Source organism: Histomonas meleagridis (assembly GCF_020186115.1).
Source record: "Histomonas meleagridis strain 2922-C6/04-10x chromosome Unknown contig_7, whole genome shotgun sequence".
NCBI classification, from domain to species: domain Eukaryota; phylum Parabasalia; order Tritrichomonadida; family Dientamoebidae; genus Histomonas; species Histomonas meleagridis.
The window spans coordinates 228-72,316 of NW_027150911.1; the positions used below are offsets into that span (position 1 = coordinate 228).

The window sequence follows — 72,089 nt, forward strand, 5'->3', positions numbered from 1 at the left end:
TTTAGGTGTTATATAAGTATATTTCTCATCATGAGATTGATGTTTAGATTTCTCATTAGGAGTATTCATATCACGTAATGTTCTTATAAATCTGTCTATAATACCTAAACTACTATGATTTTTATCTGTAATAATATGCATACTAACATTATTATCTGTTAATAATTTAACGTTATTTTTATCTAAAAAACCAGGTTCTTCATCAGATGTTAATTTTACAGGATGATATTTATTAATAAATTGTTTTAATGTATAATTAATGTCTTTAGCAGATTTAGTATTTAAAGGATATACTACAACGTATCTGTTATTAGTACCTATAAATATATGCCAATATCTAGGATCATGTTTTCCGTTATCATACAGATCATGAAACCAAGTATTAAATCTGTTACTAAATATTTTTATCATATATGGCTTAATATCCTTTCTTTTAATAAATTTATCTTTTAAACGTTGATTTACAATATATTTAATTTGTTTGCTCTTAACATTAAAATGTTTATTTTTGACATGTTTCTTTACATGATTATATGTTTTAAAATGTGTTTTATCAATAGTCTCGCTGAGGCACGATCCGCTAGGAGCGGTATCATTTATTGATGTTTGCATATTATTTATTACATATAACAGTTATTTTTTGATAATGAAATGGGCTTGGGTAATATATTTGGAGGAATTAGAAAATTAGTTCAAGGAGGCGGTAGATTATTTAAAAATATTATTGATAAAGGTAAACAAATTTGGGGTAAATTATCACCTATAATAAATAAAGGCGGTAAAATTATTAGTAAAATACCGGGAGCTATACAAAATATTAGAGATAAAAAACAGCAAATAACTGATAAAATTGATCAAATTGTGGATATGATTCCTGATAGTAAAACTAAAGATAAAATTAAAGGTGCTGTTGACAGAGGCAAACAAATATCTGATAGAATTATTAACAGAGTTCAACATGTTAGTGATCAAGTACAACCTTATATAACTGCCGGTAAGAATATATATAATAAATTAAATCAAACAAAAACTAATATTCAAAAACCAAATAATCAACTAAATATGTCAAATGCAAGACTGTTATAAAAATAAATAATGTATGTTTTATTTTTACATAAATGACTGAGACTGAGTTAGTTTTAGAAACACCTGCTGATAATACTTCTGACAGTATTGATAACAATAACTCCGTTAATAATAATATTAACAACATAATTGTTGATAAAAAACCTATTAAAAACTTAACTTCTGAAGAGAAAAACATTATAATTAATAATGCTAAAAATAACATTGACAACAAATATTATGACGTTATATTTTATAAGAACGGTAATACAAGAATAATATTAAAAAAAGATGTTAATAACACACCAAAAGATATTATTACTGACAATAAATCTGACAATAAATCATTAAAAAAGAAATCAATAACTAATTTATCAGACAATCAATTTTTGATTGAACATATAATCAAATTGAATTCACGTATCGATAAATTAAAGAATAAACAAAAAAGAATAAGTCACAAATATAAAAAAATGAAGTACGACATTTATGATAATATTGACGAAAATGATAATATTAACGAAAATGATAATATTAACGAAACTAATGATCTCAATGAAAATATTAACGAAACTAATGAATTATATAATAATCAATATAATAATCAATATAATAACAATAATAACAATAAATATGTTATTAAACAAAGGGGTTGGCGAAAGTTAATATCTCATTAATAAATGTATAATTGTTATGTTTATTTTTATATAAATATTATGCCCAAAAAATATCTCAAAAGATTAGGTAATAAGTCCAAAAAACCGAGAAAAACATTACGTAGAAGATTAGTAAAACATATTAATAGATCTTCAAATAATATTAATAGATCTTCAAATAATATTAATAATTCTAATAACAACTCAGCCAGATCAAAAATAATGAATAATTTATCTCCTATGCCGATATCTATATCACAAACGCCTCCTAATATTAATTTAGATGCTGTACATAATATGAGAAATAATAATGATATTTTACAACAACAAATTAATGATATAAAAAACCAAAAAGAAGCTGAATTAACACGTAAAAAATTATTAGATAAACAAAAACAGGATATATTATCAGAAACTAAACGTCAGCAGCAATTATATGAAGATGAACGTTCCCGCAGAGAATATGTTGAAAAACAACTTGATGAACAACGCAAATTAAATAAACAACGTGAAATTGAAAATGAAAAATATTCTAATATATTATATGAGCTTAAAAAAACATATCATGACAATGATATTGATAATTTAAAAGATAAAAATGCTACTATACAAGCACAATTAGCTGAGGCTAAATCATTATTACAAGATAAACAATTTGAACTTGAAAAAAATGAGTATTATCGTAAGAATAGTTCTTTACAAAATGAACTCAAAAAAATTAATGATGAAAATGAAGTATTACAAAAAGTATTAACATCAGATGACTATACAAAAGCTAATGAAATAGCTAAAATTCATCAGATGCAATTAGAACGTGCTCGTTATGAAAATGACATATTAAAATATGAAAATGATTTGAAAAAAGACCTAGAAAAACAAAAATTAATAGCATCTACTAACTTATCACAAGAAGAGTATGATAATATATTTAACAGACATATATCTCATATAAATAATTTGTTTACAGATATTAATAAATATAAACAACAACAAAACAATGAAAGAATCAATAAAATAACATATGACACATTAATAGATTTAGAAGAAAAGGCACAAAGAGAGTATATTAATAGTTTACATGACGCATATAAACTACAAAATTTCAATGAAATATCTGATGAAAATATTTCTGCAAGAACTAATAATATACATAAATTAATAACAACAAACGTTAAAAATAATATTCAAAAAAATGAATTGGAAAAACAAATCAAATATAAGAATGATTTACGTAAATCTTATGAGGATAAATTATATCAAGAAGAGATGTTAAAATACTTAGATTCTGATGAACATAAAAAACAAGTAAAAAAATACAACTGATCTCATGATTAGGACTCATAAAATTAATAAGCAAAATGATGACCTTGAAAAAATTAGAAAACATAAAGAAGAGATTGAAAAAGCATATATTATAAATGATATTAATAACAGTATAGCTTCAAGTGATAAATCTAATGAACAGATAGCTGCTGTTGTAATGGACAAAACACAAGACATTTTAAATAAAATCAATAATGATAATCAACAACGTATTGAATTATATAAACAATTATTACAAATAATAAACAGTAATGAAGTTATGTTTAATAACTTTTTAATGCAAAACCATTTGTACAGAGATATATTTAATCAATTATATAATTCTCAAGGAAATGAGGGCAGTATTACTGCTATTACTGATATGATTAATAAATATTATGACTTTTTGAAAAAATCTAATGAAGAAGAAAAACGTTTACATTAATATATAATAAACATGTATTATTTTTAACATATATATATATGTTTTTTTGATTATTAAAATGTACGCACCTCAAAATCAACAACCTAATGTTATAGATGCTATGTCAGGAAATTTAGAAGATTGGTATAACGCAGTAGATGATTGTTTAAAATTATCAGAAATTATACCTGGAAATTATGAATACACTACAGCAACTTCTTACGGCAATGTAGGTGATATTAATGAAGGTGATACTACATATGTCGATATTGCTACTGATAGATTTAAAATTATTAGTTTAGATAATTCATATATTACTTTAAAACAAACTGTTAAAATAACAGTTCCTGATCAAACAAATTTATTATTTAAAGAATATTATATTGGTTATAAGTGTTCTTGTGATGCTATTGATCAATACAGAATTTATAGTAATACTGATAAAATACAAGATATTCATAATGCTAGATATGAATGGTTTATGTTTTATAACAGTTTATCTGATGAAGCTAAGTCCGGTAATGATTGTTTTGCAACAATTGATAAAATTAGAAATCATGATCCAATGGTACCGGGTGTTTATGTTGATTTATCAGCAATAAATGCTGCCAAGGAAATTATTGTCGAAATACCTTTACGTATACCGTTATCTTATTTCTTATTATTATTTAATATGAGATATTATCCTAATTGGGCAGGAAAACTATCTATAGAATTAATGCCTTCCTATCAAAATTTAGTTATAGCGCCAATACCTAATTATGATAATATTTTGTTAAAAAATGATGATAGCGATAATGATAAGAGAGAATATTATATTGATATTCGAGATATTATTAATAGCGGTGACGTAGACTTAGGATTTCGTAATATAAATGAAACTGTATATAATAATATCAAAGAAACTAATTCATCCGGAACATATACATATGCTAAACAACAACAACAATTTATATGTAATACACAAACAACTAAAGACATCAAAATTAAATTAGCAGAATATTTATTAAAAATGGATGTATTTAACGCATTAGCTGCTAAATATATACAAGTTCCGTTATTATTTCCTATACATATATGTCAAGTAAGAGATTTCACACAAGAATTTATAGACGATAAATCATCAATAGATACAGCTGCTACAATCGGAATCAGACATTGTGATACATTATTTACAGTATTTCGCGTAAATCAATATTCTAGAACATGTTTTCTAAATCCACATATCAGTTACAGATTTAATATTGACGGTAAAATGTATCCACGAGAAGACTACACAACTGTAGATGATGCTAAAAATATTAATATGTTATTAGATAGTGTCAACTTAAATGGTAGTTTATTAAGCAGTCTTAATGAAGATTTAAAAACATCAATACAGCCATATTATTACAAAAATACTTATAATGCTTCTGGAGTAAAAACTACAACAAGAATTTGGCACGGTAAAGATAATAGTAATTTCTTTATAGGATTACCTTTTGCTGAAGGTGAAGATTTTCAAGGCGGTATTTCAACAACAGGTACTATACAAATAGAACTTCATGGAAATCGTGTAAATACAACTGATTATTTAGCTACAAGTGCAAATGCATCACCTGTAGGTATATATTTTGAAGATGCTATATTAAAAATACGTTCTGTAAAACCAGAAGGAAGATCACAAATTGAAATTACTAATGCATCTGTAGAACAAGTTATTAACGGATTACGTTAAAAATAATATATATAAATATAATATATATTATTAAATATTTATTTTTGTTTGTCTATATTTTCATCAGATGCTGTTATAAGTAAATTACTGTTTTTAATATCTTCATCAATGTCTTCATCAGGTATTGGTCTTATAGATATTGTTATATACATAGGTGATAATAAATGAACTTCTTGCATATTCGCGTCAATTAATTTTAATTCTAAATGTGACAAATCACTGCTGTTAATCAATACTTCAAAGTCAGCATTATTAACAATAATAGGATAATTATTACTAAAAGAATTATCAATTCTGAGTATTATTTTTGATATATTGATGTTTTCATTTAAATTTCTATAACTACTTTTACCTAAATTACTTACTATATATAATACAGGTGTTGATAAATAATTCCCTACAGAATCACATAATATTTCATATTTATTAGTTTCTGTATTTAAATAAGTTGATGTTAAAGGTAAATTTGTATTATATAAACCTGTTAATTGTTTTATATTATAACTCATATCATTTACAGTAAATTCATTACCGCTAATAAATATCAGTCTATTAGCAGAATCAGTCTCAACAATAACATTACTTTTTGTAATTAAACTTGTTAATAAACTTGCGAAACTTGTATAATTTACATCAGTATACTGTGTGTTAAAAATATATTTTGTATTATTGATTGTTATATAATCATCTTTTTCAATGACTACTATATTACAATGAGTTGTTAATGAAGTAATTATCATTTTAGCAAATCTTGTATAAGGCAATGGTAAATTAACATTAATTCTGTTATAATGATTACTGTCATATGATGAAATTATATAATCAATTATTTCATTAAACATTGTATTTTATTTTTATAAAAATAATGATATTTGAATTATATATATGTATTATATCAACTATTTATGTAATCAATTCTGTAATAAATACATTTATAAAAATATATAATATTGATATTGATAATGAGGAAGAAGAAGAAATTCCTGATAATATAAAGAAATCATTATATTGTTAAAGTTTATTTTTCAACATTAGACAATGTAATAGTTATTTTTTTGGCTTTTATGTATATATTAAATCTACTGTGTTGATCTTTTATTTTTGAATACTCATTCCATAACTTATCTACGTCAAAACAACTTGCAGGTGATTCTTTAATCAAATAATAAAAGTCTTCTTTAGAGATACCTGGAAATAATACTATATCAGATAATGTTCTTTTTAAATCTTTTGGTATTGATTTTACTGTTTGTACACATACAATAACATTAATATTGAAATGTCTTAATTTTTTCAATAATCTCATTAAATCAGTCTCTTTATTTTTTAATAACACGTGATTTGCAAAATCATCTAATATTAATAACATTCTGTGAGGATATGTTTTCCAATTGTAATAAGCTAATTTTAATGATATATATTTCAATATCTTTTCTTTTGAATTTAATTTATGTTTAAAAAAGACTCTTTCTAATTCCTCATTAATTTCTTTAAAGTTACTGTTAATATATTTCATTATTGAGTTATATTTTAAAATACGCCTCATATATTTGTTTAAGAAATCTAATAAATCGTTATCAGATATCGCTATAAGTTTACTGTTTTTAATTAATATTTTAAAAGAATTTACTGTTTCATCAAACTTGTTACTTGTAGAACATATACATATTAACTCATAAAAAGGTTCATTAAATAATACTTCTTGTTGAGCTACTAATTTTAAATAAGTATAACTTTTACCGCTTCCCATAGGAGCAATAAATGCACAAATACCGTTCTGAGAAAATGGATATTTTTCATGTATAGGTTTTATTAAAGCATTATCTAATAATACTTTATTTTTGTTACTAATCTTATTAAAATTGTTATCTATTTCCTTGAATTTTTTGTCAATAGATTCATATTTACGCATCATTTTATTAAAAATAAAAACACATCATATTTTTAATTGTTTTAATATTTTTTCCTCATATAAATATGGAATCATTTAAAAGTTATTTGAACAAGATAACACTCTTGAATGAGGAACTGACATATTTTATTATATGTAAAAATATACTATTGTAATGGACTTATTTGATTATATCAAAGAATTAAAACTTAAAAAAGTGTTTACTATAAAACAATTACCTTATATTGATTTAATCAATTTTTATATTGAGGACTTAGTAATATATAAATATATTATAATTGCTAAAAACAATATTTTAAAAAAGTCTAAAAAATTAGGTTTAAAACTCTATAAAATACAAAATAATGTAAATATAAAAATAAAACCCCCAATTAAAAACATTGAGAAAGGACGTTATATTTTAATGTATGATCCTAATAAAAATGAAATAATTGTATGTTCTGGTGAAGAAAAATATTAATTATAACATATATATCCTTCATTTAAAAGTAATCAATACCTTCAGTTCTTGATTTAGGCTGTAATGAATCTAAATAATCTCTTATTTTAATGTATTCATCTTCAGTAATATTTGATAATTTATTATATAATTTATCATTTTTTAAGTTGCATTCTTATGTTCATACTCGCGGGGAATGTATACTGAACAATAAATGTTTTGAAAGATCTGTTGTTATCAGCTGATATTCTAATAACATCATCATCCTTATATATTGTTAATTTACGATTTTTAACGTTATTAGATCTAACAGCTTCATCATAAATGATATATTCATCAATTTGTTGTTTTGCGATAAAGTTCTTTATTTTTGTTTTTGTACAGCTCTAATTCATTTGTTAAATTGTTAATAACTTCTTTCATATTAGATTCATCATCAATTAATTTTGCTTTACCAATTTTATTAATAGTATCCATTATTTTTCCGACATATACTGCGTACTTTGGAGAACACCAAATAGCTATGTAATTTATCAATCTTTGATCAACATAAGTACCCTGAACTTTATCAAAACCTTTCTTTAATTTATAAACAGGGTTTTTAGTGTGCACAGAATTCGGAGCACCGTCATTATAACCATATTCTTTAATAAATTCATTTAAATATTCAACCCAAGATTTATTTTCAAATAGTTTATATATTCTTTTATTAAATCGTTTACATAATTTAGTAGCGTTAATAAAACCGTCTTTTTCTCTAATTAATACAGATATATTGTTGTAAGTAGAATATATAAATTTTTCATTATTAGATATTATTATTTGTTGTTGAACTTCTGACATCACTCCTTTTATGACAATAAAAATAATGATAAAATTTTATAAACGATGTGTTTTTTAAAAATAATCTGTTAACAACAATACTTTTAATAAAATTATTTCAATGTAACTGCATTTCGATAATTATATATAAATACTAATTGTATAATAAATTTACAGTATCTTGGATATATAAATTTTTTATTACTGTTTGAAAATGTTATATTAAAAGTATTACCGTCTGTTGGAGGATTAAATAATACAGTCGGTTTATCATAGAAATCATTATTTAGACCTATAAATCTGCGTTTATTATCACTAAATGAAGCATTAAACTCAATATATTCTCGATCCCACACATTATCAAATTGTAAGCTTATATTAGATTGGTTTTTTTATTTATTAATATTTGTTTGTGAAGTATCTTGATTCAAAAACTTTAAGAAATTTGTTAGATTTTCATTAGAAGTGCTTTTGACATCTTGAAAACAAAAATTGCATTGATTTATTGTTTGTGTATCAGATTTATATTTACAAAAGATATTTAATGTATTGTTTTCATCTAAATCGAATAATAATATATAATTTGTTGCTAAGTTATTAAATTGATTACACATATCAAATAATATTTCACGTAATGTATTATTTGATTGAATATATAAAGTAACATTACGTGTAAGACCGCTTGATTGACTCGGACCTTTAGCCCAAATTTTTAACATAATAGTATGACTTGTAGGTGTTATTTTTAAACGTCTTAAACTGATAACTTTATTTTGACTTGGACACTCAATCCAACGCTGTGGAAATCTAAAAGTATAACCTTTACCTTTATCTAATTTATCAATATTTTGTTCATTTTCTTGTACATCAAAATTTGTATATATTTCTTCTACAGGCAGTTGTGATACACTAGTGCTCATTTGACGTTCATTTTTTATACATTATTTAATTATAATAAAATATGTTAAATAATAGGATTGACAGAATTGAAAACGTTGTAAAATCATTATTAAATAAAAATAGTGTTGTATATTCTAATCACAGTAAAACAGCAGATACTATTAGTAACGGTATATGTTCATTAACAATTAATAGTATAGATAAATCATTTATATTTACTTACGGAAGAAATCATATAATAATTAATCCTTTAGATAACAGTATAAGAAACCTTGTTCTTATAAATGATATATTAGTAAGTGATATTATTACAGGATCAAATATTATGAATAATGCTTATTTAAAACAAATGTTTAGTGATATTGATAAAGTATTGACTTTATATAAAGAATTTGTTAAAATAAATGAAGATAATAATACTGTTAATATAAGCAATTTATTAATAGATACTATTAACGGCTATTCTACAGAAGATTTTGCTTTAAAAGATCATACTCATGATGACAGGTATTCTTTAAAAGATCATAATCATGATGATAAATATTCTTTAATAGATCATACTCATAATATATTTAATAATGATATTACTGTTAACGGTAAAATTAATAATTATTATATTTTAAACAGTGCTGGAGGAGGATCTAATTCAACAATAACAATTCCTTGTATAGCCACTGTTAAAACAGACGGCGTTATGGAAGTAGGAGAATACATTGATTTTCATTACAGAGATGATTATAATAAAGATAATACTTGGAGGATTAGAGCAATAACTGATACATTAAGTTTTTCAAGCAAAAGGCGGTAAAACAATTATTTTTAATAATAACGGTAATATAACAACAAATAGTATTAATAATATATCTGTTGACAGTTTTTTCTTTAACAACACATAACCATGATGATAGATATTCATTAATAGATCATATACATAGTGATTATTTAACAAGTGCTAATTTAGATAATATTAATAATAAATTAACTGGTATATATTATAACGAAGAATTATTAGAAACTAATGAGGAGGAAGAAGAGGACATTTATGAAAAATATACATTAATAAATCAAGATCTTATTGTTAACGGTAAAATTAATGAAATTGATACTAATAATATAGCACTTATTGAAGACGGTATTTTAACTATTTCTGATGTAATATTATTTGAGAATGGTGTTAATATATCAACTTATGATAATATCACCGATGAAGGAATTACTGAAAACAATTTATTAATTAATTTTCCAAACGGTAATAGTATTATGTTAGAAGACAGTGGACATACTTATGGAATAGTTAATGTTGATGGAGTATTAACATCAGAATACTATTTAACAAAACAAATGATTATAGATGATGATGAAATACAAGAATTATTAACAGGTGCTCCGGGAGAAGATGGAGAAGGATATAAAAAAAATTGGTTAGAATATTTATTAGATGCTTTTTCATTTGCTATGTCATTAGCAGAATTTGCTGAACTGGCAAGTAAAGTATATAACAGTATTAAAAACAGTTCTTGGGCTATGTCGTTAATTAGCAGATTGAAGAATGTGGTTACAGGAGCCAGGGGTTACATACCTATACCTACAGTAAGATCTGTTGTATTTGATGAATATGATATATCAACAGATGAAAATTTAGATGATTTAGAAGGTCCAGATGATACTGATATCGATAATAATTTTAATGAATATAACTATTTAATAAATCTGTTTCCTGAAATGAATACTATATTTAAGAACTTAAAGTATTATTATAAAGATGTTTCTAAAGGACAGAGAACTAATGAATTAGGTATGTTATTAGTTGACTGTCAGATATATAAACGTTTTATAAATCATACTCATGATCAATACTTAATAAGCTCTGATTTAAATAATTATACAGGAATTACTTATCATAAGGATTTATTAGAAACAATTATTAATGAAGAAGAGGAGGAAGAAGATGTTTATGAAATATATACTGATATAAATCAAAATTTAAAAATAAATGGTGATATAGAATGTAATTTTATTAACGGTATTGATTTAGATGAATTATCAATAATTAGTAATGATATATTTAATATTAACAATAAGCTAACAGGAATTACTTTTAATAAAGATTATATAGAAACTAATGAAGAAGAAGATGTTTATGAAATATATACTGATATAAATCAAGATTTAAAGGTAAATGGTAATATAGAAGTTAATTCTGTTAACAATATACCTGTTGATAATTTTTCATTAATAAATCATACTCATGATCAGTATTTAACTAATGATAATTTAACTGATATAAATAAGGCTTTAACAGGAATATCATATAATGAATATGGCGATTGGACTAAGATTGAACATGATTTATTAGTAGGTAATGATATTTCATGTAGAATATTGACAGCAAGTCGTAATATCAATATTGATTGTAGTAAATATTCAGATGATACAAATATTTATAAAGGATTATTCATTTATAGATCTAATGCAGTAACAGGTAATTCTATCAGAATGGAAATAGGTGTATTACCATATGGCGATGATTGTAGTATAATAGAACATTACGTAGGTTCTGATGATAATATTGATACTTGTTTAAGATTTAAAACTTGTGGCGGTAATTATGTAAGTATATTTAGAAACGGTAATATTAGTTGTAATTCTATTAACGGAATTGATACTAATAATATTTCATTAACAACACATAATCATGACGATAAATATTCATTAATAAATCATACTCATAGTTATAATGATATTACTGATAAACCAACAACTTTTCCGCCAAGTTCTCATAATCATGATGAAAAATATTCTTTAATAAATCATACTCACAACACAATTGATAATAATTTAACTGTTAACGGAAATATAAATTGTAATTATATTAATGATATTGACACTGATAACATATCTTTAATAAATCATACTCACAACACTATAAATAACGATTTAAAAATATATGGTAATTTAGAAGTAAATTATATTAATAACATACCTGTTGATAACTTCTCTTTAACAAGTCATAATCATGATGATAAATATTCTTTAATAAATCATACTCATACAGAATTTGATAATGATATTACTGTTAACGGTAAAATTAATAATTATTATTTGAATAACGGTTCTTCAGCAGGAAATTATTTAAACACATTGCCTTGTATAGCTACTGTTAAATCAGACGGTGTTATGGAAGTAGGTTGTTATATAGATTTTCATGATAATAATGAATTTAACAGTGATTACTCTTGGAGAATAACATCTACTGATTCATTAGAGTTTAAAAGAAACGGTTCTGGATCAATTACTTTTAATAATAACGGCAATATTCAATGTAATACTGTTAACGGAATTAACTTAAATAATTTAGCATTAACAAGTCATACTCATGAACCAAATGATATAGTTCCTTATCAAAATGCTGTATTAAAAACAGGTAGATTTTTAAAAATATTAATAATTTCACTATTGGAAAACCTGTGTTTATAACAGGAAATGTTTATAAATTAACTTCTGACAAAAATAATGTTAATAAATACACTTCTACAACGGATATTACTAACTGTATACCTTCTGTTAAAAGTACAGGTTCTTATAAAGAATTTATAGGAATATGTGTTGATAAGCATGCTGCTAACAGTGTTTTTCAAATAGGAGATACTATAAAACAAGATATAAGTATTAATCAAGATACTGTTGATTTTGCTTCTCACGGAGATTATTATTTTAACGTTAATGATTCTAGTAAATATTCTGTTGGCGATATAATATTATTTGACGGCAGTATTTTAGATGATGATACTGTATTAACAACAAAAATAAACAGTATGATTATTGGAAAAATAACTTCAATAATTGATAATAATACAGTAGCTGTTTTTAAAGGATAATTAAAAATAATATATTTGAAATCTCTCATTTATTAATCATTATCAACATTTTCTGTTTGATGATATATATTTTTATACTCATCCTTTAATATATAATACCACTTTCTTTCACCAGAAGTTTGACGTTTTCTATAACACTTATCTTTTAATTGAAGTTGAAAAGACCTTTCTTTAATATCATATGGTTTATTATATAATACTTCTGAACATAACCAACCCTCACATAATTTATCATAATTATCACATATGAATTGTTCTACAGGGTTTCTAGAAGCTTCTATTAAATCTTGTTTAGATTCAGTTATAGGTATGATTCTAGGATTATAATTATTAATATCTCTGTTCATAAAATATGTTAATAAATGATTATAAAACTCAGTAGTAAAACTGTTATATAAATTATTCCAATAATCATGATTGTCCTTATATTTACCGTTACATAATAATACGACATATCTTCTGTCACCTGATTCTATTTTTACAGGATAACTGTTATTAGTAACGAATATACAATTAGCAACGTTTTCAGAAGTTCTTCTAGGTTGATTTTTTTCATTAATTCTAATAGTTTTATCAGTAATAATTGACTTTAATGTATCAAAATTTGCAAGTCTGTCTTCACCGACATTTTTTAATTCATTTAATACTAATAACATCTTACTTTCAACAACGCTGTTAAAATTACCTGTTAATTCACCTATTTGATTAATATTTTTTTCACTATATCCGCTTAATAATTCACAAATAACGTCAGTAAATGTATTCTTACCAATACCTTGCAATCCTTTTAAAACAATTGCAGTTTCAGTTTTTTTACCGGGATTTTGTATTATATATGATACCCAATTTAATAGATAATTATATATATCATTATTATTATCAGCAATTACTTCTTTAATCATATTTAAGAAATTAGATATTATATCTATGTTTATTTTATCAACAGATTTGTATTTATATCCCTTGAAATATAGAAAATATACCTTTATTGTTATTACTATAGAATCTAACTCCCTTTATAGTTAGTTTTGATTGATATGCTATAAAAGCGTCGTAAGCAGTGATTGTTTTTCTATCATCTTTCCAAAGTTTAATCATTTTAAGCAATTCTTTCATATTAGTATTTGTCATATAACCAATAACATATTTATCATTATGAATATCAAACGTTTTAATAATAAACATTAAATTATTACTTTCTACAAATCTAATTACTTTGCTTAGATCTTCAACAATATCCTTAAAACATTTATATATATGTTTCTCAGCTTTCTCACGTATATTTGTCATGCTAAAATTATCATTAAGTATTATATCATGTATAACAATATCGTCAACATCATTTTTAATGAATTTCTTATAAAAATCGTTATTATAAAGTTTGATTATTTTAATTAAAACTCCGTAATGAGTTTGTAAATGCATATATCTCTCTTTAGCATTATAAAAGTTAGATTTAGCATTAGGCGTTAAGTTACAATTATTATATATAAAGTCATATGCTTCATTTATTACTTCATTAGGTAAACTATTAATAGCTTGAAATAGCGGGAATAATGTAATTTCTTTTGATAAAGGTATATCACCAGAATCATTATGTATTTCAAGACCTTCTAAACCATACATTAATGTTCTAGCAAAACCGACAGTGATATTGTCAGAGTTATTATACATCTTAATAATATTTTGAACTTCCTGTGGTTGTTCTATAGTTATTTTTATATCTAAATCCTTTAATATATCATTAACATTTCTGATAATAATACTGTCATAATTACCTCTAATAAATTCATATGTTGAAATAGGTAATTTATGTGATGAATCTCTATATTTTAAACCCGCCATTACAATTAATGAACGTTTATTTTCATCATAACAATTAAATATATCTATATCAAATTCATTAGATTTATAACATTTAATCATTCTGTTATTATTAGCAATAAATTCATCAGTATTACAGTATATATGTAAACCGCCTGAAGCTGTTTTTACAATAATATCATCATCAGATAACTTAGATAAAATATTATTACGTATTTTATCTTTAGTATCGTTATCTAAAGATTTATTTATATCAATATCTATTACTGATAAATTTTTAATTTTATTATTTAATAAAGCTTTGCCTGTAACAGTATTTCTTCCGGGTTGTCTTTTGTCGTGTTTATTGTAATTATATAAGTTGATGATATTATTACCAATACGTTCTTTTAATGTTGTCGTAGTCTGCGACATGATCTATTTTTATAAGAGGAAAAAAAATGAAATTATATATAAACAATACTGTTTTTTAAAAGTAATATTTTTGATATATATTTTTCCAAACATATTAATATATATATATTTTTCCAAACATATTAATATATATATATATTTTGAAACATAATACTTATGAAAACAATACTTATAAAAACAATACTTATAAAAACAATACTTATGAAAACAATACTTATAAACATATTATTTTTCAACAATCAATATTACAGCAGATTTATAGTAAATCTATAGTATTTCTTCAAAGTCCTTGATGTCCCTGTCTGTCCGTAGACATATAACTTCATCTAAAACTTACCCGCAACACGACAATTTACGCAATTACGCAACAAAAATATTATTAACAATATAATTACAAACAACATAAGTTTTAAAAAATGTTGTGTAAAAATATATGTATTAAAAGTATGTTATTTTTGGTTATTTTTATAGTATTTCTTCAAAGTCCTTGATGTCCCTGTCTGTCCGTAGACATATAACTTCATCTAAAACTTACCCGCAACACGACAATTTACGCAATTACGCAACATAACAACAATAATATATATATATATTGCGTAATATATATTGCTAACAATTATTATAATAATAACCCTTTATAAAAGACGTAGACAGACAATATATATATATATTATATTTTCAACAATTTATATTTTCAACAGTTATATTTTCAACAATTTATATTTCTAACAATTTATATTTCTAACAATTTATATGTTAATAATTTATATTTCAACAATTTATATTTCAACAATTTTATATGTTAATAATTTATATTTTCAACAGTTATATTTTCAACAATTTATATTTCTAACAATTTATATATTAATAATATTATGTCTGACTATGTCTTTTATAAAAGGGTATTATTAAAATAATTTGTAGCAATATATATTATACAACATCATATGTTTGAAAATTGCGTGTTGCGTAGTTGCGTGTTGCGGGTAAGTTTTAAGAGAAGTGTTCGTCCATAAGACAACCGTGGACACAAGGACTTTGAAGAATATATTTTGAAAATTCAACTTTCGAAAACCTAATATTTATCATTATCATGTTAGGATATATATGTTTGAAAATTCAACTTTCGAAAACCTAATATTTATCATTATCATGTTAGGATATATGCTTTCAAAATTTAATTTTATTCTCGAAGCGAATGAGAATGAGCTGAGAGCACACACCGAGCGAAGCGAAGTGCACATAGAAACGAAGTGGAGATGTGCTGTGTGTGTGTGTTATGGGGAGCTGTTCTTCATTCAAAGGAAATTGATTTAAGCACAAGAAAAAGAATTTTAGATATCATTAAACACATATTTTTCAGGGAATATTGTCAATTATACTTTAACCATTCTCAAGAATTGCCTGAAAAATTCTCAAAGAATGTTCGAAGCATTTCATTTTATTCAAAGGATAAATTAAAGCGAATGATAAATACAATCATTGGATTGTATTATGCCTTAAAAAATTATCCTGAAAAATTAGCCTTGAATCGCATTTCATCGCATCCCATTGAAAACACATTTGGGATTACGCGATCAACAATGCAAAACAAGCTTGGAGTTGATGTTTTTATTTCTTCCCTGTCTAGAAACACTTTGAAAAATCAATTGCTAAACGAACTAAAAAATAGAATTACCCCCCAAGCCGAAAAGCTTCAGATGCAGGTGTTTTCCTAAATGGAAGAGAAGTGCAACATGTTAATTTTGACGTAAATGCATGCAAAATGGAAATTGATAAACTTAGGGCATCAATTGCTAATAATATGAATTATGAATACAAAGGCACTCAATTAAGAACGTTGATCAAATGCTTGTCTATAGACCCTTCATTAAACTTTAGAGAAAAGAATAATAATAGTATTTCTGGTTCTTCAATTGTTGCAAGGAATATTGCTTCAACGCAATTTATCAACTGAAATAAATAAAAATTTAGCAGTGAAATTTATGATCTAAATCAAAAAATAATCATGAATTCTATCTTCCAAAAGGGAAGAAATAAGATGTGTGTTGTGTTGTGAGAAAACGGAGGAGATTGTTGGAAGAATGAATAATCTGAAAAAAATCGAAATCGAAAAATAATCATGAATTCTATCTTCCAGAAGGGAAGAAATAAGATGTGTGCTGTGTTGCAAGAAAATAAAAAGTATAAATGAAAAATTACCTCCCACGGGTTCCATACCAGTTGTGAAAAAGTGCTATTGAGGTGCCCCAAAAACATTATTGCCGATTAAAACTAATTCAAAGGAAATATATGTAAAAATATATTTATCTCAACAATAAATCGAAAAATCTAGTATTTTTTTTTAAAAATTTGTTATTAACAACATATATGCAATATATATATAAAGTTAAATATACAACTCCACGAGAACTATTTTGCTTGACTGGCTCTGGTTATACAGAAATAGTTAAATTACTTCTTGAACAAGAGAATATTGATATCAATGCTAAAAATATTTTTTTGTTTTATTTAAAATATTTTGAAAAAATATGAAATTTCATATAAACATTTGGAATTACTTATAAACATATAAAACAGCGCTTATGATAGCATCAGAAAAGAAAAATGCAGATATTATTCAGTTGTTTGTGAACAAAATTCAACATCATAAATGTGACGACATAATAAAATTAAAAGATTCTCAAGGATAAAAGAGGAAATATTTAAATATTGAAATAAACATTTCCTAAATTCACTTTGTTTTCATATGTTATTATTAATGCATTAAATTTGATTAATATTATTATTATATGAATCAAAATTTGATAAATAGAATATTTTATATCATATTTCATTGTATGATTTTCATATTATTTGATGATAATTTTTATGAAAAAAAATGATGAAAAATTCATAACAACAAAAAATTAATTAATATTCATAGTATTATTTACTCTTAAAGTTGAATGGATATCTATTGAGTACACCTTGTTACTCAGAAAAATGACCCCAAAGAAGGCGCACCAGTTTACAGTATTATTAAATGAATTAATGCAACATGATCGTAAAAATAAAGGAAGTGTTTATATTCCTACTATAGATTTTGCTTACGCCTTTAGTTCTTTTCACATCTTTATAGATCTACTAAACATACTTATTATCATTAAAATTACTTTTTGTTTGTTTTGATCGTTGGACTTCTGAATTGTAAAGAAAGTTGATATAATATAAGTATTAGGTTATATTCATCTCTCTAATTTTTATCAAATAATTAAATCAAAAATTAAAGTCTTATTTTCTTCAACAATATATTTGCGAAACCAAGTAAAATAATTTTAATTTCAATTTTGATTTTGATTGAACTTGAAAAATATATATTTTGAAAAAATTGATTTCGAAATTTCCATTTTGATCTGTATATTTTTTTCTCAATTTGAAAACAGATTTTTACTTAAGTGATAATAATGACTTAATAAAAATCATAAAATTCATCAGAATAGTTTATTTTCTCAGTTTGAGTGCATATAAAATTCATATAAAAAATATTTTCAAAAAAGAATTAATTCTTTTGATTGCTAATTAATTTGCAAGTTTTAAAACTTTAACAAAAAGCAATAAATCCTATTTATTAAATTATTCTTCATTCTCTGGTTTTGTTGGTATAAGTCTATACTCTGGTGGAACCTCATCTTCCGTGTACAATCTATCACTGAAATAAATACGACGAATTCGACAGTTAGCAAAAACGCTTACTCTTAATGTTTCCAAGTAGTTTGTGCCATATGCGCGTCGTGTAAAGTCAGAGAGATTAAACTGGATCTGATTCCAACCGGGATCAAGCCTCATCGGAAGTGTACATACAAATGGTTTAACGCGGGTTTTGGACTGATAATTTGAAGCTCGAAACCTTCTTCTCATGTTCATATCGTCTAATACTTGTATTTCAAATGTGAAATATTTTTTTAAATATTTCAGTACAAGAACAAGGAATGGTAATTTAATCCCTAACTCCTCTTTCGCGCCTTTCGGGCATGTAACGTATGTGTTATTTACATTTGTACTAACAATTTCAATAACACAGCTTCGAATATCTTGATCTGTGATTCGTTTGATATAACCATTTTCTACATGCTGATTCCAAATGCTTAATGGCTTTGATCCAACAGAATAGAAAAGATTTAAAAAGCCTGCTTGGTATCTGTCCCGAAACATTTGTTTCAGCAGAAATAAAAACGTTTAAATTTAAACGTTCATAATGCCAGAAAACGTTTATTTTAAAATAAGCCGTTTAAATAAATGTTCATTCCAAAATGAAGCCAATCAAGCTTAAACCAGCGATCAAGAAACCAAAAACTGGGGAAGCAATGGCCAATTACCTGTTAAATCTAAACACAAATAACTTGCAATATTTAAATAAAATACAAAAACAACAAAAACCGGATCCTGCTCCACTTGAAGAACTTCTCCATGAAATGGAAAACGATGAATTTATCTATGAAGAAGAAAGATCAGATGATGATTTTTATAAGAAAAGAGGTGATGCATATGATAATGAAATGAATGATATCATTATTGATTATTCTGATCCATATAATACCTCAAGTGAAAGTGACTCAAATAATGAAATTGATGGAACATATCCTAATGATGATTCTTCTATTAATGAATCAGAAACATCATATGATTCTTTTTAAATTTAGAGACCCATGACATATATCTAACTAACAAACTGTATGAATAAAAATCAAATTTTCCAATATTTTTCAGGCATTATATATCCAAACCAGAATCATTTTTTTATGTTTCATCTCAAAAACCCTTTTATTCAAAACGAATTCTAGTGTTTTTTATCTTGGGCAGATATCTGCTATTTTTTATATGTAAACATTGGAAAATATGCTCAAACTCCTTGAAACACTAAATATGTTCAAAATACGACAATTTGCATCTGATCTGATATATTTTTCACTAATTTATTTGAATAAAAATAAGGGTTTCAACAACAAGTATACGGCAATTTTATTACATTATTATGTTTAATGTATTGATGTAAATTTATATGTATATCATTATTATATATAACATCATATATATAGGGGGGACGGAAATGTTTTATCCTAAATATAATAGAATCGAAATAAAAGATTTTAATGTTCTTTATCACCCATTGACATCTTTCAATCCATTCTTCAAAAACTTATGCTAAAGTATCCTTTGAAATTTCACACAAAAATGATTTTTTTAAAAACCAAATAAAAAGAAATCTGAAGGAGCAAGATCTGGTGAATATGGTGGCTGTGGAGTTATTTTAAAACCATTATCAATTAAAAATTTAGTTGAAGCATTAGAGGTATGGGGAGATGCATTATCGAAATGTAGAACATATGGGTTTTCATTGGGCTTTTTTCTTTGTGGGTATACAATTTGCATCAAGGGTATAAGTATATCATTAATAAAATACTTTGAGTTAAATTTTTCACCATCTTTCATAATATCAACTAAATAATTGATCGATATTCCAAAAGATAGTTACCATATATTTTATCGTGTCAATTTTTGTATCGATAATTTCAGGTAAATTAATTTATCTATTGATTGTGACCACATATGCTTGTGATCATATGATAAGAAAAACCATGATTCATCCCCAGTTATGATTCTATAAAAACCTTTTCTCTTACTAACTTTTAAGATATCAAGATACTCAGTTGCTTATCGCACTCTTTCTCCTTTTATTACACATGTCAGTTCATATGGAACCACTCTTAAATTATAATAATGGAAGCCTAATTTATTGAGGTGATTATTTATGGTGGATCGTGATATAGATAAGGCTTCACAAAATGTATATGTCGAATGAAATGGTTCCATTTCGAGTGCAGCCAAAATTCTTGAATCAATGAAATCAAGTACTGGTCTTCCTGGACTTTGAATGTTTGTTATTTCAGATCTTCCTAAATTAAATTGATGCACCCAATATTTTATGGAATAAAATCGAGTGCATCTTGGTGATAAGCATCATCTAACTCTTGTTTAATTTGGCTGAGTTTAAAGCCTTTTCTCTTCAGGAAAAATATAACTGCTCTTTGTTCGACTTCCATAAAAATGAAAAATGTTTAAAAAGAATGACAATATGAGAGTTTATTTTTGACATTTTCTTGATATATAAAATATTTCTGATCTCAAAAATTATATCATTATTATTACAGTCTTCTGTATTTTTATATATATAATTTTCATTAAAAAAAAAATAAAAGGATCATATTTAGGATAAAACATTTCCGTCCCCCCTATAAAATATTTATGTATAACAACATTTAATTTATATTATTTTCCAAAATAAAATGAATTATATCGTAATTTTTTTTTCTTTTTCATTCTCTGATAAGAGGGATGTTATGAATTTTTTGTACATTAATTTGCAACATGGGTCGAAAATGTTGAACAATTTCAACCGTTAGATAATTTTTTTATTGATATATATACAAAATTGTCAATAAAAAATTAAGTTAGTCATAAACAATAATAACTTTTCATATATATTATTTTCGAATCTTTATAATTTTTTAATAAAAAAATATCTGGCATGGGAAAAAGTGCATCGTTTGGAAATAGGGGGCTAAAACAAAAATTGATATAAACACTCAAACATAATAAAAATCATCAAAATTACTAAAGACATTATAACAATTTAGCATCGATTGTCATTAAACATAAAAAAATAATTATAAATATAATCACAAAGAAAAATGGAAGTGACCCACAAGAAAAAAATTGTTTGCTACAATATGACTAAAATCACACTTGAATTTTTTTATATTAATCGCCTTGGCTTCATTGATTTCTGATATTTTAACTTGATTTAAAGGTATTTCTACCTTGTTTATTAATAATTTATCATGTTGCAACATTCATTTTATAGAAAACGAAATAATACAATTTCAATCAAAAAAAAGTTACACGCAAAAACTATTGACTTTTTATCTTGCTACGAATCTCTAGAAACCATATTAAGTAGTTTCATGTTGGAAATGTTTAATAAAAATGTAAAAATGAAATTGTTTAAATTCAATTTTTTCATTTTCATATGTTAAATGATATATTTTATTTACTCTATTTTAAAAAGCTGATTCCATTTTCTTTGTTAGGATGTGATACATAGTTTGATTTCCATTCTTCGATAAATGTCATATCTGTAAGCCTTTATAGTAATGCGTTTCCAACACCACACTTGTTTTCGGGAATTAGTTCATAATTCCATTGGGGAAACTCAATACGGTACTGAAAACTTTTTGATCAATTGATCCATCAGCACGTTGGAAAATCAGCTTGGCTTCATCACATGTGATAACGAAATAGATGGACTATTGGTTAATAAATTGATTTGAGAAACTAATAAAATACATATCAATTTTTTGTAAATAAAAGGAAATATCAGGTGGGTAACGTTTTGATATGTGTGTGAACTTGTTCGCTGTAAATTCGCCAATTAACATTTTTTTTTTTTTGGGAATTTTGTAAAAAATCCAAAATATCTCCATTTGCTTCACTCATATGTGTATTGTAGTATGCCAATGTACAAACAGTGATTGGAAACATCAGCTAAAATAAATTCTGAGAATTAGGTGATGAGTTTAAACGTTCTTTTCATTTCACAAGCCTCGCAAGTCGCTAACCGTATTTATCAAATTTTTCTGTTAATTTAGCAGTTGCGATAGTTTTTTCTTTTTTCATTCCTTAGAAAAATTAAAAAGATAAACTATGCAAAAAGTTTTATAAAGTTTTTCCTTTCAGATGGACGACAAAAAAGCAGTGCTCTTCGTTTGCCTTGGAAACATATGTCGTTCACCAACATGTGAAGGAATTTGCCGAAGTTACGTTGGAAAATCGCTCCATGTTGAAAGTGCAGCGACATCATCTTGGCACAGATATGAATGTCCTGATGAAAGATCTCAAGAAGTTTGTCTGAAGCATGGAATAGACATTGGCAATCATCGTTCAAGAGTAATAAGAAATGATGATTGGTCTAGATTTAATGTTATTGCAGCTTTAGATAGCAACGTTTTACAGACACTTGAGGCCATGAAACCACAAGAATCTAAGGCGAAATTGGTTTTGTTTAATGATCCAGAAGGAATTGCAGATCCATACTATGGTGGAAGAAGAGGATTTCAAAAAATGTATAATCAAATTTCTGAAATTATGAAGCAATTCCTACTTCAAAATGACCTAGTTTCTCCGGGATTTTTTGACAATGCTTCGTCACAAGTTCAGAGTGAATAAATTTCATAGCTATTTCTTAACAACGAAATTTAATTTCATGTTGCAATTCATTGGTGTAGATGCGTATTGAGTTAACAATAAAAGAAATTTTTCGAAAATAATATCAATTGATATTACCTAAAAATTTAGTAAATTTAGATTTATTAGAGAAAATAAATGTCTTTCCATTTGGAAAACTCTGCACTGTTGATTAAAATATTTGGAATCGCAAAGTTTTTGATTTGTGATTTTAACGACAAAATAACAAAAAAGTGACGCGACCAAACAAATAAAATGAACCAAAAACTCAAATTAATTATAGCTATTGGTATTCTTTATGCTGGTTTTCTCTTGAATTCCATACTCTTTGAAGGTCTGATGCCAAAGAAATCCAAAACTTCAAATAATGAAACATTTAATTATCCAAATGCTTTATTATTCACACTTAATGCATGTAACTGTATTGCTGCTTTTATTGCTCTCCTTGTTACAAAATCACCTATTCCAAAGAAGCCACTTCCATATTTAGCAATCACAATTCCACAACAAATTGGTATGATGGCCACAAGCTTTGCAGTCAAATATATTGACTACCCAACTCTTTCTCTTATGAAATCAGCCAAACCTGTTTCTGTTATGCTTTGTCAATTATTAATATTCCGCAAAAAGATTGAATTAAAACGAGTTCTTGTTGTCATAATTCTATGTACAGGCCTTGCTATCTTTGGCATCAATGGTAATTTTGGTAAATCATCTGAGCTTGGCATTATATTAGCATGTGTCGGATTATTTTGCGATGCTATCTATGTTCCATTGGTTGATAAGATCAAAGTGGGTAATAGTCCGTTTGTTACGATGCTTTATTCTTACATGTGGAGTTTACTTATAATTTTGCCACTTCGATTTAATGAGCTCAAAAGTGCTGTAATTTTCTTGGCGGAACACAAAGCGTTGATAAAAAATGTTTTAGCGTATGGTATTTCTGGCTCCTTGGCACACATTGCATTGTTCACAGCAATTGGATTGACAGATGGATTAATCATTTCGATTGCAACGACAACAAGAAAATTCTTCACAATTTTGTTGTCAGCGGTAATATATCACCATGAGCTAAATAGAATGCAATGGCTCGGTGTCGGTATTGTATTCGTAGCACTCGGAATTGAAATTGTGTTCAAGCAGAAGAAGAAGCCACAACAAGAACGACCAAAATCTGTTTGATAAAAATTGTTTTCCAAATTGTTTTTGGATTAATTTTTTTTTTTTAAACCAAATTTTTAATCAATATAAATTCAATTTCTTCGTATTTCATATTATGCCCTTAAATTCATTTAATTTATAATTATAATTTTCTCCATTATGATGAAATCTATGTTTTTGCTGTGTGTTTGATTGAGTTTCGGTATTTGATTGATATGATACGGGTATTAGGGTTTGAGAGTTTTTTGTGATGATATCAATGTACATACATATGTAAGAGATTCAATAACTATTTGAAATAGTATGATATTTTGTAATAATTTTCAATGTGTATTACCCACCAAGTGCTTTTGCTTTATTCTTTGTCCAGAAGCCAGAGAGAATGAAACAGATGAACTTGCTTTCACAATATTTTTATTCATGTGAATTTTATTTTGTGTATAAGGATACATATTTATAGTCATTTGCTTTACTTTGTGAAAAAAATTTCTGCTCGAAATGAGGTTTAGTCATGATGCTATTTAGCTGGTTCAAAAATAAATAATAGATCCGAATTTTAAAAACAATTAATTACAAAAGATTTTAAAAGACGATACGCTTTAACTGTGAATTTTTTGTATGTTTCTGTTAAATACTCATTTGAGTTTTTTTCTTTTTCTTTGCATTTGGTGGGATTACAAAGACAAAGATTTTCCTAAATACGCTAAAAATAGTTTCAACTTGCCAATTTTTACGCTTTGTTATTCCCCTTTTTGTCCTCATTGCATTGGTTTGCCCGAAGAATTAGAAAAATATAGTAAAGGTTATGGCAATAGAACAGACGTTATTCTCACAAAAATTGACTGTTACAATGTTCCAGGTTGTTATCGCTATGGATTAAAAGGAACACCGCATATTGCAATGGTTATCGGAGAAAAAAAGCGATATTGGCCTGTAACAAATGAGAGGGGGAAAGAGGGATGGCACGATTTCATTAATAAGCAATTAGGAGTAGGATTAAGAAAAATATTTAACTATTCAGAATTAGAGGCAGCTAAACGTGAACCAAAAGCTGGTGGTACAACATTTTACTTGGAAGCTCCAAATCAAGAGCATCCATTTGTTCAAAGTCTTAAGAAGTTATCAAGAACATACAAAATTTATAATGATACTTTTGTTTTCAAAGTTATCCCGAGTTTGAGTTCACCAAAGCTTTACGCGTTTTATAGTGAATTCTGTAATATAACATTTCGTGGAGAAGTCGAAGATATTCAAAACTTTGTTGAAGAAAATAAATTTGGACAGTTTCATCAATACGACAAGGATGAGTATGATCGATACAAGAAAAATCATCTTGTTCTTTTGTTTTCTAGCACGCCACCAACAAAAACACAACTTGAGTCAATTCGAACGTTAACGAATAACCGCTGCGCCTTTCAATTTAAATTGGGGTGGGTTAATGCCAACGACGATCAAAAACTTCTCAAAATCACCGGAGCAAAAGCATCAGATCTTCCTTTTATTTTTATTAGTGATACGCATAGTATTTACAAGGGAAAGATTTCTAATTTTTGGAATTTCATGAAAAATTCATTTGGAGAAAATAATATGAAAACAAATTACATACCAAAAGATGAATTAATGATGAAATTGATCATGTTTTCATCAGTTGTAATGTTTGTTTTCTTTAGCATAAGAAATGATGGGAATAAAAACAAAGAAAACGCTTTAAAAATTTAAAACTTTCAAAAAAGTGGCGAAATGGAATTCAATGTGGAATAAAGTATTGAAAATAACTTTTTGATTGCTTTGATTTGTCTTTGCTGGAAAACACATTTCTGTCTCCCAATTATTTGGCAATCAAACAATCATAAAAATAAAAAATGTAATCATAGAATTAAATTACGGAATTTTTGAGATTCTAAAGTTGTTGAAAATAATTTCTTAAACTTAATACCAAATTCCATCTTTGTTACATACGCTACTGCTCATGAGTATTCTGGTTATTGAAATAAGTCCTTATAGTAAAATTGTTTGATAAACATTTAATACCAAATTTAAATATTTATACAATTTTTTCAAGTTAATTTTTTGATTTTTCTATCTAATGCATTTGCGTGAGGTTACAAATGTTGAACTAACTATCGAAATATAGCTGAATCTTTAGAAAGTTTTTGAATACGTTGAATCTTTAAAAAGTTTTTGAATGGACATAGCATAAATACTTGCATTGCTTGTAAAATGTTTTTAAACTTACTATCATAGATATATTAGCTACTTTGATATTTTTTATTTGTTTTGAAATTATTTTTTTTAAACGGTTTCTATCTGAAGAACATGTCTTCTTTTACAGTTGTTGAGCAAAACTTTTGCAAAGACCTGATAAAGAAACTAATCAATTCTCCTATATGCAAAGAGTTTGTTCATCCTGTAGATCGTAGAGAAAGTTATGCAGACGATTATTACAAAATTATCACGCATCCAATGGATTTGACAACTATCCTTAATAGATTAGAGAACTCCAAATATACTTCAATTTCTGAAATGAAAAGTGATTTGAATCAAATATGGCTAAATGCAATGAAGTTTAACCGAAAACCTTCACTCCTTTATTTTGTCGCAGACTATCTTCAAAAAAAATGTGATAAAAAGCTGGCTAAAGTTCCACAAACAGAAACCGAGTTATATTTCTTCAGACTCCAAAAGCTACATCAGCGAATGTCGGATTTATTAAAACTTGAGTTACCACCATACAGTTATACAGCTAAAAAGCGAACATAAAATGTATGTTCATGATATCAATGTACTAATAAAATAAAAATTTTATATTTAAATATCTATTTTTGAAAAGATTTGCTCTGGAATTATTTGACATCAAAAAGATTTTCAAAAAGTTCTTCTTCTAAAAAAAATGGTAATTACCCGAAGAAAATGGATGAATTCATTTGGAAATATATAAATCTTTTTTTTTTTTAAAATTGCTGTACATAGATAAAATTATTTATCCGAAATTCATTTCGTTTGTTGACTAAAGTTAAACAGAAATAAAAAATTTATTTATCATTTCTAAACTTCATCATAATTAATTTCTTTTTCAACATTAATTTTCATCAGCACAAAGGAATCTGTCGCATTACCAAATGTAATGGTATCTCTATGCTGAAGCTGTACAAAGCACATTGATGGAATTTTCTCATTTTGGATGAAAGTTCCTGTTTTGGATGATATATCAAAAATATATGGAATTACTTCTGATTTTAATTCATCTGAAAGCCTTACATTACGAAATTGAATCACGCAATGTTGACGACTTATTTTTTTATCTATTAATTTAATATCGCAAAAATCTTCGCGCCCAATTAATGTTGTAGGTGTATCCAGTATAAAAACTTCTTCCCTATTAAATCTCGAGTTAAATACGTAAAGTCTCCAAGAGCCATCTGGAGCAACGGAATCATACGGGATAAAAAATTTTGTCAACTTTTTCTTCCGAATTAACTGTTGATCATTATAAAGAGATTGGATTGCCCAATTTGGTTGTTCTTTAGGTGGCTTCAGATTTTTCTGTGCTGGTGTGCGCGAAACTCTATTCGTTTGGTAATATTCAAACAAACATAGTCAAATGAAATAGGGGTGGTCCAAATTTGATGATTTGATCTTGAACTTTAGGCAAAAAATCATTTTATTTATCTTATTGGTAGTTGTTACATTAAAAAAAATTAAACATTACAATTATGTAAACTTTATTTTTATTTACAAGATTTGTTACATACATTTTTTTAAAACATTTTTTAAATGAAATTTTTAATTTGTTTAATATTATTATCAATATTATTAATTAAATTATTAACATTATCATGAAATAAATTATCTTTTTTATGATTATCATTTTTATTCTTTAAATACTTTTCATAATTTTCTTTATAAATTCTTTTGTTTTGTTCATATTTTGTCTGAAGATTTTTAATTTGTGTTTTAAGTTTTTGTTCATTTGTTTTATATTTTTGAAGAATTTCTTCGATTTTGTTATTTATTTGTTGATTTTCATTATTTAATATTTCTTTCCTTATTTTAAGCTCATTATAAATATATTTGTCATTTTCTTCTTCTTCCTCAAGAATATTTTCTTCAATTGATGTTTCGTTTTTATTTTCATTTGTATTTATGTTTTGCTGTAGTTTTAGTTGTGTTATTTCATTATGAAGTTTTTTTATATTTTCTTCATGTGAAGAAAATTGTTTTGAAGTTTTATTAATTTCTAATTTTAATGAATTGATAGTTTCATTTAAATGTTCAATGTTTTCAGTGAAATTGATTTGTGTTTTATTAAATTTTGTAATAAGTTCTGTTGAAATTCGTTCTGTTTCTTGGTTAATAAAATTAATTTTATTATTATAAATTGTAATTTCATATTCTTCCTCATGTAATATTTTTTCTATTTTTTTGTTTAGTTTTATAAGTTCATTATATTCAATTTCTGAATATTTAATTGGAATTGACTTTAATTCGTATTCTTTCTCGATTTTATTCGAATATATTTTTAATGTTTCTTTGATTTTTTGTTGAAGCTCTTCATTTAAATAATGTTTCATGATGTCTTTAGATATTTCTTCATATTTTTCTTTAAGTTTTATTGCATCATTATTATAATTTTCATTTGGAATCGTTTCTTCAAGTTGATTTGTTAAATTAATGTGAAAATCATAGATTGAATGAATAGTTTCATTTTCTTGAAGTAATGTTTCTCTTCGCTTTGCTTCCTCTTTGATTTCTTCTTCAAGATAATAACATTCGGTTTTGATTTTGGTTAAATATTGAATAATTTTGAAGTGTTCTTCAAGAAGTTCATTAATTCGTTTTTGTTGTGTTTGCATTGTTTCCTTTATTGTCTTTGTTTTAAGATTTGCTATTTCACCTTCTGAAACTTCATCTGTTTTATATTTCTCGTTTTCTTCTTTTAATTCTTCCCGTTTATTTTTAAGATATCTAATCTCTGTTTTTAATTTTATTTTTTCTTTGAATGATGATGAATAAGAATTTTGATAAATTTTGTTTTCATGTGATCTTGATTGTGAAACAGATTCTTGATTTCTTTCATTTGATTCACTAGAATTCATTATAAATGTACGTTTATTGGAAGACGACCGTTTATTGTTTCGCTGAAGATTTAATATTAAATTACATTCTATGATTCAATGAAGGAATGTAAAAGATGGTTTAACAACTAAGCTTCAAAAATTTGAATTTGTATGAATATCAATATTTTTTAAATAAAAAACTGAACATTCATTTATGGTTGAGCTAAATTTTGCAAATGTTTAACAAAGGAAAATATATTTATTAAAAACAATAGAAATAATTTGATGTTTTATTTAGTAAAACCCTTTTACTGATCAATCAAGAAAAGCAAATCTATCTTTTTTTGAATTCTCTTTCAAATGAATTTTCTTCAACATCATCACTGCTTGAATATCCAGAAAAATTATTTGTTTGGTTTTCATTAACGGCGTTTATTTTTTCTTTATTTTTTCGCTGATTTCTAAAACGAATTAGCAATATAATAATCAAAGCACCAATAATTAATATTCCAACTACAACGCCGACAGCTATATAAATAGTTGTTTTACCTTGAGCTTTTACTACTTTGTTATTGGAAATATAAAAATCAGAATAATATGTGAAATATTTAGCATAAACAGTAGCTGAATATTTATAAAACAATAGTGATGTTGGAATATATGTAAGTTTTGTTTTGATTTTTGTTTGAATAAATGATTTAGAATATGAACGATAAATACTTAATGATTTTGTATATGATAAAATATATGATACAACAAATGAATGTGATCCAATTACGGAAGGTACAAAAGATTTTGTCTTTATTTTATTTGAGGAAAATGATTTTGATTTAGTAAGTGTTTTTGAATGTACATATGATTGTGATGGCAATGGCTTACATCCACTAATTGTTTCTTTTGTTATATTTAATTTTCCAAATGTTTGATTTTGATAAGTTTTATATACCATAACAGATTTTGCTAAGACATCAGTAAAACAATCATTTGCAATAAACGGAGATGTTTTGCCATAAAAATATATACATTTAAGTGAAGTGCAGTTCTTAAAAGCATAACTTCCAATATATTTAACATTTGCGCCAATGAAAATTGTTTCTAACTTTCGACAAAAAGAAAAAGAACGTTGTTCGATAACAGTAACAGAATCTGGAATGGTTAAATTTGTAAATACGCATTCGCTAAATGCAGAATTGTTTATTATTTTTACATTTTTCCCTAATGAAATTGAAAATAACTTAAAACAATATTCAAATGAACAGGGTTCAATAACAGTAACAGAATCTGGAACTTTAAATGTATTGGACGTATTTCCATTTGGGTAACAAATAATTTTTGAAATATTTTTATTGTACAAAACGCCATCTCTTTTATAATTAGAGAAATATGAATTTCTTTCAGATATTTTTATGATTTGAAGATTACTACATCGAAGAAATGGATTTGTTGATATTGAAGAAACAGTACTTGAAATTTCAACATATTTAAGTTTATAACAATCTTGAAACATAAAAGGCCCAATTGTCTTTACACCTTCATCGAAATACACAGTTTCTAAACTATAACATCCAATGAATACATTTAATCCAATTTTTGTAAGAGGACTATTAAATTTCACGCTTTTTATTGCAGTACAAGATCGAAATGCACTTGTGCCAATATTTATTATGTTTCTACCAAATGAAACATTTTCTATATAAGGACATGAATCAAATGCATTTTCTTCAATCGATATTACAGAATTTGGAATTGTGAATGTTTTATTGGTTATCCCAATTGCATAAATAATGAGTGTTGTCATATTTTTATCATATAAAATGCCATTATTATCAGAATATTTTTGATTTTTTGTGGAAACTTTTATGTTTTGGAGACTACTACAGCGGAAAAATGAATATGGTGATATTGAAGAAATTGTTTCTGAAATATTAACACTTTTTAGATATAGGCAATTATGAAACATAAAAGATCCAATTGTTTTCACGCCTTCCTCAAAAGATACAGTTGTAAGACCAGTACATTCAAAAAATACATTTGACCCAACCTTTGTAAGAGGACATTTAAATGTTAAATTTTTTAAAGCTTTGCAATATTGAAATGCATATGATTCAATATTTGTGATATCCTTTCCAAATGAAACATATTCCAATTTAGAACATGAACTAAATGCACTATGTCCAATCGAAGTAACAGTGTTATTAATTTTAACAGTACTTAATAAAGTCCATCGAGAAAAGGCATTGTTGGGAATATTAGTTACATTTGCAATAATAATATGCTTTGTTTTACTTTGGTATTGCTTTGTAAATTCACTTGAATTCGTAATAGTTAATGTACTTGTTCTATTATCGAAAGTTTGAATTGCATGAGCAAAAAAGAAAATAAATATAATGAAAATAAATGTCATGTTCATTTTCCTTTTGATTACATGATTTATTGATTTAAATTTTATTGAATGATATATAATTTTTAAAAACGTTGGGAATATCAATGAGATTATATAATTAAAATTATGAAAATCCAAGTCCTTTTTCTTAAAAATGAAATCTTTTGAGGAGTTATCAAGTAAAATATTTCCATTTTTAAATTTATTGTTTGATGCTTTTTGCATTGCGATCATGGATATGAAACACAGTATTGAATTTATATTTTTAAATAAGTAATAATTTTTTTGATTAAAAAAAAACAGTAACGAAATAAACTAAATTTTTACCCACAAATTCTGCTGTCTGGTTTTTGAAGTTCGTCCTTAGTCAATAAAAAAAAAAAAAAATTGAATTTGATCAATCACAAGCGGTTATTACGAAATTTGAATATAATCAATACTTTACAAAACGGTTTTTCAGAAATGACAACAAAACAAAAAATGTTATTTAATTCTATGTGAAAGTTCTTAATAGAATATACCATCAAACCTCACCAGGTTTTCATTTCTTGTATTGTATGATTTATTCCTATATTTGCTATTTATTGAGATTAGTGTATCATGCGATTTGTGAATTATCAAATCTTTCAAAATATATGTAAAATCATAAAGCAAATCGGAAATTGTTTATATATTTTTTAGCACGATTGGTCATTACTCGGAATCATCATCAACAAATACGTCAACTTTAAGATTAACACAGTTAAGAATAGAAGGGTTCTTTACAGCTGCTGCTTCAAACTCTTCCAATGATATTTCTCCATCTCTATTAGCATCCATCTGGGTAAACGTGCGATCAATAATTCTTTGAAGTTGCTCATCGGACAAGTGAACAGCAGTATGGCCTCCTAGGCTTAATTGTAGTACTTCTTTGAGCTCATCCTTGGTTATTCTTCCATTCTTATCTATGTCATAAATGTCGAAGCATAACTTAGCTTTTTCTGAAATTGATGCCCTATTGGTAAGTGCAGACAGACCAGAAACAAATTCTTCAAAGTCAATGGTTTGATTTGAATCAGCATCAAAAGCAGAAAAAATTCTTTGAGCAAACTGTGCGTTTTGAATTCCAAGTGCTGTTTGAAATTCGTTTATATCTATCACACCATCATTTACTTGTGAAGCACTCAATTTTTGAAATCTTTTGTATAATACTTTGATCTCATCCTCGGTAAAGTGAGTTTTGCCCACAAGGTTCTGAGTGACTTCGTCAGTAAGGTTAATAATTTTTGGTTGGCTTCCAGGTTGCCCCATTTGAAAAATTAGTTCCAAAAAAATGACATTTTTTTTGATTATATAAACTATTCAATTCCCTCCCTGAAATTCAGCAGCCGTTAAAATAATCGGCCGTTAAATACGATAGTATCAGCTTAACTTTTTGAATGAAATTCTATTAAAACCGATCGAAAAGTTTTACTCATCATCATACAACTTTGTTGTTTATTTTCAAGAAAAACATCCAAATATAGATAAATAATATTAATTATATAATATTATTCAAGTAACATTCCACAAAAAATTTCTTAACAAAACAAAATTTAATTTATTTTTCATATGAGAGTATTCTTAATTTAAAAATAAAAAAGATCACTTGGCAGAATTTTATTTAGACCTCAAGGCGAGTGTGGATTGAACGAATAATTGGTCCATTTCCATTGATTTTTGTGATTTCTTCATGTGCCTTTAAAAGAAGGTTGCAATCATATGTGCATTTTGGCTTTCCATCAATCATTTCACGTTCAGAGAAACCACGGTAAACAAATTTCATTAAAGTATCACGTTCATCATCAGTTAATTCTTTGATGGCAGCTGCAAGTTTAGCCGATTCAATCGAGCACAAAATGGAGCAAACTGCCTTAGCGGCAGCATCCTTGGCTTCAGTCATCTTTTTAGCTTGAACATCTTTGCTATCGCTTTTTTCGACGACATACTTTGGACGTACTGGCATTTCTTGTAAAACAACCTTGAGAGCCTTTCCTGGACTTGCACGAACTTGTCCTTTGGCTTCTTCTGCGCGTTGGTTAATTGTATCTACGTATGACATCCGAAAAATGAGGAATTTATCAATTTTTCTGAAAAACCGCTTTTTGTCTTCTTAATCAAGAGCAATTGTCCTTGTCACTTTTTGAATAATTTAATCAAAAATATAAAGAACTTTCAAAGAATGTTTGGAACTTCATAAAAAATTAATGAAAGAAGGAGTTAATTCAAATGAAACGATGAAATAGAAGCAATATGTTCAAGAAGGTCATAATCCAAATGAAATAGCAAAAACAATTCGAAATGATGAAGTAGAAAAACTTCAAGAAATACCATCACAAAATGATTTTGATTTTAAACAAAGATTAAACCATCACTTTATGAAAGATGTTCATTTATTAATGAAGAAAATGTTACATTAATTGATTATGCAACATTTTTTGGATCAGTCAAATGTTATAAATTTTTACTTATGAATGGCTCTAAAGTAAATAATACAGGTAAATATGCAATTACAGGTGGAAATATTGAAATTATTCATTTATGTGAACAAAATCATTTGAAAATGCATATGAAGCAGCAATTGAATTTTATCGAAATGATATCTTTAAATATATTTATGAAAATAAATTAGATAAAATTGAAAAGTTAGAAGAATTAGGAACAAAATGTATTTTATATAACAATTATGAAACTTTTTTTTATTTAGAAAAAGAAGGAATGAAAATTTGCGATTCACTTATTAATGAATCGTTTTTCATCGAAACGATATATCATTATTTTTATGAATATAAAATTGTGCTTATTAAAAACTTAGAAATATTAGGAGTTGCATGTGTTTGTTATCATAACTATGAAATTTTATCATATTTAATAAAGGTAGGAATGAAAATGAATGCTTTAGTTATTAATAACTAGTTAAATTTAATCAATTCCAAGGTGTTTTGGTTTTCTCTGCAGCATCAGGAAACATTGAACTTGTAAAATATTTTCTTAATCATTCATAAGAAATTGTTAAATTACTTTCGAATAAATAGGAAATTAGTAATTATTATATCTTTATTAATTAATAAAATTTTATAATTAAAAAACAATTTTATTATTGGAAGAAGAAAGGCTTCAATTGACTTTCATCATATAATCGATCACAAATCAAGCATTTATGTTCTCCTGATTTTTGTAAACACATCCTACACATTACATGTCCGCATGATGCCAGAATTGTGTCTCTTACATTTTCTTTACAGATTGGACAAATCAGCATTTCTCTGTAATGATCAACTTCATTTCTGTTATACTGATCTATACAATCTGGGAGCCACATTTTATAAATTTCTATTTCTTGTTGAGTATGTTCTTTTTCATCGACCAGTGAATCTAATTCAAGTTGACTTCTTCCAATTTCTAAGCACATCCTATAATTCAATGCCGACAGCTCATCTACTTCTTTTCTTTTTTCTGCTATTTTCACTTCTATATCTTTTTTATCGAAATGGTTTTGTAGCTCATTGAGGATCTTCTGTTGAACGTTAATTGATTCGTTTAACGTTGAACACAATTTGAATAGGCGGTCTTTCCATTCAAAAACTTCCGGAAGATTCAATGAATTTATGATGCTAGAAATTCCTTTTTCGTATTCTTGAATTTGTTCGTCTTCGCTTTGTCTATTTTGTTCATCATACTCTAGCTTACACCTATCCACAAGGATGTGAAGTAGTGCACGCTCTTTATCTGCAATTTGATCTAGAATTTGGTTTTGTTGAGATGTGAGATGTGAGATTTCAACTCGTGCTGCTTGAATCTGTGATACAATTTTGAGCTGATTAGCAACGTTTTGATACTCTTCTGAGTCTTGGTTTTTTGTAAGGAGTTCATTTCGAAGTTTGATTTGAAGTGACGAATATATACTATCAGAATAAGTCGAAGCATTACGCGTGGGCTTGCCAAACAAAAGCTGTAATAGTTGTTCTAAGTATGGCTGAATTTCTTTGCGCAATTCGATTTCTTCTGATTGCTTCTGAGAAAATACTGTATCGAGCTTTACTGCCTCTTGTTGCATTTCTGAGATGGCTGATTGAACATTTTGGGTAATGTTATCGACAAAATGATGAATTGAGTTGATCACTTCGACACATTGCGGAATTATTGAATTTTGTGATTTCAATAAATTTAAGGCAGATAACAAAAAAGAACAACTTGTTTTGAGGCCAATGAAAAATGGTGAATGGAAAAGATCTTCTTCGCTATAAATATTGACATCAATCTGACTGTTTAAATTATTTTGAGATTTCATCTCTTGTATGGATTCTTTGAGTTTAGCAATAGCTGAAAGGCGGTTAGCAATGTTCCTAATGAGGTAGCGAAGTTCTAATGTTTCTTCGCTAGAAGATGATAATCCAGAATTAAGTTCGTTGTAAAGCCATTTTATAAAGGCAGGTGGAAGACTATCAATTGGTTCATTGGTCTCTTCTTCATTATCTTGGTTTTCTTCATTAGGAGTTGATGATAATTTTTGGAATTCATGATCAAGACGCATTTGTTGATCTTTTAAATAAAGAGTGAATTCTGATGTTCTTCTTGGATAATCTGGTTGTTGATATTCTGTCTTGGATAAAATTTTTGCACAATCGCATATTAAATTTTGTAAATCCTTAATATGAGCTTGTGCAAGTTCATAGTCTACTTTGCCAGAAGATACAAACGAAGGTCGAATACAATCATCTAGAAATTTGTAAATACCATCAGAACTTATTTCCCCAATTAAATAGCAACTAAACATAAAATCAAATGCAAGAAGCTCAGTGTTACGTATTATTTCATAGCAATCATTGGACAATATTTCACTTCTTTTTCGATTTTGTTCAATATTAAATTCCATTTGTTTAATTTGTTCTTGTATATCTGGTTTCCCATCACCATTAATTAAGTCATCAGGAATAAAATTTTGAACTGTAGGTATATTGTCTGTTTGTGGAGGCTTGATCATTTTTTCTATTTATTGTCACTTTTATATGGAGCAATCCAGCAATAAAAACAAATTTAATAATAAAAATTGATTTTTTTCTATGTTATTTGATTCACTTCTAGTTCTTCTACATTTTATGGTATTAAATTTTTCTAATATTTATGAATTTGTCGAATTAATTTGAAGATGATTCTAATGTTATCCCAATTTTTTTTTTCATAAAAATCACCAACAAAACGAATATGATGAGAATTCCGAATGTATACATTTGTGAAATAATTTTTTAAATGTAGATTGTTTGAAAAAGATTTTATCTGACCGTTTAAAATTAATGGAGGAAGGAACAAAAGATTTACTTATGAGGCTAAAAAAGATTCACAAAATTTTACAATCTCAAAAAACAAACTCACCTAAGCCTGTATTTGATAATACTAAAAAATCAAAAAATCAATCAATTCATAAGTCTCCAAAAATTAAACATTTCAAAAAAATAGATCAACACAAGCATGTTTACACGCAAACTTCAACAGAAAAAAACAGATCAAAATTAAAACAGGAAATAATGCCAATTCCCATCAAAGGAAAAAAATCTTTCCATAAACAGAAAACCACACCATCAAATTCTCAAACGAAATCGCAAATTCAGACGTTTGAACATTCTTCATCGAGTTCAACAAGTGATGACTTCATATATAATATTATTTCAAAAAGCAGAAAACCATCAACTAGCTCACACAAGGACAACCCAATTAAACCAAAAATTCACACTAAGCAAGTTTTATCAGGAGGTCTATCAGAGATTTTTTCATCTGATTCAGACTTTGATTCAGATTTAAATATATACTTGAACGATATATCAACAGTCAAAGCGCCATCAAATATTCACATGAAGTCTCCTTTTCTATTAAGCGATTCCACAGATTCTGATGATCTACTTGAACGAATGAAACTTTTTTCTTCAGACTCTGATAGTGATTTTGATGAATTTTTACGTAACAGAATCTCAAAAATTCCATTCAATCGCTCAAATTATCGAAGTTTCGACTCATCATTTGATGATGAATTTTTCAAATATTCTTTTGGAAATCCAAAACAAAACTATAAAATTGACAATTCTTTCTCATCATCTTCATCAGAAATTGATACTGAATTAAAATTATTATTAGAGAAAACAAGTAAAAGTCTCGAAAAAGAAAATATTCCAAAATTTGATTCGAACAAAGTTAAAACAACAAAACAAAAAACAGATAAAAGAAATTCTTTAACTGATGAACATATGATTCAAAAAGAGCAAAAAGCTAAAAATAAATTATCACCAAACAAAACGAATGAAAAAATAAACAAAAAACAAAATAATCGAAAATGTAAATCGCCAGAACACAAATCAATTAATTTAATCAATAAAGCAAGCGAAATCAAACAAAAAGAAAAACCAAAAGAAAATTTATATAAAACATCAGAACTGAAGAAAATTAATACAACAAAAACATCACCAAACAAAGCAAATAATAAAAAACAAACAAAAGAACAAATAAATTCATCAAATAATAAGTCGCAAACAAATAATAATAAAAATTATCCGAAAGAATTTCTAAATGAACAAATTCCAGAACAACAAAAATCAATTTCACCGAACAAATCAAAACAAAATAATAAACAAAGAAATTCAAATAAAGAAAAAGATAAACAAATTGATAAAAGAACTTCTAAAGAAGATAATTCATTAAACAATAAACAAAATCATTTAGAAATATCCAGTGATGAATTTAATCCTTCGAAATTACGTAAAATTACGCATAAAATTTTATCTTCTGATTCATCTGTTTCAGTACAAAATGTTCCAATAAAAGCAAAGCAAAAAGTTAAACTTCAAATCAGTGCTCCAATCGAAATATATTCCAAACCAATGATCATAAAACATAACAAAGAAAAACAATTTACTCATGAAAAAGAAAATAAAATAATTAATAATTCGAATACAAATGAAAAATATTTATTTTTACCTGAAATGTTTAAAGTAAATCAAAATTCGGATAAAATTATAAATATTGAGAATTCAAATGAAACATTTTTAAATGAAAAAGAAGATAAAATTAATAGTGACAATTCATTTTCTAATTTTAGTAATAAAATAAATGATATTGAATCAGATAATGATGGAAAATATAATAAAATATTCGAAATGCATGAAGCTGTGAAGCAAAATGGATTTTATCATGAAAAATTCATTGACTTGGAAAACGATAAATTAATTTCATCGAATTCACAAAAAGTTATTGAAATTCCTGATATTTATAATGAAATCGAAATATTTAACTCAAATGAAGAAGAAATAAATACAAATCCAATGAAAACTAAAGAAAATATTAATAGTGATAAAGAAATATACAGCGAATTATTTAATTCGGAAGAAGAAATAAATGAATTAAATATAAATCCAATGAAAACTAAAGAAAATATTTATAGTGATAAAGAAATAAACAGCGAATTATTTAATTCGGAAGAAGAAATAAATGAATTAAATACAAATCCAATGAAAACTAAAGAAAATATACATAGTGATAAAGAAATCAATAGCGAATTATTTAATTCGGAAGAAGAAATAAATGAAATAAATATAAATCCAATGAAAACAAATGAAAATATTAAAAAAGAAACCAAAAACATTTTTAGCGATATCAAAAATAATGAATCAAATGATGGGAAATTGAATAAATCAAATAAAATTCCAATAAATATCAACAAAACCTTTAAAGAGATTGATGAATTGTTTTTAGATTCAAACGAATTTGATGAACCAGAAAACATTTTAAGTGATGTTGAATTTGACAAAGAAATTAATCATTTTGATAAAGAATTAAACAAATCGAATAAAATTCCAATAAATATTAATAAAACCAAAGCAGAAAATAATTTAAGTTTAAATGAATTTAATGAAAACATTTTTAGCGATATCAAAAATAATGAATCAAATGATGGGAAATTAAATAAATCGAATAAAATTCCAATAAATATCAACAAAACCTTTAAAGAGATTGATGAATTGTTTTTAGATTCAAACGAATTTGATGAACCAGAAAACATTTTAAGTGATGTTGAACTTGATAAAGAAATTAATCATTTTGATAAAGAATTAAACAAATCAAATAAAATCAAAGAAATAGAAAACGAAATTTCTTTGAATGAATCAGAAAACATTTTAAATGACATTGAAACAGATGTAAATAATATGAAGCAGTCATCGGAGTATCCAACAAATCTTAAGGAAATCGATGAGTATAAAGACATTTTCAATTTGGATCCAAATGAATTCATAATATCTGTTCCAGAACAAATTGCGCATACTTCAAGTGAAGAAAAAGTATCAAATAAACACGATAAAGACATTGCAAATATGAATGAAGAAGAAGAATCAAATGAAAAATCATCAAAAATAAGTGAAATCATCAAAATATCAGATGAATTAATACTTACTTCAAATGAAGAAAAATCAGAAAATGAATTCAATAAAGAAATCTTTAGGATTGAGGAAGAAATAAATGAAACAAATCCAAAAATAAGTAAAATTATTAATAAATATGAAGAAGAATTAAAAGAAAATGAAAATGAATTAGAGAAAGAAATCATTGAAGATGAAAATGAAGAAGAAATAAATGAAACAGTTCCAGAAATAATTAAAAATATTAATATAAATGAAGAAGAATCAAATGGGGTAGAAAATGAATTAGATGAAGAAGGAATTAATATTGAAGAAGAAGCAAATGAATTTCCTGAGCTAAAAGAATCAGAAAGTGAAAATGAATTTGATAACGAAATTATTTCATTTGAAGAAGAAACAAATAAATTGAACGAATTTCCTGAGCTAAATGAATCAGAAAGCGAAATTAAATCGAATGAATATGATAAGGAAATTATTTCATTTGAAGAAGAAACAAATAAATTAAACGAATTTGCTGAACTAAATGAATCAGAAAGCGAAATTAAATCGAATGAATATGAAAAAGAAATTAATAAATTTGAAGAAGAATCATATTCATCTACTTCCAAACATTCAAATAATGATCCTATAAATCAAATTAAAGAATTGACAAAACATATCGAAAGTGTTATATCAGATTTAGATGAACTTATTTCATCTGATAATAATTCATCTGAAGATTTATCAAATCCTAAAAATGAAATAAAAGAAGAAAACATAAAACCAAAACAAAATAATGAAAACGTTTCAATAATTAACAATAAAACTCAAAGCGATACATCATCCACAGATCACATTATAACACCAAAGGAACTTCAGCACACAGACAGCAATGTAAATAAAGAAGCAAACAATGAAAGTTTGGATGAATTGAATCAATTAAATGATAATAAACGTGAAAATGAAAATGAAGAAATGAAAACGAATTCAAATGATTTTAATTACAATGAAGAAAATGTTTTATCAAATTATAAAGAAAACGAATTTAATACATCGGATGATTTTAATTATAATGAAAACGAAATAATTCCAAACGATATCAAATCCGAAGAAAAAATTAAAGAAGATGAAAATGATAATAATGAAATAGAAAGTTTTAAAACATCTGCAATTAATGAATTAGTTATCAGTAATTTTGAAGAAGAAGAAGAAATTAAAACAGATTTCGATGTTAAGGAATTTATTGGAAGTGATTTCGATGAAGAAGAATTAAATGAAATGAAATTTAATGAAGAAGAAGAAGAAATGAAAACTGATTTCGATGTCGGAATATCAATTGAAGATGAAAATGAAAATGAAAATCGTAAAAATGATGAAAAAAGTAATGAAGAATATGAAATTGATCATTTCGTATTAGATAGCAAAAATAGATTTGATGACTTTGCACTTGATGAATTCTTAGCAAGTGAATCAGATGAGGAAAGTGTGAACAAGCGAAATATTGAAAAAACTGTTTATGATGAAAAACAAAAAGATAATTTGGCAATTAAAGAAAGTACAAAACTTAGTGATGACTTTGTAATTGATGAAATATCGAACGAATCAGATGAAGAAAATGTAAATGATTTAAAGAATGAAAAAATTGAAAGAACACCCGATAATGAAGAAGAAAACGGAAATAATGAAATTATAAAAGAAGAAAAAGATAATTTAAGTGCAAATGAACAAACAAAACTTAATGATGACTTTACAATTGATGATCTAGCAAGTGAATCAGAAGAAGAAAATGTAAATAATGAAAAACGTGTTTCAGATGAAAGCGAAAAGAAAGCAATTAATAATGAAGCTAAATCTGATGAAGAAAGTAGAAACAATTTAAGTGCAAAAGAGCAAACGAAACTTAATGATGACTTTGCAATTGATGACTTCTTAGTGAGTGAATCAGAAGAAGAAAATGTAAATAATGAAAAACATGTTTCAGATAAAGGCGAAAAGAAAGTAATTAAAGAAGAAGCGAATGATAACTTAGGCACAAGAGAACAAACGAAACAAAGCGACGACTTCTTAGTGAGTGAATCAGAAGAAGAAAATAACGAAGAAGATGAAACTGATTACAAATTGGAACAAGAAAATGAATTTAATGACAAAATAAAAATAAGTGATGAAAATAACGAAATAAAATCAAAATCAAATGGCGACGTACAAGAAGAAGTTACTGAAGATAACAAACGTGACGCGATCGATGACTTCTTTGCGAGCGAAACAAACGAAAAAACGAATGAAAAAACAGAAAATGCAAAACAAAACCCAAAATCTGAAGAATACAGCGATACCATTAAACTAAGTTCAAGTGACGAAGTAGCGCTCAATAATTTCCTTGCGAAAGAGTTTGATAAAATTAACAAAAACGATAACGATAAGAAATCTGAAGAAATCAAAAATGAAAGTAAAGAAGAAAAAAGCGGTCAAAAAGATCATATCGAAAGTCTACGTGCGTTAGATGAAGAAGAATCCACACTAAGCAGCGAAATGTTTGATTTAGAAGAAGATCTTTCATCAAGTTCAGGCGTAATATCAGATGAAGAAATAAGATCACTCATGGAAAGGTTCGGTATAAAAGATTCCTCGTCAAGTCAGTTTCTTGAGGATAGCGAAACAGAAGGAAAAAATTGAAAAATTGTTTATAAACGTTATTTGAGATTAATTTAATTTCACTTTTTGATGAACGATACAAAGTGCAAGCACTGAAAAAGTGGAATTACCGGCAAAACGTTTCGAACTGTGAAATAAAAATGAAGGTTAACCCAAACATTCCAAAGTATAGGGACCTTCTTGACACATACACAAATGCCTGTGAATCAGATGTTATGGAATATGCAGAAAAAGAGAAAAAGCTAATTCTTCCAATTCCTGAACAAGATTTAATCCAAAACCTTTTTCAAGATGTTAAAACTCGTTTTATGTCCGAACCAACAGTAATTGAAATCAAGTCACCGTGTATTATTATTGGAGACATTCATGGACACTTACTTGATCTTCTTCGAATTATCAAACATTTCGGATTACCAGGACCAACAAAGTATGTCTTCCTTGGCGATCTTGTTGACCGAGGCGAGTTTTCAATAGAAACTCTCATTATTGTTTTTTTATTGAAAATCCTTTATCCAACCCGTGTTTTCATTATACGTGGCAACCACGAATTTGCCACTCTCTGTAGTCAATGTGGTTTTCTTAATCAAATGTTTTCCTTCTTTGGTGATATGTTATTATATTATCTTTCAATTCAAGCCTTCGAATATATTCCGCTTGCTGCTCTTATTGATAAACAGCTTCTCTGTGTCCATGGTGGTCTAGATCCCAATCTTGTTAGTGTTGATCAAATCAAATCCATCAATCGTCCGATTACTGATTTCACAGGTGATTTTATTGATTCACTTGTCTGGAGTGATCCGTCTGACAACACAGAAGATTATGAAGCTTCAAGTCGTGGCTCGGGATACACATTTGGTGAGCGCGCACTTAAGTCATTTCTTGCATCCAGTAAAGTCACAATGGTTATTCGTGGCCACGAGTGCGTTTCTGGCGGCTGCAAGTTCCATTTTGGCAGGAAACTTGTAACCGTTTTTAGTGCATCGAATTACTGCGGAATGGTCGGCAACGAAGCCGGCGTTTTAGTTATACGTAGTCCGAGCGACTTTGAAGCACAAACATTTCCACCATTAAAATGGTTACTGAGAACAGATGTAACATTTACACAACAAAAACAAAATAATAATAATAATAATAACGTGAAAAAACAAATCGCAAAAAATAAAAAATCAACAACAAGTACACGAACATTAACTATGGCAAAGGAAACAAAACACTTGCCGAAGTTGGGAAATGGACAACCACCGGCGCAAAAGGAAAATAATAAAAAATTGCAGAGAAATAGAACTGCAAAAATCGCAAGGCCAACGGGAATGATGTCGCCAAAATCGTTGTTCCAGTTTTCTTAGGAATTGTTGTGTGAATAAAAGTGATTGTTGTTTCGGAAGTTTGTTAAAAAAATTGTGTTTTATGAAAAATGATGTTACAATCATCGTGGATTTCCATGACCAAATGTTAAGAAATTTCTTATTTCCAAATATTGCATTCTTTGTAAATTTGGTTTGAAGTCCTAATTCGTAAAAATAAATGAATTTAAAAATAGATTATCATATGGTAATGAGCATAAAATGATTTCACATAAAATATCAACTTTCTACAACATGAAAAGAAACATTTTATAACGTATTATTTACGTAAAAGTGACGTAAGTATAAAAGTGACATAAAAAAATGCAACCACAAATTCCAAGAATCGTCATGATTGGCGATTCTTCCGTAGGAAAAACTTCACTTGTTGAACGCCTTTGTAAAAACAATTGGAAATCAGATACAATGCCGACAGTTTCTACTTCATTTTTTGTATTAAAAGGAGATCCAGACAAAGATCAAAGCCAAGATATTCAAATTTGGGACACAGCAGGTGCCGAGCGTTACCGCGCATTAAACAGTGTTTATTATCATAATGCTACAGGCGGAATATTAGTATTCGACTTGGTTTGTAGAGACTCATTCAACTCATTAAGTTCTTGGGTAGATGAGTTTTCAGGTTTAGCGCAACCTGGAGCTACAATTGTTGTAGTAGGTAATAAATTTGATTTGTATGAAGATCCATCGTCAGCTGAAGATAGAGTTAAAATAGATGAAGCTGAAAAATGGTGTAAAGCAAAAGGACTAAAGTTCATTACAACTTCTGCTTTAAGTGGAAAAGGTATACAGGAGCTTCTTGACTATGTAATGTCGACAATTCCTTCCAAAGCCATTTCATATGTTCCTTCGTCAGTGCAGCTTTCAGGCGCTGATCAAGGAAATGATAAAGGAGGTTGTTGCAAATAAATTTATTGTTTTTTATTTTATTGATATTTTGAGTTTTAGTGAATTTTAATAAATAAACTTTGTAACAAATTTTATATAATTGATAAGAGATATCACTTTATTTCTTTTAATAATGTTTGATTCGTATTAAGGCTTTATCATTTTTGGTTGTGGTTCTTTTTATTTTTGTAATATTTTTATTTTTTGATAATTATCAACTATTTATAATACAAGTAATGCCACTTTTTGAGCTTCGCTCAAAAAGTGTCTCCGCCATCTCTATCTTTTTTTTTTTTTTTGCAAAATTATTATTAAGAAAATAAATTAATTTAATTTTAATATTAATTAATAATGTAATTCACATGACAATTTGTATTAAATTCGAGAAAACAATAAAAGAAAATATCATATTTTATTAAAAAAAACAATAATATATCAACTACAGATTACGCACAAAATCAAAAATAACGAAAACAAAATCATGGAAATGATTGAAATTAATATCTAAAAAATAACTTAGATCAATATCCTATAAGCAGGAAGAAAAGGCTCGAATTTATAAATAATCAATTTTACTAATTTTTTTTCTCTCTTTAAATTCTGAATATAATATCACAATTTAAATTTAAATAGCTATTTTCATAATAAATGTATTTATTAATCTTAAAAAATATTGTTTATTAAAGAAGATATTTTGAGGTTCAATCACTTTTTATTTAAAACGGTTAAACCCATTTTATAATAAACATAGATCGTAACCTTAATATCAACTCCTTAATGTTCAAGAAGTAATTTAACTATTTCTAGATTACCATTATTAGATGCTTTCATAAGTGCTGTGTTGAATGTTTAGAATAATTTCCAAATATAATTCTGAAACATAACATTAATTACCCACTTTCTATCGTGATCTGTGTTTTTAATAAGTCGAGTTTCTGTGAGAGATAATATAAATAATGTAAGAAGAAATGTTAATCCATATATAAAGATTAAAATCAAAGTTTAATACAATTATTTTGTTCTTAGATCAAAAAAATTATTCATCATCAACTGGATAATCATTGTACATCTATATAATTGATATATCAATTGATTGATGTTTATGATAGGAAAGAAATTATTAAATTATTATACCTAGAATAACCATTATTTATATTATCATAAAAAAATTGATTTGTAGGGAAATTATATAATTTTCAAAGAAACCAAATTTAACAAAGAAAAGAAAATCTTATTTAAAGGTGGGGCACACTAAATTGAATAAAAACTGATTATTCGATAAATTCATAAACGGTCTCCCAGGAAATTAATTTTTTCTCAAGAAATCTCGTGGAAGAATGTAATACTTACGATTAAAAATAAACAATATTTCTGCCTAATAATGTATTATTTATTTATTGAAAAATTAAGATTTTTGATAAAATATGACAGATAATTAAATTTTATATTAAATTATTTTATATTAAAATAAAATAAAAAAAATGGTTATTTTACATTTTTATAAATTTCCCGAAGATATTGTCTCGAAAAAGAAGAAGAAAAGGAAGAAAATTAAGAAAAATGATGAACAAATCATCATGAAAGCAAAATTCAATTATGAAATTAATATGAGAAATTCCATTTATTAATGTGATTCCATATTTTTTGAAATAAATTTAGAATCCAGAAAAATAAGAGAGAAAAAACAAAAAAACGCAAAATGCAATTAAAAAATACATTAAAAAAATTGAATTCAAATCGATCAAATTGCATTCAATTAAAAAAATTTTAAAATGAGTAGAGAGGGATAAGTGATAAAACAAAATAAAATCAAATATAATTACAAAATAAATTGAAATCAACCAATAGCGAGATATTGAAAATTCGAAGATAAAAATTTCAAATGCAATTTGCCAACACATTTCAATAAATATTAATATTATACTCTGTTTAAATAATTTATACAACACCGTAATTTATTTTATAAATAATGAATTGGATTTAATCTATATAATTACTAAATAAATATATTTCAAAACCGATTTTCTTATTTTAACTTTTATGCTTTTTTCGATGAATAATAATCGTATTTTTAGAATTTAAACAACATTATATAAATAAAGATAATTACAAAATATAAATCCAAGTATAAAGCTAAGATAATCCATTAATTATAATTTTGTATTATGAAGAATTCGAATTTTTGGATTTGAAATGAATAGAACTTTATCTGTCAAATTTTATCAAAAATATTAATATTTCAATAAATAAATAGTACATCATATGGAAACAATATTTATTTTTAATCGTAAGTCTTGCATTCAACCACCGAGATTTCTTGGAAAAAAAAAATTTCAGGGAGACCGTTTATACTGGATCCTTATAAAAGAAGAATAATAAGATAAGAAAAAAATTAAGAGAAGAGAAAAAAAGAAATAAAATTGATAAAAAATGAATCAAATCATGATATGGAAGCTTGCTGGTTGATATGATATAGGGAAAAAATGGCCAGCGCGAAGGATAAGAAGGAAAAAGTGCGTAAGTAATTCATTTAATTCGAAAATGAAACTTTTTCTGATAATAAAGTTATCAATATTGAATGACGATACATGTAAAGAATAAATATCAGAAAAAATAACCGAAATTTTCTAGGAAAAACTGGGAGCCGCTCCGATAGATGAAATTGAATGATAATTTTTGAAGAGAAATTACGGTTAGAGTGTCAACCGCCTGTTTTGTTCTTATATATTAAAATAATATATGATTTTTGTGAGAGATATAATAAATAATGTAGGAAGAAATGTTAAGACATAGAGACTGATTAAAAATAACATTTATAATTATTATTTTGTCATTAACTCAAAAGTAATTATTAGTCAATTAACAGAAAAATCATCTTGTGCATATATTTATAATGGGAGGTAAATCATTAAACTAAAATAATCATAATGCTTTTGATTTATATTTTTATAATATTGAAGGGAAAGATAAAATTTATAAGTTTTATATTATGTTTGAAAATAATATTTGGAAATTATTTAAATTATTTCAAACAGCATTTATTGAAGCATCTAGAGATGGTCATACAGAAATAGTTAAATTACTTCTTGAACAAAAAGAAATTGATGTTAATGCTAAAGATAAAATCTATATGTTTTATTTTCAATTTCAAAGTAATATTTGGAAATTATTTAAAATATTTAATTCTGCACTTATTATTGCTTCTCAATATAATCGGATAAAAACAGTAAAATTACTTCTCAAACAAAAAGGAATTGATGTTAATGCTCAAAATATTTAAATGTTTTATATATAATTTGTTTTAACGATTTAATATTTCAAAATAATATTTGGAATTTTTTTAAATTATTTTGGACAGCACTTATTATTGCATGTGAAAATAGACATACAGAAACAATTAATTTACTTCTTGAACAAAAAGGAATTGATGTCAACGTGATAAGTGTTTATTGTTTTATTTGTTATTTAGTTCAATATTTTGAAATTTCATAATTTTTTTTAGAAATTATTTGCAGCGCTGATGTGGATATCTATGAGAGGTAATACAGAAATAGCTAAAATACTTCTTGAACGTGATGGCATTGATGTTAATGCTAAAAGTAATTATTTTTATTATTTTGGGATATTTCAAATCAATACATGGAAATTATTTAAATTATTGATACAGTACTTCTTCTGGCATCTGAATGTGGTCATGGAGAAATAGTTAAAATGCTTCTTAATCAAAAAAGATTTGATATTAATTACAAAAATGATGTTTATTTTTATAATTTAATATTTCAAAATATTATTTGGAAATTATCTAAAATATTTGATACAGCACTTATATTAGCATCTGAAAAAGGATATATAGAATTAGTTAAAATGCTTCTTAAACAAAAAGGTATAGATATTAATGCTAAAAATATTTATATGTTATATCTAAAATCTATTCTAAAATCTTGATATTTCAAAATATTACTTGGTGATTACCTAAATTTTTTAAAACAGCACTTATAAAAGCAACTGAAAATGGACACAAAGAAATAGTTGGTTTGCTTTAGAAATAAGATATATGTATGCTCAAAATGAATAAAATCTTTATGTATAATTTTTATATATTCCATTTGACCACACAGCTTTTTATATAAGTAAAATTGGTGAATTCTTTTCTAAACACAAAGGACAAAGTATACCATATTACATGATGTATTCATGTGAATTTATATATGATAAATGAAGTTTATTATAAAAGTGCCATATGGGACACCCCACAAAAAATAAACGCATTTTATATGTTGAGGGTAGGATACAATGCAAACACAGCAAAAAATGTTTGCTTACTTGTATCACCTCTTATCGGAATAATTGATGCGATATATGTATTAATTATATCAACAGATAAGCATTGGATGTTTTTTATTGGTCCAGCGATATGTGTATATGCGACATTTTCTCTTGTTTTGTCAATAGCTACATTCACTATATTGATTTATATATTTTTTTTTATCACAGAAAGATATCAACAATTTTTAGTTCATTTAACTTTTTTCTTTACATTGGTTGCCATTTTCTTTAACGTGTTAATTTTATTATCAACATCTGTTAAAAAACAAATTGAGTGTTTGTTTCAAGTAGAATATCAAATTGAACAAAATGTATCTTCTTATCACGTACTCGATTTTACATCAATTTACAGAACACCTGATCAAATTCAAAGCTTTGTCAGGTTACATACAATACAACCACATGACATAATTTTTATTTCATTAATAATTTGGATTTTTCTTTTAATATATTCATATTCAAATATTTTTAATTCCACACCAAAACCAAAAGTTATTACACAAGAAAACATTTTAGGACAAGAATTCGAAGCAAATGAAGAATCAATAACATATTCACAACCACTTAATCAAAATGATCTTCATGAAGAAGATAAAGAAGAAGAAGAAAAACAAAATTTTGAAGAAGCGCATTCAGATTATTCGCACAATTCTTCTACAACACAAAACGAAATTGATTTAAATGTTATATCAGATCATTCACAGGAAACAAAGCCAAAAGAATTCGAAGAAAAAATAAATAATATCAAATCAGAGCATTCACAAGAAAAAGATGTAAAACAAAGAGAAGAAATCGAATCAGAAAGTTCACCATTAAAAATAGAACAACAAGAAACGCCATATATAGATAATAAAAAAGGAAGAATTTATGTTCCAAAACGAATTCATCCGATGGATATTCATGAGGAAAAAGTATATAGATTGGATGAATCATATGTTAATAATGAGAAACAAAAACAAAATAAAAATAAAGCGCAAAATGATAAGAAATATTTCTTAAAGAAACAAAATGACAAAATGTATATAACGCCATCAAAGTTTAAGCAAAGTTGGCATAACCAATTTGCTGATACTTCTTTAAATCCAAATTCAACATTGTCTCCGAGAAGAAATAGGACAAAACAAAACCAGTCATCAAAGACACTCCAACGTATATCTTTCTCTTTTTCTTCATCTAGTGATTCACATTCATATTATGATGACTCCGATTATTAACCGTTCGGCTTTTCTGATCTTTACATAAATTTGAAAGTACGACAGTGACAATTTTCTATTTCATAACTTTATTTTTTACATTGCATCAGTCAAAAAAAATTGTTTTTTTCCTTTTTGATTGAAAACAAGCTAAAACAACAAAACAAATCTAGACATTTGACGTGAAATTTGCAAAAAAAAAATGTCTTAGCAATGTTTAATTATTTGAACCAAAAATTGGTATCACGTGCTTTTTGTTTCTCTGCATTCACGATCTCACCTATTGCTAATAAGTCGCCATATGTAGCTTTTCCGTTTTCCATATCTTTAAAAACTTTTCTTTCCATTACTTCAGCTTTTCTCTTTCGAACATCTGGATTATCATCTTTTTCAAATATTGGCTCTACGTTCTTCGACCTACCAAAGTCAAGATTCATGAATTTTTTGTCGTTATATATCATATCAATTGTCTTATCATTAACACCAAAAATATCAAAGATATTATCGCTAAGTCCAAGCAAACTAGGAGCGCTGTATTGATCCTCGAAGCCTGAGTTAGATGATTCTTCTGCACCCATAAAAAATAATGAAGTGTTTTCAGACTTTAAATTTTGCTTGTATTATATTTTGCCATTTAACCAAATTTCTATAATATGTTTTGCCATATGACAAATTTTATTTTGAATAGGTTATGTCAACAATCTTGGTCGGCAACATTCTAAGTAAATTCATCATATGATTGAACAGAATGTTATCCTGCAATATTATTTATTATAACTACATTCTGATCCCAAAATCTCACAACACTACAATAATATGTTTCCAATTCAAGTTGGATTCTTGGTTTTTTATTTTTTCTGTCTGCAAAAATCAAAATGATTAAAAAAATGCCAATTCATAAAAACAGGATTTTAATGGAAAATTCTAAGAGACAAAAATTACAAGTAAAATCATTGGTATATTAATATAAAAAGTTATTATTATCATGTTTTATATTTATTTGCAGCATGTGTTATTCTGCTGTGGGCGCGACGTCTCAGAGATGTCGACACCAGGATTGAGGTCGCGAGAATTCTCGCTTTCGATGTTATTATTTACGATGTAATTCACTAATGAGTAAATTGCTTCGTCGAGATTTGTTCCTTCTTTGGCAGATGTCTCAAAATAATCAAGGAAATTATTCTCCTTTGCATATTCTTCGATCTCTCTTTTCTTTGTTGGCCAATTATCGCTTGATGTAATGAGATCTATTTTATTGCCAATAAGTAATGTCGGAATTGGCTTACCTTCTGATGTTTGTACTTTTTCATCAATGTCCTTCTTCCAAATTTTCGTCATGTCAAAGGTAGCACTACGTTTAACATCGAAAACTACTAGGGCACCAATAGCTTCTCGATAATAAACACTTGTCATGTTACCAAAGCGCTCTTGGCCAGCAATATCCCATAACTGAACATTTGCATTTGAACCATTTTCTGCTTGAATTGTTTTGCTTGCAAAATCAACACCTATTGTGATTTTATAGAATTCAGAAAAATTACCATCAACAAATTTCCGAATCATTGAAGTCTTTCCAGTTCCCATGTCCCCTACAACAATAATCTTCACTATCTTTTGTGTGGTTTCTCCTTCATCATCTTCCATGTTTCGATTTGGATCGTTTTCTTCCTTTCAAATTTTTATCGTCAATTGAAAAGTGCTGTAATTTGAACGCATGAATTTTAACAAACTCTGTTTAATTTACGTTTTTGCCCTTGAAGAATCCTCCAGATTTATTTTGTGGGATTTTCTATAAATATAACGAATTAAATTTTTTTTTGTTGATCAGTTATACTATTCGCTTCAATAAATAAAGAATTTTTAGATATGAAAACTTTGTTTTTTGGTTCGATTTCTCCAAAACTTTACTTTTTGTGGGTATAACCGTTTAAAAAAGTCATTCAAATTAAAGTGGCGTCAAAATATTTTGGAAATCTCAGTTTTATTTATAATGGCCAAATGAAAATAAATCAGTATAAAATACAATAATGCAATACATAACATTGTTTATTATATCAAAAGGCTAAATAAAAATTTTGTGTATTTTTCAAATTTTTGTTCACATTGTTTTTATTTGATCTAGAAATTGGCTTAATATATTTTATTGAAAATATATTGTTAATTAGAATCATATTTTTACATTTTAGTGCAACAACTTTTTCTAAAAAGAAAGATATAAATTCTTGGAATTGTTTCATTTCTTTTGTGTCAGCACCAATTTTAGCAGCAGAAAATGGACTTCAGTATACTAAAGTAGTTAAATTGCTTCTTGATCAAGATGGAATTGATATAAATGCAACTGATATTTACTATTTTTATTTAATTTTTATTACAATTTTTTTATGTTTAACATAAATTTTTGTACAATCAGCTCTACGTTGTACCGCAAATAAAGAAATTGCTGATTTAATTAAGGAAAAATTAAATGATCCTAAAATCAAAAATATGATAATTAGGCCTAAACATAGGGAAATGGAACGTTTATCCTCCGAATATACACTGAGTGACTATTCATCTTTATCCTCGGATGGGTGTTCATGATTATTCACTTTAACCATCAAAAGAAACCATAGTTAATTAACTAAAAAATGATTGATCTTTAAAAAAAATTCTAAAGCATATTTATTTATATTTAAATAAGTCATATGAAAAATTTTCCCTTTACAGTAACGAGACCCAATTGCAGGTTGGAAAGTCAAATAAATATCAGAAACACCATTCTTTTCTTCTGTTCCTTTACTTTAATGCCTATTATGAATTCTCAACACCATATTTATTTTATGCAATTTTTTATGAAAATAACAAATTAAATTTTTCTTTATTGATCAAATATACTATCTAAAAAACATCTTTTCGATTCTATAACAATTTTTGTGCTAAATTGTAAACTTATAAATTTCAAAAAAGTAAAAGACGTTATAGTTTAAACGGTCATGCCATAAGGCCACCCCAATATTCCTTCTTTTATCAATAAATGGAATCAAATGAAACAAATGCGTCAATATTTTCAATATCTCATGTAAAAGCAGCTATTCAGAATTCCAATGTTGCAAATGCTATGGGAGAGTATGAAAAAGAACTTCAAAATATAACTAATCCATCCCAAAGAGTTGATTTACTTATAAATCACGCTTTTGCAGCTCTTTCTTTAGAAATGACAAATCTTGCAATAGCCGATATGGATAAAGCAATCTCTCTTCAACAATCTTTACTTAAAGTTTATTTTACAAAAGGTGTTGCCCATCTTTGGAACAACAATGAAGATGCTGCTCTTTCATCTTGGCGTAATGGTCTTGAATATACTGGAGACATTTCGTTTTATGTATTACTTGTATCTTTTATAAATGATTCCAATTTTCGTGCACATGTATTTCATCTTAGATTCTCAGTTTTAAGTTTACTTGAGCTTTTAGAAGATTGGAAATCGCCCAAAAAATTCACAGAAAGCGACACACAGAATGCATTTGCTGAATTACGTTCCGATTCTATAAAAGTTGCAATTGATCATTTTACACAAATCCTTCAATGTGATCCCAAGAATTACCAAGCATACAAAGGTCGAGGTATTGCTTATTGTCTTATAGGGGAATGGAATAATTGTATTAATGACATTAGTGAAAGTTATAAATATGTAGGATCAACTGCAGCAGCCAATACCATACGTTCAATTGCATATTTAGCAACTAATCAACTTGCTAAAGCGCTTACAGATCTCCAATTATATCTTTTAAATTATCCTGATGACCACGAAGTCACATTAGAAGTTGCAAAACTTCAAATGCTCCGTGGGGTACCCCACAATGCCTTAACGTACTTTATGAAAGTTCCGCTTTCATCGTTTGATTCAAATTCATTGCTATCGTTTGCGGGTTGTCTTTATTCAAATGGTGAAATCAACAATTCAATGAAAATATTAGAAATGGTTACTGAACCATTTTCTAGTGATCCTGAATATTATTTAATTCAATTTTTAATTAATAGAGATTTAAATAAAGTCGATGAAGCAATTAAATCGGTAACACAATTAACAACAATTAGTTCGAATCCAAAATATAAACAAATTGCATTTAATTATTATTATGAACTTGGTTATTTAAATAAATCACTTGAAATTTATGAAGAAGTTCCACAAAATAATCAAAGATATTTACGAGCGAAATATCTTTTAGAAACTCAAACTGTTAATAATGATCAAACAATTAAAGAAATGATTAAATATTCCGAAAAAATAGGCGAAAAATGTTTACCAAATGTTATTGGCTATTTAAAAAATCGAAGACTTATTCGAGTTATTGGATTTTGTACATTTTATATCATTAATCAAATCAAACAAAAGAATTTAAATTGGAACGAAATACGAAAAAACATTTTAATACTTTTAGATTCTATTGGTGATATATTAGATGTTGACAACAACGTTCCGATATATTACATAATAAAAAATAGTTCAACTTCGCCGCAATACACAAAAATGAAAGAAATCGCATTTAAATCGTTAAAGAGTTTGTTTCCGGATGAAATATGTGAAACATTCGAAGAAATGTATCAAATTTCTCAATCGAATATTTCATTAAGACCTAAACTTGAAATAGATGAAACCGAAATAGAACTTCCTTCATTACATCTAAGATATTCAGGTGTTTATGGATTCGATTTATATGTTAAATCGCCGAAAGTTAAAAATGTTTATGAAATACAATTACAAAAATCTTTCGAAGAATTAAATGTTGATGAAAATGATTATCAACATATTATTAAACTCGTTTTCTTCATTTGGATGAGTCAAACATTTGGTATATACTCTAATGAAATTGGACAAATGTTTTTACACGCATTTGTTTTATGTAAAGATAAATCAGAATTAAATCAAATCGAAAATGTTTTGTTTATGAAACAATTATTACATCCTGATATTAATGATTTATCCAATATTTTAAATGAGTTTATTAATGGTAATAAAAATAAAGTTGATTTGAACGAAGAAATATTAAAATATTGGTCGAAATTGCCCGAATTAAATGAAATTTTATCATTTTCGGCTTTCGATAATGACGATGATCAAAAACAATAGAATTATAACTTTTTGTTAAGAACGATGGAGATTCTATGATAAAACGGTCGTTTGAAATTTAACACAACTTTGTTCGGATTAGAAGGAACATTTTTGGGAATGGAACTTTTAGCTCAAGAGGGAACTCAAATTGACATATCAGTACTTGATATGGCAACAGGGTATACTGTTAGCTCAAATAACGTAGAGGTTCAACAAATTATGAAAATATTAGATGCTTTTACTAATCGTTCCGATTTGATTTTTAATGCTCCCGCTATCCTCAATTCAAACTGTTCAGTAAATTCGAAGTTTTATGTTTTAGTTGGTGTTTTACATCAAATTCCAAAAATTTGGTCGAACTTACCTTTAGACTTTCAAGAAATGTTTAAAGGATTCATTTTTCAATTTAATTTTTTTGTTGTTGAACAGAATTATCAGCCATTAATATCAATGTCAAATGATATTATTGTTGCAATCGCTAAAATAGAGTATCCAGATTGGATAAACTTCATACCAACCCTTATTGATTCGATTAATAACAATTTAAATTACCATAAAAATGTATGTTGTATAATTGGTCGGTTTGCAGAAGAGATAAAGAATTCTGAAAATGTATCAATAACGAGTGCTCATGCAAGTGAAATGAAGAATTCATTTATCGCCGATTTTCCTAAGATTATGGACTTAATTCGATCACTTCTTCAATTCACTGATTCATTTGACGTTGTATCGGTTGGATTGAATACTTTACGCGACTGTATACAATTATTACCACTTCAAAACATATTTACATCAGGAATTCTTGAATTTATATGTCAAAACTTTTTAGTCATCCCAAACTTAATTATTCCATCCATCGAAGTATTAGAGAAAGTTTTATCATTAGTTGGAAATAATGATGAATTTAATCAAAGTTTTATTAATTTATTTAAAGTTATAGTTACATCATTAGATTCAATCTTTACAGAAAATTTTGATTTTTCAATTCAACATCCATTTATTGATACATTTATATTAACAATTCCCGATTTCTTACGAAGTGCACGATTTATAATGGATGAAGAAGATAACATTAAATATGTCTTAAAATGCGTTTCATGGATATTTACTATTACATTAAATGGTAATCCGAATATATTCCCAAAACTTGCGACGTTTTGGAGCTCATTAATACGGAATTATTATTTCAATCATAAAAGTAAATATAATGGTAACTTTGATGAGATTGCGAAATCATATTTTCCATATCTACAAAAATATTTTATACGGAATTTTCCACAACCATTTAAAATTATATCATCATTTGATAATTATCAAAATCCGATTTTAATGTATTCACAAGAAAGTCCTTTATTTTCTACTTATAAAGATGTACGTGAAATCATTGTATTATTAACTAATATAAACTTAGAAATGTCATTACATATATTTGATGAATTATTCCAAGAAATATTTACATCGAATAACATTCAATTAATTAATAGTTTTTGTTATAGTTTTAGTTGTATTTCAGCTATATTAAATGATGAAATTTCATATAATTATTTGATTAAATATATCAAAACATTACTCGAAATGATTAATGCAATCGAAGATATTAAAATCAAATCTGAATTAATTTCCGATTTTTTATTCATTTGTACAAATTATTATGACATTTTAAATAAGTTTTGGAAACTTCTAAAAGTTGTACTCTTTAAAACAATCGAATTCATGCAAGAAATTCAAGAAGTACCTGAGTTATCTATAATTGCTACACAAACATTTGGTATATTATTAGAAAGAACTTATCGAATACTTTTATTTCCACAAATTGACGAAACTGAATCATTCATTCAACAATTGTTTAAACTTTTACCACAAATTTTACCAAAAATATCACAACAAAATTCGTTGAAATTGATTTCTGATATTTCATTATTAATTAAAAAGATCCAAAATGAAAATGATAAACAAAATTATATCAATTTATTGTCGAATTATATCATACAACAAATTCAACAATTAATAACTAATGTACAACAATTTGATATAAACTTTAATCGAACTTTAACATTTTTCATTCGATTTTCGAAAGCATTTAATAGTAAAATACTTAACAAAAATTTGTTCCAAACAATTTATGGATTAATAATACAATTTATACCAAATTATTCAAATTCATTATATCAAACGACAAATGAACAAATTATAATATCACAATTAAATGTTAAACTATCAATGATTAGTTTCATTAAATCATTTCTTAAATATGTACCTGACATTAATGATATTATTAATGTCATATTACCTGATTCGATATTTATATTAGCACAAGATTATTATAATTTACAAATTCATTTTAAATCGCCAAAAACTATCGAAATATTTTCAATATTAATAAAAAGATTAAATGAAATATTTGTTAATTATATACCACAAATATTCCAATTAATATTTGACCCAACATTAGAATTAATTAATAATTATAATGAAAACATGAATTTGTTTTACGATATTTCTTACTTTTGGCGTTATATAATATGTTTTATAGGTTCTTTAGTGAAATATCAAATAACAATTTTCATGAACTTTAATAAAGATCAAATTAATTTGTTGCTACAAACCGTAATCAAAGGTTGTTTCTCTTTAAATCATACAATTAGTAAAACTTCTTTATTAGTAATATTAGAAACATATAAAGGTTTCTTACGTTTGCCACAAAACGTTTCAGAAGCTATCATCAAAGAAAACGTTTTGGCAACGTTTATGGCAATTATACAACTGTCAACCGATACGATACACAAGTACGATATAATGAACCAATTGAAGGTTTTGTATAGTTTACTATCGTTAAGACAATTACGCGAACAAAGTAATTCAATTTTGGTGTTCTTCGAAGAGGTGTACCCCGTTCTATCGGCCGAACAAAGCTCTCAAATGTTGGTCGAAATTTATATGGCAATTGATAATAATGATAAGCAAAGGTTTGCCGAAATTATTGTTAACTTTATAATAACTGTCTCTAATGTTTCACCAATGGATCCGGATTTAATGAAGTTGGGTAATAATCAAATTGATTTAGAAAGACAAGCATTAAGTAATGTGCCTGGTTTGACTAATCCATTAGAGCCACCACAAAATGAAAAATATGAAACATTTGAGAAATTGTCAAATGAGATTTCGAGCTTTTCATTATGATTGTTTTTAAAAATTAAAATAAATTGTATTTACTCATTAAAGATATTTGATTAAAATGTTAATATTTTGTTTTTAGATAATTTTCTTTTTTTTTTTTTTTGCTTGTTGCGAATACTGTAACAGCCGTTTTTGTGCTAATCGTTTTTTTACACAAAAATGACTTTTCAAATTAACGATGTGAGTTTTTCTGATTTCTCAAAATAATTTTAATGTAAACGCCACTTTTTAAACAGCGTCGGCTATAAAAAAGTTATAACAAAAGGAAATGAAGAAAACGGAACAAACGCCAAAAAAAGGAACAACCGGATTGGTTATATCCCTTACACAGCCACCTTCTATTGAACCTATTGTTAGGACTTCCCAATTTCCTTTTGAAAGTTTTGGTGATTCTCTTCATTTCCCTCCACCATCACTTCGTTTCGGATATAGCACTGATAACATTTGGTACTCTCATGTCCCAATGACAATATTTCTCACTGTTGTCAATCTTCGTGTACAAGAAATCAAAGAACTTGTCCTCACCTTAAAAATATATCAAAACAAAACAAAATTACTTCAAGTTGTCGAGCCTGTTCAAGGTACTGTTGGATCTCAATGTTCTTTTTCACATCAATTCAAAACCAAAATTGTCGAGAAAAATTGCTCAATTAAAGTCAAAGCCACATGTTCTTACAAGGTAGAAAACATGAAGTTTACATCCAAAGCTTCTAAAATCTTTGAAATCCAAGATTCCATTACAGTCACATATCAATCTTATAACCAACCAAATCCAATTCTTAACATAGAAGTTCAAAACAAGATGCCATGGAGTATTCAAGATGTTGAGTTTACAGCCGAGAAATCCACAATTCCAATTTCGTCATATCTTAATACTGGTGAAAAAGCCTCAAATCACTATGCGCTTTGTAACTCGATAAAGAACTTTACTATTAGTTGGGACCTACCGTTTGCCAAGAAGAACTCATTTGTCGTTGATGCAGATATTCCATTTAATTCCAATTCAATTCCTATAATATTACGAATTTCAAACGCACCAACAGACGTCCCAATCCTCAAACCATTCAGTGCCAAAGTCACCATCACAAATATTGTTAAAAGTGCGTTATCTGGTGAAATGGGATTCAAACAGAAAACTATGGCAATCGAACCTTTTGGAGTTAAAAACGCAGTCATCGAAGCACTGCAGCCGGGCTGTAACTTCGAAATCGATCTTTCTTTTGTCGCATTAAAACAAGGAAGCGCAAACTTCCCTTCGTTCACATTCGATTTTAAGGGATATCAAAAGTTCGAAATAACTTTAAAGGATATCATTTTGGTTGTTGGAAGTGCTGAGTAAAGATTAGGTCATGTTAAAACAAAAAACTTTAAATTGCATTCGAAATTGATTGTTGTGATTTTACTTTTTGTTCATATGTTATCATTGAGTAGATAAATGGAAATACATAAAAATATTTCTTGAAACAAGAAATCGATAATATCAATACTCATAACATTCAACTTATATACTTTTTTATTATTTACTCGAATTTACTCGTTTTTTTTAAACACAACAGGATTTGTGGGAACATCTCATTAAGGTAGGTGTGTGTGTGTGTTAAAATCCAAGAAATTTGTAATTGGAATACATCAAATGCAAAGAGAAGTGATTTAACGTCTTCTAGTGCAATCATATGGAAAATGCTCCTTCTCCATCGATTTTTCGATTGAAAACGGGAGTTATATGCACAATTTCTACTTTGGCATTAGTAATTACTTACCAATGCATAATATGAATGGAAAATTTAGATTAGTTGTGCCCATTATTCTGAGTTAATGGAAAACCACAAGATTAAAATATCCAAACATGAAGAACATTTTTGACTTCATAAACAGCGCCAAGGAGCAAATCTTTCCATCAATAAATAAATAAAAAAATCCGTCCATTCCTTAGAAAGATTTTTTGATACAAGCAAATGTTAAACTTATATCAATATGCAGTAAAGTATGTCGGGGGATATTTAAATAAAATAATACAACAAGACTTAAAGTTATTATTAGAAATTTAAAGTGGATGAATAATTAGTCATTATCATATATCATGAATAAACAATCAAATTAGCAAATCTCCGATTTTTTTCAAATTTAAATGAACGTTTTTTATATTAATGTGATATTTAAAATTTTTATTAATATATAATTATATCATATAATTAAATATTAAATTATTCTATAATTTAAGAAGACATTTCCTGTATAAACACAAAAAACACATGAGTAATGAGTTGTGATGAATGATAATAGAAACCTAAATTTCTTCATCATCACTTAAATTAATATAGAAATGATTATTCTAATTGGTTTTAACAAAAGTCTCCGTAGTCTAATGGTTAGAATAGGAGTTTAACACGCTCTTGACGGCAGTTCGATCCTGCCCGGAGACAATTTTTTTAATTTTCATATTAATGATATTGGTTTTTTTATTATTTTTTTAATTTTTTGATATCATAAATTGTTTCTCAATAAAACTTTGATACATTCCAAAGTAATTTTCAGGCAAATTTTATTATTATAACTTAAATTAAGACATTTTAATTAATAATGGAAAATCGAAAATTTCACCTAATTATATGAGCATTAAAAAACAAATCGATATAGTTTTTTATAACATACAAACACACCAAATTTATAATGAATATCCACCTGATATTGGACCCCATATTCCAAGAGCAAGTAATATAAAATCAACAATCCACCAAATAAACAGACCACCAGCCGTAAATAATTTCAAGAATCCAAGGAAGTAATATCCAAGATAAAATCTATCAGCACCAAATACACCGAGAAAGAATGATAAAGCAATTGATTTAGAAAGTGTATATTCGCCATCTGTATAACATGGGTAAGTATTGTTTATCCAAAATTGTTCTCCAAAGCATTTTACACCTTCTAAAGGATGACATACTGCAATTCCAAAAGAACTTTCACTTTGATGTCCAGAAGGACATCCATCAGATGGGAGTGTCCCTGCTTCGAATTCTTTTTGAAATTTATCAAAAGAATGAGTAATACATTGTGAATATTGAGGTGGTAAAAATTCGCATGGAATTTGTGCATTATTTGGATCCCAAGTTTCATTATGGCATGCAATAACAGAGCCATTAATATCTCTATCACAAACTCTATGTGTTGGCCTTAGGATACATAATATTAAAAACAAAAACATGACGATAAGAAAGTGTCAGCCACTTTTCTTCAGAAAAAAATGCACTTTTTTATTCCATTTGAAATCATAAACGGCGGCTACTTGAGCTCATGACAAAGATTGCAAAAGACTATAAAAAAGTACAAGCAGAACTCGAGAAGTTTAACAGTGCGAATCAACTTAGGATAGCATTCATTAATTTTTATGAAAATGAAAAAGAAAAGTCTTCTCAAGAATATTATTTAAATTTACTTACATCTTTTGAAACATTTTTAGTTGAATCTACAGACAAAAAAGCAATGAATATGATTAATCCACTTATTGCTGAAATTCTTATACAATATATTCCAATATCTTCCAAATCAATTGTTTCATTTATTCAAACTTTACGAATTCTTTGTGTTTCATTTCAAATAAATCCGATTTACCCCGATGATTCCAATACTTTTTTATTGTTTCTCAATACTTGTAAGTATGCTTTACAACAAAAACAAATACTTCAAATTGGTTTAAAATATTTTGATTTTTTATTTACAAACAAAAATTTTTATTCCAAGTTTATGGATGACAATGGTTTAATTTCGATATTTACTGAAATTTTTTGTCAAAACAATATTACAAATGACATCTCAACTTTTGTTTTATATTTTTTAGATTTACCATTTATAGTTCAAGTCAATACGTGTACACAATTTTTCACGTTATTTCTTAAAACCATACAAAACAATTCAAATAATAATAATTCCAAATATTTAGCATTATTTTTTTCACATGTATTTGAAAACCTTTCCAATTCTAAGTTACAAGTTTCACATATATTTTCTGATTTAAATGGTTTTTCCATATTGATATCATTTTCAAAATCATTAGATATCAATCAAATCGCGCAATTTTTTGCGTTATTATTTAATACTAAAGATGACACAACTAAAACGAAACCAAATTTTATCATAAGTAAATATATGTTTCATTTGTGTAAAATCAATTCGGAACTTTGTGATCATTTTTATCATATTTTATTACCTTTTTTCCCCAATTTTGCTGATAAAATCGATTTATGTTTTCCTTTTAGTTATTGGTTTAGTGAATTTTGTCGACCTTTTGAAGAATGTTATTCGATGATTAAAATATTACAAATAAATTCACCAAAAATTATATCGAAGAATTTACTTTATATATTTCGAATAATAAAGAATGAAAAATTTGAAGAAATTTATCAAATAATAGAAAATCAATTAGAAAATAATTTAATAACAATAAAAGATTTATCTAATTCTTTATACTTATTTAATTTTATATGTAAATTACCAAATGAATTACTTGAAAAAATGTACAAAAATTCGAAATTTAGAAAAATTTTATTTGATGTTTATGTCGAAGATAAATTATATCAAAGAAATGTTTTAATGAAATTAATACATTCGAATATTCATTTTATGAAATGTGCTGATTATTTAATCCAATCACCAACTTATGATAATGTTAAAGAATTATTAACTGAGAACACTGATAAAATTTGTGAAATATTTTTATTTTCATTTGTGAAATGTGTCGAAGTTTGTGATAATTTTGTTAAATTAAATGGAATGAAATGGTTAGAGAAAGTTAACTTTTATTTTTATGTACCTTTATTATCTTCTTTAGTATCTTTAAAAAGATATGAAGAAGTTGATAAATATATTTTAGATTTACCATTAAATCATAAAATTTATAAATTACCTGTTGATGAAATAAAGAAAATTGTTTATGGTTTAAACAATGGCTCTTTTTCACCTATACGTGTATCTTCTTTATTTCATTTAATTCCTTTACCTGATTATATTGATCCTTATTCAACTTATATCTTAGGGAATAGTCATTATGTTGAAAAAGGTTATGAATGTCCTTTAATTAAAGAAATAGCTAATCGTTATATCCCTGCTAAATATGTTCCTTTATTATTATCTAAGCCGTATAACTTAAAACAATTTTGTGATTTAAATTTCGATCATTTTCCACTTTTCCAATTTTTTCATGGAAATGATCAATTAAAATTTAATATGTTATTTAGATCGATTTCATTTTGGTTTAAGTTACATTCATTAAGTAAATCATTTATATTTCAAATCGAAGATATACATTTCCAAATTAATGAGAATTCGTTAATATTATTTTATAATGATAAAGAATTTAAAACATTTCAAATTAATTCATTAAATTGGAATTTTATTTATATTACATCCGAAGAAAATTTTCGTTTAAATATTATTAAAATTCATGTTAATCAAGAAGAATATCAATTCCAATATAAAAATGTACATTTTTCTTCATTCATATTTAATTATAATGGTAATAGTATATTATTTATTGGTCCAACAATTCGATTTTTTAGGAAATCGATTGAAGATATTAATAATTTATATAATAAAGGGCCAGGTTTTATGGATCAATTTATTACGAGTTCAATGGAATGTATAATTACACCACATGGATATCAAAATTATACAAAAGTACCAACGAATTGTTATGCTGTACCATATTATGGGTTTCCATTTCATTTTATATCATTTAAAAAACTTTCGATGTTATTTACATTTTTAGATAATTCACAAAACGAAAATCAATTTAAGAAAATGTTTAATACATTATTAACTATAAATAAAATCATTGTACGAAATACGCCAATGTTTTGGCAAAGAATGCTTGTATCAATAAAAAATTCGCAATTTATATCAAAGAATATTATAATAAAAGCTTTAAAATCTGTAATGCAATTACAAAAATGTGAAACTATTTTACCAACAATTTTATTCGATACTGAAATTTGGAGTTCAATTAATAATGAACTTTTAGTCGAAGTATTATTCGAAGCTTTTGAAGATGTTAAATGGTCAGCGATTCAAGACTTCGAATTATTTATTACGACGATTATCGTTAAAAATCCGAAAAGTAAATTAATCATTAATACTGTTTTAAATAATTGTAATAAATTACCGAAAATTATTAAATATATTTATACTATTTTAGGTATTGCACATGTTTTAGATTTATCATTTATTACATGGGAAAAATTCATTAAGTCACATAATGATATTGATGTACAATATACAATCATTGATTGTTTATGTTCTTATGTATCAAACAATAATAATTATAACATATTAAAACAATTTATTAAATATGAAAATTTATTCGATTTAATATTAATATCATCGAAATCTTTATCAGTAAAATTATTTCATCTTTTGTTCATAATCGAACAAAAGAATCCACAATTTATAATAATTAATGAACCATTAATTATTACTATATCACAATTATCTTCTTATCAAGAAATTTGGAATGATCTTTTTTCAATTATTAATATAAAATTATTACCTTTATTATTATCATTAATATGGAGTACATCAATAGCTATAATTCATTCATTATTTATTAATGGTGAAATAACTTTTGACGTTTCGATTTTAGGTTTATATGAGAAAGGTATTGATTATTGTTTAGGGAATATAAATCAAATATTAAAAACAAAATTTTGTTTTGTGATTTTATCGGATTTATTTCCTTTAATATTTAATTATAATGTGTTGTTTAATCATGAAATAATGGATGAAGATACTGAATGTGAACAAATACAATTATCAGAATTAACTGATTTCATTGATTCATTTTGGAATGGTAAAGATCAAATTATTAATAATATTCATATGCCTAAATTTTCTTTTGTGGAATCAGCTCCAAATTTTTTAATGAGTATAATTACATCGATATTAAATGGTTTTAATTTTAAGAAATTAAAAATTAGTCAATTAACAAATTCTAATATTGTGATTAAATGGTTTTCTTATTGTTCATTAAGTAAATTCATGTGTCATATTCTTTCTGATTGTAATAATTCACAATTTAAAGTTTTGTTTCCTTGTTTTCTTTTGTCGATACCTTTGTTTGATAAAAACTTATCTAAAATTTTTACACCGACTTTTTTACATTGTGTTTTTAATGAATATGATATACTTTTTTCTAATTCTTCACATTCATTACAAGATATGTTAAATTATTTGTTTTTTGCTGTTGAAGAAGGTTGTTTTTCTGATTCATCAGCAATGTTATTAAAGAACTTATTAATAATTGTACAACCTATAATATCATATTCTAAATTTATTGATGATTTTGCTTCATTATTATTTGGGATTTTATATTTTTGTAATGAGAAATATCATAATTCGATTTTAGAAGTGATTAATGAAAAAATCGAAATTTTTATACGTATAATAACTATAACTGAAACTATAAGTATTTTTTCTGCTATTTTATTGTCATATTCTAAATCATCTACTTCGATCTATAATAAAACATTAGAAACTATTAAAAGAACTATAAAAAGTAATTTTGTATTAAATTATTTTTTGCCTAAAGAAAAAAATATAAATATTTCACATTCAATATTCGAACAACAATTAACAAAATTCATGAATAAATATCAAATGATATCCAAAGAATTAAATCAAACCAAATTTATCACTGAAGTAAAACATATATCTAAAACATTAACACATTTTACATATTTAGCAAATTTGAAATTATATTTATTATCACATTTATATCATCAAAACTTGTTAATGTTGGATTCGACATTTAATTTAATTGATGAAAGAATGCAATGGGAACAATTTCTTTTATCATTACATATCGAATCAGAATCCGAAAGTCTATTTAATCCTAAATCATTTCGTTTATCATCGAATTGTTTACCATATAATATTCCTATTCTTTATACACCAACGAATTTCTCAATACCAAATAATACAAAAGATATGATTAATACTGACGTAATATGGCAATTTAGACATCATACAAAATCATTGTTTAATACAACAGAGAATTTAAACATTTCATTACTTTCTTTGTTTTTACGAACTTTTTCGAATTTAGGTAATCCAATGATATATACTGAATGTAATATCATGCGATATTCGAACTCAATACCGTCCGTAATGTTTATATTTTCACATGTTATATTAATATTAACTTATTCTTCATTAGAATCACAAGAATTAAAATTAAATAAAATGATCGATTCTAAAGATTTACATATTTTTTTGGAATCCGTTTTTATAGGTCATTGGGGTAAAACTTATTTATTTGCTTCTCATATAGTGATAAATATTTCATTATCTTCCTTCATTTATTCTAAATTACAAACACCAAATTCAATTGAAATATGGACATTCATGAACGGTCACTTTATAATAAACCTGTCAAATGACAAAATCAAACGAATTTTGGCAATTTTTGACAAGTTTAATTCGCTATCGTTGTCATCTTTGTCAAATTCCTTCTTTTTGTTTAAATCGAATACAATTCAAAACGCAATTAATAATTGGTTAAATAATTTAATAACTATTGAAGAATTGATATTAATTATTAATGGAATTCATGGAAATTCTTTTGTAGATTTAAATAATTATCCGATTTTTCCTGGGAAATTATTAAATAATTCGAAAGTTTCGACTTCAAATCAAATTATTAATATGTTAAATGAAAGAAAAGTTTTTTGTTATTATCGAAATCAAAATGATATCGACAAAATTTCTAAAGAAGAAAATGATATTCCAGCGAATTTATATTTCTTATGTAGTTTACCTTGCGAATATAATAAAAAGAACAACGAAAACAATAAAAAACAAAACACTTTAATGCAAGCACGAGTTAATCGCCAAATGTCTATTGGTTATTCATTAGACAAACGCTTATTAATATTAAACAACATCGAAAACTTAAACATAAATCAAATCGCAAAATTACAGAATAACAACAACAATAAAAAAGTTATGGTGAAAGCAGCTTTCGATGACATTGCTTTTAATGATTCACAAATCAATGATTATTATAAAGAAGAAGTTGCTTTAAGATTAAATTTACATAATTATCAGAATGTGTTACAATGGATTTCGAATCGATTTGGAATTACAATTCCAACAAAAATTATATCAACAAGTTCAAACTTATTCACAAAACAAAAAAATATCGGAGATTTGGATTGTTTCCATATGTGCCAAAAACTTAAAATTCATCCATTAGAACATCAACGACTTGATTTCGTTGATAATTCTATTGTTAAACTTAAAAAACTTAGTGCTCGAATCGAAAGAAATACAAACCTATTCGCTTCAATAGATAAGGAATTATTGTTTTTGTCATTCATTTCTAAGGATAAAGGAAATTTCCAATATTTTATGTTGGATCATTTTTTTGCTTATGCTTCAAGTATTTATATATCAGATAACGGTCTCTTCCTATCAATTGATTACGATTTTGGGTTGACCCAAATTTACAGAATAATGTATTCAAATGGTAACCCGACAGAGCTCCGCTTTTTGAACGACTTCAGTTGGAACACTTCACATCCAAAGTCGACCGTTAGCGGTAGTCAATTTATTTGTGCAACCGCTAGAGGGGATCATGTCGTTTTATGGGAAATTAATCATGGCACGATACATCGTGACTTAAAATTCGAGTTTTCGGTGGTAAAATCAATCGCTTTTGATGAAATATTTAACGCTATTTGGATTGCTACAAATAAATTCGGTTATTTCGTATCAATTAATGGTGATACACTTGCTTATATAAAAATAGAAGATAACGTTACAGCAATGGCTGTGATGCCTCTGAGTATCGAAGAAAATGACAGAAAAGTAATTTGCGGATGTAGTAATGGTTCTTTATTCATCGCTTCTTCAAGGATAGAGAACAAAACAATAGAAATGAAAAGACTTCCAAGTGAACACAAGGCAAAAATTGATCATATTGTTATTAACCAAAATAATAAAAGCTTTATGAGCGTTGACAAAGACGGAATTGCATACATTTGGACTGCGCAAGGAATGAATGCACAAATAGTAAAGCCTAGCTTTTTCGACGGATGCGCAATATGTGGTAATCCACAAATACATAATTGTTGCTCATCTTGTGGAAGAGGTATCTGTGAAAAGTGCATGTTCGGTGGTACATGTTCACTTTGTGCGGCGCTCGTTGTTTGTTGAGTTTAAGTAAAATTTTAAGTGTGGAAACAAAATTTTTAATTAAATGGTTTACATGTATTCAAAATGTAAATTACTGAAATTGAGTTCAAAAAGGTGAAATAGCACATTTAGAATAGTCAATTCTGGATAAGAATTGTTGCCTTTCTCGTGATGCTTTTACTATGTTGATTGTTTCGTCAAGTTGTTTTATAATTTTTTTAAGGTTTTTGGAAGTCTTTTCATTTTCAAGATATTCTGTTAAAATTTGATTATATTTTTCTTCAAAATCTTCCTTTGATGTACATATGATTCCTTCGTTTTCTTTTTCTATTTGTTTTTTCTCTTCTTCCATTTTTTGAATTGATTCTTTTAATGCCATTAATTTTTTTGTTTTTCTTTCCTTTTTTAATTTTATGTCTATAACCTTTGCATTTAATACTTGGATCTCATTTCTTAAGATTTTGAGTTCTTCAAATGTTTTTTCGTTCATTTTTCTTATGAACGTTTAAAATTAAAAAAATACGTTTGAGAAATTCCAAATGCAAAAAGAAGAAATCAAAAAACAAACTCAAGCATACCCAACTCGTAAACGATTGACTGAAAATGAAGAAAAAAAGAAATTTTCACAAATACAAGATGAACTTGAAAGAATATGTGATCAAGGAAATCAAGAACAAGAAGAATTACAAAATAGTATGAGTCAAAAAATGGAAGAACTTAAATCTTCCCATATTAAGAAAATGGAATCTATTCGTCTACAAAATGATAGTGATGAAAAAGCTTTAAAAGATATTGCGCAAAACATAAGCAGACGTAGAGAATCACTTCAAAGTGAACTTAAACAAATCGAAGATTTATTTAATAAGGAAAAAGAACAATTAAAATTAAATCACAATAAAGAAATTATTATTTTAAAAAAAAAACATGAAAAAGAAAAATCAGAGCTTAAAAACAAATTTAATGATGAAATCGAATTTGAGAAAACAAAACACGAAAAAGAAATTGAAGATATGAAATCAAAATCAGAACTTCAAAAGAAGCAAAAATCCGAAGAATTGTCCAAAGAACTTGAAAACATTTCGACGCAAAATGAAGCGGAATTATTAAACATGAAAAATATGCACATTAATAAGCGAAAAGAAATTGAAAAAGAATATAAAGCAAAAATTGACAAACTGAATATTGAATTTAAAGAAAGACTCGAAAATAAGAAGAAAATATTACAGAAACAATTCGAAGCAGAAATTAATGGAATTAAACAAAAGAATAATGAAATTAAACAAAAGCAAAAAGAAAACTTACAAAAACAATTAGAAAACGAATTAAACGATTTTAAACAAAAACATAAAGAAAATTTGCAAAAACAATTTGAAAATGAATTAAATGAAATCAAACAAAAACAAAAAGAAAATATACAAAAACGAAAAGAAAGAATTCAGAAACAGTTTGAAACAGAAATTAATGAAATCAAACAAAAGAACAAAGAAAATATACAAAAACAAAAGCAAAACTTACAAAAACAATATGAAAAAGAAATAAATGAAATTAAACAAAAAGAAGAAAACTTAAAACAATATTCAGAAGCACAAAAACAAAAACGAAATTTAACAATTTGTTCTTTATCAAGTTTTTCTATTTCCGATGAACCCAAAGAAAATTCATTTGATTATATATATAATAACAATAACAATCGTAAATCATCAAATCCAAAATTGGATAAAGTTATTTCCAAAATCGATTTAAGTACAAATGAAATCAAATTAACAATTGATAACAACTCAAATAATGTTAAAAATGTAATTGATAATTATCGAACATTTATATATAATCAAAACAAAGAAATTCTTCAAATGAATACCGAATTCCAACAAAAAAGTGTTCAAGTTTCGCAATGTTTTCATAATGCTTTAATGGATATCGAAAATTCATTTAGAAATGTAATGAATACAATTTCGATTCCAAATGTACAGCAGCCGCAGTTTTATCAGCCGCAATTAAATAATCAAATTCCTTTGGTGAAAAAGAAAAAAAGGAAAATTGAAATAATCGAAGAACCCGAAAAAATAGAAACTGAATACGAAAGAAAATTAAGAAAATGGAAAAAGGAATCGTCACAAGCTAAGAAAGATATCAAAGATACAAAAGCAAACTTTAAATTATTGAAAAATGATATTTGAAGTTTTGTGTTCCGTTTGTGTAAATAAATATAAAATAATTTTTAATATCTTTTATTTTGATATAAAATAATGGGAAGTTACTGGTAATTAATTTAATGAAAAAGATTTTAAAAAAGTACCTGAGATTAGATTAGTTTCAAGCCAAATTAATGATTTCATAAGAATTGGAAATCCTCCTTTTTTAGAATCAATTGGACATGCATAAAATACAAAATAATAATGAATAATATCGGTTTTGTTTGCTTCAATGAAAGCATTGAAGGCTTCAAGTGATTTTTTTAATTCTGTTATTTCATCTGGCTCAATCTCCACTTCATCTAGTAAACCATCAATTTTCCCTTTTTATGAATCACTACATTTGGTTTTACCCCAGCAGCATCTACTGCTAGAACGATTTTGACA

At 26.1% G+C, this 72,089-nt stretch overlaps 14 protein-coding genes across 14 annotated transcripts; 8 read left to right on the plus strand and 6 right to left on the minus strand.

The window, feature by feature from the left end:
* Nucleotides 1–3,526: 3,526 nt before the first annotated feature.
* On the plus strand, nucleotides 3,527–5,164 carry GO595_008709 (uncharacterized protein; the record flags this gene model as incomplete). Its single annotated transcript, XM_067922314.1, has 1 exon — nucleotides 3,527–5,164. One exon carries the CDS (start codon nucleotides 3,527–3,529, stop codon nucleotides 5,162–5,164), a length of 1,638 nt encoding a protein of 545 aa, XP_067771070.1.
* A 13,804-nt stretch (nucleotides 5,165–18,968) lies between these two features.
* Nucleotides 18,969–19,253, minus strand: GO595_008710 (transcription factor 2B; the record flags this gene model as incomplete). Its single annotated transcript, XM_067922315.1, has 1 exon — nucleotides 18,969–19,253. The coding sequence occupies one exon, from the start codon at nucleotides 19,251–19,253 to the stop codon at nucleotides 18,969–18,971; it is 285 nt and encodes a 94-aa protein (XP_067771071.1).
* Nucleotides 19,254–23,129: 3,876 nt separating this feature from the next.
* GO595_008711 (Low molecular weight phosphotyrosine protein phosphatase) lies at nucleotides 23,130–23,618 on the plus strand (the record flags this gene model as incomplete). The annotated part of the gene is made up of 1 exon (XM_067922316.1): nucleotides 23,130–23,618. One exon carries the CDS (start codon nucleotides 23,130–23,132, stop codon nucleotides 23,616–23,618), a length of 489 nt encoding a protein of 162 aa, XP_067771072.1.
* A 357-nt stretch (nucleotides 23,619–23,975) lies between these two features.
* Nucleotides 23,976–24,818, plus strand: GO595_008712 (Solute carrier family 35 member B1; the record flags this gene model as incomplete). Its single annotated transcript, XM_067922317.1, has 1 exon — nucleotides 23,976–24,818. The coding sequence occupies one exon, from the start codon at nucleotides 23,976–23,978 to the stop codon at nucleotides 24,816–24,818; it is 843 nt and encodes a 280-aa protein (XP_067771073.1).
* Nucleotides 24,819–32,930: 8,112 nt separating this feature from the next.
* On the minus strand, nucleotides 32,931–33,527 carry GO595_008713 (EF hand family protein; the record flags this gene model as incomplete). The annotated part of the gene is made up of 1 exon (XM_067922318.1): nucleotides 32,931–33,527. One exon carries the CDS (start codon nucleotides 33,525–33,527, stop codon nucleotides 32,931–32,933), a length of 597 nt encoding a protein of 198 aa, XP_067771074.1.
* Nucleotides 33,528–33,879: 352 nt separating this feature from the next.
* On the minus strand, nucleotides 33,880–34,317 carry GO595_008714 (actin-related protein ARPC5; the record flags this gene model as incomplete). The annotated part of the gene is made up of 1 exon (XM_067922319.1): nucleotides 33,880–34,317. The coding sequence occupies one exon, from the start codon at nucleotides 34,315–34,317 to the stop codon at nucleotides 33,880–33,882; it is 438 nt and encodes a 145-aa protein (XP_067771075.1).
* A 1,035-nt stretch (nucleotides 34,318–35,352) lies between these two features.
* On the minus strand, nucleotides 35,353–37,239 carry GO595_008715 (E3 ubiquitin-protein ligase bre1; the record flags this gene model as incomplete). Its single annotated transcript, XM_067922320.1, has 1 exon — nucleotides 35,353–37,239. One exon carries the CDS (start codon nucleotides 37,237–37,239, stop codon nucleotides 35,353–35,355), a length of 1,887 nt encoding a protein of 628 aa, XP_067771076.1.
* A 3,373-nt stretch (nucleotides 37,240–40,612) lies between these two features.
* On the plus strand, nucleotides 40,613–43,309 carry GO595_008716 (uncharacterized protein; the record flags this gene model as incomplete). Its single annotated transcript, XM_067922321.1, has 1 exon — nucleotides 40,613–43,309. One exon carries the CDS (start codon nucleotides 40,613–40,615, stop codon nucleotides 43,307–43,309), a length of 2,697 nt encoding a protein of 898 aa, XP_067771077.1.
* A 119-nt stretch (nucleotides 43,310–43,428) lies between these two features.
* Nucleotides 43,429–44,634, plus strand: GO595_008717 (Ser/Thr protein phosphatase; the record flags this gene model as incomplete). The annotated part of the gene is made up of 1 exon (XM_067922322.1): nucleotides 43,429–44,634. One exon carries the CDS (start codon nucleotides 43,429–43,431, stop codon nucleotides 44,632–44,634), a length of 1,206 nt encoding a protein of 401 aa, XP_067771078.1.
* Nucleotides 44,635–44,955: 321 nt separating this feature from the next.
* On the plus strand, nucleotides 44,956–45,558 carry GO595_008718 (small GTP-binding protein; the record flags this gene model as incomplete). Its single annotated transcript, XM_067922323.1, has 1 exon — nucleotides 44,956–45,558. One exon carries the CDS (start codon nucleotides 44,956–44,958, stop codon nucleotides 45,556–45,558), a length of 603 nt encoding a protein of 200 aa, XP_067771079.1.
* A 5,719-nt stretch (nucleotides 45,559–51,277) lies between these two features.
* Nucleotides 51,278–51,634, minus strand: GO595_008719 (uncharacterized protein; the record flags this gene model as incomplete). Its single annotated transcript, XM_067922325.1, has 1 exon — nucleotides 51,278–51,634. One exon carries the CDS (start codon nucleotides 51,632–51,634, stop codon nucleotides 51,278–51,280), a length of 357 nt encoding a protein of 118 aa, XP_067771080.1.
* A 418-nt stretch (nucleotides 51,635–52,052) lies between these two features.
* Nucleotides 52,053–52,700, minus strand: GO595_008720 (Ras family protein; the record flags this gene model as incomplete). The annotated part of the gene is made up of 1 exon (XM_067922326.1): nucleotides 52,053–52,700. One exon carries the CDS (start codon nucleotides 52,698–52,700, stop codon nucleotides 52,053–52,055), a length of 648 nt encoding a protein of 215 aa, XP_067771081.1.
* A 6,893-nt stretch (nucleotides 52,701–59,593) lies between these two features.
* Nucleotides 59,594–60,664, plus strand: GO595_008721 (uncharacterized protein; the record flags this gene model as incomplete). Its single annotated transcript, XM_067922327.1, has 1 exon — nucleotides 59,594–60,664. One exon carries the CDS (start codon nucleotides 59,594–59,596, stop codon nucleotides 60,662–60,664), a length of 1,071 nt encoding a protein of 356 aa, XP_067771082.1.
* An 8,165-nt stretch (nucleotides 60,665–68,829) lies between these two features.
* Nucleotides 68,830–69,531, plus strand: GO595_008722 (Beige/BEACH domain containing protein; the record flags this gene model as incomplete). Its single annotated transcript, XM_067922328.1, has 1 exon — nucleotides 68,830–69,531. The coding sequence occupies one exon, from the start codon at nucleotides 68,830–68,832 to the stop codon at nucleotides 69,529–69,531; it is 702 nt and encodes a 233-aa protein (XP_067771083.1).
* Nucleotides 69,532–72,089: the final 2,558 nt, after the last annotated feature.